This window comes from Loxodonta africana, chromosome 21 (genome assembly GCF_030014295.1).
Source record: "Loxodonta africana isolate mLoxAfr1 chromosome 21, mLoxAfr1.hap2, whole genome shotgun sequence".
Taxonomy (NCBI): domain Eukaryota; kingdom Metazoa; phylum Chordata; class Mammalia; order Proboscidea; family Elephantidae; genus Loxodonta; species Loxodonta africana.
In genome coordinates, this window is record NC_087362.1 from 32,188,426 (window position 1) to 32,260,514 (window position 72,089).

Consider the following 72,089-nt stretch of genomic DNA (forward strand, 5'->3'; position numbering starts at 1 on the left):
GCATCTCAGCACAGGAACCTCAGGTTCAAAGGACACGCTATGCTCCCAGCACTGCCTTCTTGGTGGTATGAGGTCCCCATTCACTGCTTGCTTCCTTTTCCTTTTATGTTTTGAGACATAAAAGGTGGTGCAGATCACATCCCAGAGAAACACTCCCTTTATACTGGATCAGGGGTGTCACATGGTAAGGGAGTTACAATCCTACCCTAATCCTCTTTAACATAAAATTACAATCATAAAATGGACGATGACCACAAAATACTGGGAATCATGGCCTAACCAAGCCAATACACACATTTTTGGGGGGACATAATTCAATCCGTGACATATGATAATCTAGAAGCCCTGAACATCAAGGGACAAAGTTGAGTTGGACTCAGTGGCAGGGAAAGAGAGAGACAGTTCAGAATCAGTGAGGATTTGCCAGACCTGACCTGGCTGGCACCCTGCAGTCTGGATCAGCTGGTGAGCGCAGGCTAAGGTAAGCAGTAGTGCTTGGGATGCGTTTTCCACACCAGAGAAACAGAGTGGCAGAGTGTCTGCTCAAACTCCAGAACCAGGGAGAAGTGGTACAGAATCGACAAAAGTACAAGCATCTAACCTAACTTGCAGATCAAAAACACCTTTCCCTCCCTTGGAAAGTTGCTCTCTCCCATTTACCTGCCCCCTCCCTGCTCTGCTCCAGGTCCTGGTCTGGCTTTGGAAATTGCTGCACCCCCTGGACTGGAAGTAGGACTCAATGTGTACCCCAAGCCATTCTCCCAGCTTCAGAGAGGGAATAAATTAACAAACAGGAAAAAATAATATGCCAGTTGTCCTAAGCCGGGAACTCAGGGCAGGGACTGCCCCTCTGCCAAGGCACAGGAATAAGGGGTCCACGGACTTTGAATGCCTTTCACCCCTGCTTAGACCTGTGTGGGCCCATTTCATAGCATAGACACTCATTAGCACAGTACAACAGGGTATATACCTGAAGCCTATTTTCTACTAGAACAGCTAAGGAAGAGTGGTAGATTCAGGACATTTGACATCACCCTGTCCATTAAGCAGGGTAGTGACCTACCCACATCATAGGCCCAAGGGCTGGTGGCTCCATCCACTCCACCTAGCCACCTGTGACAGGGGTCCAAGAATAAACAGTGCTTCCCAGTCCTTATAGCCAACAGCATTAGGTGCCCAAAGTCCGGCTGCAAAACCCACCCATCTACATGCTCTAGGGAACAGGGAAATGTCTTCTACCCAGGCACTCAGGGGCAGCTGTCAACCCTCTGCCTTGCTCAGCACATGACCCCCTACCATAACCAAAGACTTGTGCCGAAACCAATCAACCCTGCCCATCTAGGACTGTAGGTGAGAGCCCGCACCACACACTTGGTGACTGACAACCTGGGCACCTGAGATGAATCCACAACAGAAAAGTAAATGGACTCCTGGGCTCACGTACCTAGTAACAGCTACAACCACATGGTGACAGGACATGAAAGCTTCAAAGATGTCAATAATCAAAATAGTGCACATGACCAGCCTACTTTGGCATATCAAAACAAGAAGCTAGGACACAGTAAACAAACATAAAATAAATAAATATAATAACTTATTGATGGCTCAGAGACAACAGTCAATATCAAACCACATAAAGAGGCAGACCATGATGGCTTCAGCAAGCCACCAAAACAAAGACCCAAGAAACCTCCTGGAGGAAGATAACTTCTTGGAATTACCAGAAGTAAAATTCAAAAGATTAATATACAGAGCTCTTCAAGAATCAGGAAGAAGATCGGGCAAAATGCAGACAAAGCAAAGAAACACACAAAGCAAAAGAGGAACTTAGGAAGGCTATACAAGAGCATAATGACAAATTTAACAGACTGCAAAAATCCATAGAGAGAGAGTAAATAGAAATCCAAAAGATTAACAATAAAATTTCAGAATCAGACAACTCAATAGAAAGAGGAGCGGAATTGAGGCAATGGAAGTCAGAATTAGTAAGATTAAAGATAAAGCACTTGACGGCAACATATTTGAGGAAAAATCAGATAAAAGAATTTTTAAAAATGAAGAAACCCTAAGAATTATGTGGTACTCTATCAAAAGGAATAACCTATGAGTGACTGCAGTACCAGAACAGCAGGGGATAACAAAAAATACACAGAATTGTTGAAGATTTGTTGTAGAAAACTTTTCTGATATCGTGAAAGATGAGAAGATATCTATCCAAGAAGCTCATGAAACCCCACACAGAGTAGATCCCAAAAGAAAGTCACCAATACATATTATAATCAAATTTACCAAAACCAAAGATAAAGAGAGAATTTTAAGAGCAGCTAGGGATAAAAGAAAAGTCACCTACAAAGGAGAGTCAATAAGACTAAGCTCGGACTTCTCAGCAGAAACCATGAAGGCAAGAAGGCAATGGGATTACACATATAAAGCCATGAAGAAAAAAAATTGCCACCCAAGAATTATACCTCCAGCAAAACTGTCTCTCACATATGATGGCAAAATTAGGGTATTTCCAGACAGACAGAAGTTTAGGGAAATTTGTAAAAACCAAACCAAAATTACAAAATACTAAATGGGTTCCTCTGGCTAGAAAATCAATACATGAGATAACAACTCAAGACTAGAACACAGGACAGAACAACCAGATATCAACCTGGATAGGACAGTCACAAAAATAAATCAAAGCTAAAACCTTGAACATAGGGAAACAGAGATGTCAATATGTAAAAGATGACAACATTAAAACAAGAAAGAGGGCTAATAATGTAATCATAGAACTTTCATATAGAGAGGATGTCAAGGTGAGTTCCAGAAATAAAAGAACTTAGAAAAATAGAGGTAAATATTAGGGCAACCAAAAAGGAAACTAACAATTACTACACATAAAAAACAAGGAAAACATAAAGACTCTGCAAACAAAATTAACAACAATGAGAAAGATGAAAATAAAATAAAGAAAAATGACTCAGCAAAGGAAATTAAGTGGAACAAAGAAACTATCGATAACACAAAAAAATACATCAAAATGACAGCACTAAATGCATACCTATCAATAATTACACTGAATGTAAATTAACTAAATGCACCAATTAAGAGACAGATAGTAGCAGAATGGATAAAAAAACACAATCCATCTATATACTGCCTACAAAAGATACACCTTAGACTGAAAGACACAAACTAAAACCCAAAGGATGGAAAAAATATATCAAGCAAATAATCGAAAAAGAGCAGGAGTGGCAATATTAATCTCTTACAAAACAGGCTTTAAAGCAAAATCCACCAAAAAGGATAAGGAAAGACATTATGTAATAATTAAAGGGTCAATACACCAGGAGGACATAACCATAATAAATGTTTTTGCACCCAACAACAGGGCTCCAAAATACATAAAACAAACTCTAACAGCACTGAAAAGAAAAATAGACAGCTCCATGATAATAGTAGGAGACTTCAACACACCATTTTCGGTGAAGGACAGAACATCCAGAAAGAAGCTCAACAAAGACATGGAAGATCTAAATGCCACAATCAACCAACTTGATCTCATAGACATATACAGAACACTCCACCCAACAGCAGCCAAGTATACTTTCTTTTCTAATGCACATAGAACATTCCCCAGAATAGATCACATATTAGGCCACAAAGCAAGCCTTAAGAGAATCCAAAACATCAAAATATTACAAAGCATCTTTCTGACCATAAAGCCATAAAAGTAGAAAACAATAACAGAAAAAGCAAGGAAAAGAAAAAATCAAATACCTGGAAACTGAACAACACCTTGCTCAAAAACTACTAGGTTATAGAAAGGATTAGGGGTGGAATAAAGAAATTCACAGAATCAAATGAGAATGAAAACACACCCTACCAGAACCTTTGAGACACACCAAAAGCAGTGTTTGGAGGCCAATTTATAGCAATAAATGCACACATCCAAAAGAAGGAAGGGCCAAAATCAAAATATCAACCCTACAACTCAATCAAATAGAAAGAGAGCAGCTAAAGAAGCCCTCGGGTACCAGAAGAAAGGAAATAATAAAAATCAGAGGAGAAATAAATGAAACAGAAAATAGAAAAACAATTGAAAGAGTTAACAAGACCAAAAGTTGGTTCTTTGAAAAGATCAACAAAATCGATAAAGCACAGCCAAAATGACAAAACAAAAACAGGTGAGGAAGCAAATAGCCTGAATAAGAAATGAGATGGACAATATCATAACCAAACCAACTGAAATTAAAAGAATCATAACAGAATACTATGAGAAATTATATTCCAACAAATTTGAAAACCTAGAGGAAACGGACAAATTGCTAGAAACACACTACCTACCTAAACTAACACAAACAGAGGTACAATAACTAAATAAACATATAACAAAAGAAGAGATTGAATAGGTAATTAAAAAAACTTCCAACAAACAAACAAAAAAATCCCTAACCCTGACGGCTTCACTGGAGAATTCTACCAAACTTTCAGAGAAGAGTTAACACTACCATTACTAAAGGTATTTCAGAGCATAGAAAAAGACAGAATACTCCCAAACTCACTCTATGAAGCCAGCATAACCCTGATACCAAAATCAGGTAAAGACACCAAAAAAAAAAAAAAAGAAGGAAAACTACAGACCAATATCCCTCGTGAACACAGATGCAAAACTCCTTGACAAAATTCTAGCTGATAGAATTCAACAACGTATCAAAAAAATAATTCCCCATGACCAAGTGGGATTCATACTAGGTATGCAGGGATGGTTCAACATTAGAAAAACAATGTAATCCATCACATAGATGAAACAAAGATGAAAACCACATTGCCTTATCAATTAATACAGAAAAGATATCTGACAAACTCCAACACCCATTCATGATAAAAAAAACCTCAGCAAAATGGGATTAGAAGGGAAATTCCTCAACATAATAAATACGAAGTCATTAATACAAAGTCAACAGCCAACATCATCCTAAATGGAGAGAGTCTGAAAGCATTCTCCTTGAGAACAGCAACAGACAAGGATGCCCTTTATTACCACTCTTATTCAACATTGTGCTGGAGGTCCCAGCCAGAGCAATTAGGCAAGAAAAAGAAATAAAGGGCATCCAAATTAGTACAGAGGAAGTAAAAGTATCTCTATCTGCAGATGATATGGTCTTATGCACAGAAAACCCCAAAGAATCCACAAGAAAACTAATAATAGAAGATTTCAGTAAACTATCGGGTTACAAGATAAACATGCAAAAATCAGTTGGATTCCTCTGCACCAACAAAGAGAACTTTGAAGTGGAAATCACCAAATCAATACCATTTACAATAGCCCCCAAGAAGATAAAATACTTAGGAATAAATCTAACCAGAGACATAAAAGACCTATACAAAGAAAACTACAAGACACCACTGCAAGAAGCCAAAAGAGACCTACGTAAGTGGAAAAACATACCTTGCTCATGGATAGGAAGACTCAACATTGTAAAAATGTCAATTGTATCCTAGTGATCTACAGGTACAATGCAATCCCGATAAAAATTCCAATGACATTTTTTAATGAGGTGGAGAAACAAATCACCAACTTCACATGGAAAGGGAAGACTCCCTAATGGAGCAGGAGAAAAGTGGGGTGCAGAACTCAAATTCATGTAAAAAGACCAGACTTAATGGTCTGACACTAGAGGAACCCCAGAAGACATGGCTCCCAGACTTTCCGTTAACCCAGAACTAAAACCACTCCCAAAGCCAACTCTTCAGACAAAGATTAGACTGGACTATAAGACATAAAATACTCATGAAGAGTGTGCTTCTTAGTTCAAGTAGATACATAAGACTAAATGGGCAGCTCCCATCCAGAGATGAGAGGAGAAGGCAGAAGCTGGTTGAATGGACATGGAAAAACAAAGGTGGAAATGGGGAGTGTGCTGTCACATTATCAGAAAGCAACTAGGGTCACATAACAGTATGTGTGTAAAAAAATTTTTTTTTAATTTTTATTGTGCTTTAAGTGAAAGTTTGCAAATCAAGTCAGTTTCTCATACAAAAATTTATATACACCTTTCCGTATACTCCCAGTTGCTCTCCCCTAATGAGACAGCCCGCTCCTTCCCTCCACTCTCTGTTTTCGTGTCCATTCAGCCAGATTCTGACCCCCTCTGCCCTCTCATCTCCCATCCAGACAGGAGATGCCATAATAGTCTCATGTGTCTACTTGATCCAAGAAGCTCACTCCTCACCAGTATCATTTTCTATCCCATAGTCCAGTCCAATCCCTGTCTGAAAAGTTGGCTTTGGGAATGGTTCCTGTCTTGGGCTAACAGAAGGTCTGGGGGCCATGGCCTCTGGGGTCCTTCTAGTCTCAGTTAGACCATTAAGTCTGGTCTATTTACAAGAATTTGAGGTCTGCTCTCCTGCTCCCTCAGGGGTTCTTTGTTGTGTTCCCTGTCTGAGCAGTCATCGGTTATAGCTGGGCACCATCTAGTTCTCCTGGTCTCAAGCTGATGTGGTCTCTGATTTATGTGGCCCTTTCTGTCTCTTGGGCTCATAATTACCTTGTGTCTTTGGTGTTCTTCATCCTCTTTTGCTCCAGGTGAGTTGAGACCAATTGATGCTTCTTAGATGGCCACTTGGTAGTGTTTAAGGCCCCAGACACCACTCTCCAAAGTGGGATGCAGAATGTTTTCTTAATAGATTTTATTATGCCAATTGATCTAGATGTCCCCTGAAACCATGGTCCCCAAACTCCTGGCCCTGCTACGCTGGCCTTCAAAGCATTCAGTTTATCCAGGAAACTTCTTGGCTTTTGGTTTAGTCCAGTTATGCTTACCTCTTCTGTAGTGTGTGTTGTCTTTCCCTTCACCTGATGTGTATAAATTTTTGTATGAGAAACTAACTTGAGCTGTAAACTTTCACCTAAAGCACAATAAAAAATTAAAAAAAGAAACCGTCACAGCCAAAAGAAGTCTAAGGAGACACGACAACTAAATGTGGGATCCTAGAACAGAAAACAAAAAATTACATACAAACTAAAGTATGAAATTTATTTAGTATCAATGTATCAATATTGATTCATTAACAGTAACAAATGTATCACACTAATGTAAAATGTTAGTAACACGGAAAATCTCTATACCATCTTGGCAATTTTTCCGTAAAACTAAAACTACTCTAAAATAAGTTTGTTCTTTTTTTTTTAACTACTAGAATGTAAACCCCATGAGAAGTTTTGTTTTGTTTTGTTTTCTGTTAAGTTCCTAGTATTTGGGACACTACCTGGCACACAGGATGGTGCTTAATGAATAGTTATTGAATGAATGCTAAAATGAATGGATGAGTGAATGAAGACCTAAAATGTCACTGGATGGCTGAAATTAAACATATTGTTACAGGAAGCTGAGAATTCCTCAAGACTGTACAGATGCCAGTCTTTTTTTTTTGAACCTTGGTTCATAGTTTGATCAAAATGTCCTTTTCAGTGGAGGGTTACAGCCACTGACCCCAGGATTGTGTGCTGTAGGAACTATCACTCAAGTTACTGATCGCATATTACATGATGGTTACTTACAAGGCACTGCATGATGGCAGTTTTCTCCAGCACCTAATGTGCAACCAGACACTGATGTACGTCAGTAGCCAGGAAGTCAAATATCAGGGAGGAGAGGACTGAACTCTTTAAACTTAAAAACTGGAAAGAAAACCACTGGGCCTTTCTGTTCTTAATGGTTTCTCTTTTGGTTTTTTTGTGGGATGTATGGGGCAGGGTTTGCTTGCAGACAATGAAATCTACTCAGGCTAGTCTAAGCAGCAGGGGATTTAACTCAGACTATTGGGGGCTTGCAACATTGTTGGGTGGGCTGGAGGAGCATACTCTAAGTTCAGCTCCTGGGAACAATTTCCAGATGTCAGAGCCATTCTGCTTCTGCCGTAACTGGGAAGGTGGCCCCTGTATCTGCAGAGAACTGGTTAATCAGGAAGCAGAGAAGCTATAGTTAGGGCTGCTGGCTGGACACTCAGGCACCTCCACAGTGATCTCTGCCAGCAAAGTGTGTGTCTCACATGCCATCTCTCTCCCCATGAGATCTAGCCCCTCTGGTAGATCAGATGATTGTTCAACAAATATGCACTCCCTCCCCAGCCCCAACCTTGACTTTGAGTTTGGCCCCATGGCTTGCTTTGGCTAATGGGATATTAGCCGCAAGCCAGAATCAAATGCTTACAATGTACTTGCATGCTTATGTTTTCTCTCTTCTTATCCTGTTTTTCACTAAGAGAAGAATTTGCCCTGACCATCCCAATCCATAGCCTGGAGCCAAGCACATCACAGCCCAGTCTAGATCAGCCAAACTTCAGCAGATGCATAAACAAGAAATAAAAGCTGATTCTTGTATGCCATTGTACGGCCTTCTTTTCTCTGAAGCTCATTCTGAAATACGTCCACTATAATTATTTACTCTATTGTCCAGATGTGTAACCTAAAGCAAACCACTTAACCACTCCGGTTGTCAGTTTTCCTATTCTGTAAAATGGGATGCTGGGTTAAATCAGTGGGTTCCAATATTTTCACAACCAAAAATCCCCTTTTATTATTTTTCATTCAAATCGTATTTGGGCGAGGTCTCTCTTGCATAAACATACTGATTTGCTGAATTATAATTGATTAAAACAAATAAGGTGATCCAACAGAATGTGGAAATTATCCAACAATATCATTAATATCACACACAAGAAAAATTTGCTGCAGATCATTCAAAAGCAGTTTCAGCAGTACATCGACAGGGAACTGCCAGAAATTCAAGCCAGGTTCAGAAGAGGACTTGGAACAATGGATCTTGGCTGAAAGCAGAGAATACCAGGAAGATGTTTACCTGTGTTTTAATGACTATGCAAAGGCTTTCGACTATATGGATCATAACAAATTACGGATAACACTGCAAAGAACAGGAATTCCAGAATACTTAATTATGCTCATATACACAGACCAAGAGGCAGTCGTTCAAACAGAACAAGGAGATACTGTGTGGTTTAAAGTCAAGAAAGGTGTGTGTCAGGGTTGTATCCTTTTACCATACTTATTCAATCTGTATGCTGAGCCTTCAGTATGGATTATACCTCGACATAAAGAAAAACAAAAAAACATACCTCAACGTAAAGAATACAAAAATCCTCACAACTGGACCAATGAGCAACATCACGATAAACAGAGAAAAGATTGACGTTTTCAAGGATTTCATTTACTTGGATCCACGATCAACACCCATGGAAGCAGCAGTCAAGAAATCAAACGACATATTGCACTAGGCAAATCTGCTGCAAAAAAAAAAAAAAAAAATCGCTGCAAAGGACCTCTTTAAAGTGTTGAAAAGCAAAGGTGTCAGCCTGAAGACTAAGGTGCGCCTGACCCAAGCCATGGTATTTTCAATCACATCATATGCATGTGAAAGCTGGACAATGAATAAGGAAGACCAAAGAAGAACTGACACCTTTGAATTAGGGTTTGGTGAAGAATACTTAATATACCATGGACTGCCAGAAAAACGGAAACCCTGATGGCATAATGGTTAAGTGCTACTGCTGCTAACCAAGAGGTTGGCAGTTCTACTCTGTCCTATAGAGTCCCTATGAGTTGGAATCGACTCGACGGCAGTGGGTTTGGGGTTTATTTTTTGGCCAGAAAAACGAACAAATCTGTCTTGGAAGAAGTACCCCCAGAATGTTCCTGAGAAGGAAGGATGGTGAGACTTTGTCTCATGTACTTTGGACATGTTATCAGGAGGGACCAGTCCCTGCAAAAGGACATCATGCTTGGTAAGGTAGAAAGTCAGCAAAGAAGAGGAAGCCCTCAACAAGACAGACTGACACAGTAGCTGCAACAACGGACTCAAGCATAACAACAATTACGAGGATGGTGCAGGACCGGGCGGCGTTTCGTTTTGTTGTCCATAGGGTAACTATGAGTTGGAACCGACTTTATAGCCCCTAACAACAACAACAACAATACAAATAAGAAAAAAAAAAGGCATATAGACCATTTTATGCAAATAACGCGTGCCTTCTGCATTTGTTTGCCAATCCTGCCCTCCCCCCATGAGGTATTTTCATAAGCATCACTTTGCCAGTTTTTTTTTTCACATTTCTGTAAAAAAAAAAAAAAAATTAGCATAGCACACTTACGAAAATACCTTGAGGGGGAGGGCACGGTTGGCAAACAAAGTAGAAGGCATATATTATTTGCATAAAAATACAGTAAATTGATGGTAAAATGGATCAGAGACATTAAGTCATCCCACTCAGTGATATTTAATAAGCACAAGCAGAAAGATCACAGGAAAGGGCAGAGTTTCCACAGAGCCTGTAAAAACTGAAATAAGTCCTTGGGCCCCTTAGCCCCCTCCCAGGATCTATGTTGGGTAGAGCTTCTATGGGTCCTTGTAAAGACTGACATAAGTCCTAGGACCCATTAAGCCCCTTCCAAGATCTATGCTGGGAATTCTCTCAGGCCTTTGGTCTACACGTTCCACTCAGCAAAACCATGCCTGGGGAGAGGTTCTTACCTTCTCAGGATGCAGAGAAGCTCCTGGCAGAAAGAAAATGATGCATCTCCATCCTGAACGTCATACTGCCTCACTCTGGCTCCATTGTTCATGTGACACCTACTGACCCTTCTCCATACTCTGTCCCTTTAGCTCTCAGACCAACTTGCTAGCCCATGAATTTTTGTCTTCTTTGCTGTCAGTAGTTTGCTTTAAAAAATTTTGGACACCAGCTCTTTTCTGTCTTCTACTCTTTGAGTTCTGGTTTTCATTTCTCTGCCAATATTTGACCCACGTCTCCATGTAACAGTTGTCTTAGTGTGGGGTCCCCTGAAATCAGAGCACCAGACAAAGGTGGGAGTGCACACGGTTTATTGGGAGGTGACTCCAGAAGCGCAAGTAAAGGAGTGGGGGAGTAAGCTGGGGCAGGAAGAAAAGCTAAAAAAAAAAAAAGTTGCCATCAATTCCAACTCACGGCGACCCAACGTATGTCAGAGTAGAACTGTGGTCTGTCAGGTTTTCGATGGCTGACTTTTTGGAAGTAGAACACCAAGCCTTTCTCCCAAGGTGCCTCTGGTGGATTCAAACCTCTGACTTTTCGGTTAGCAGCTGAGTGCATTAACTATTACGCCATCTAGAGCTGTTGCCACTGTAGGTAATGAGTTCAGATTCACAGGGGATCTTCTGGTGAACCATGTAGAATGCATGTCAAAGTTGTCTCATTGAATGATGGAGAATTTGGAGTACTTATCTACTAACTTCCATTCCCTATTGTTTGAAGGTGACCACTGGGGGCATGAAACCTTTGGCCATGTCTGGGCTGCCCTCTGTGAGGACTGACAAAGTCCCAACAGTGCTAGAGAAAGCTGTCAGGTAGAGGTGGGCAGACATGCAGATGCCTGAAATGGGAAGCAGTCGGGGTGCACAAGAACTGCCCAGCTTAGCTGGAGGTGAACTCCAAGGTGAGCCTAGGGGATTCAGTAGGCAACATCAACAGCGTCTTCTGCAGCAGTAATAACAGCTACCAGGTGTAGATACGTGTCAGATACTGTGCTTAACTCTTTATATGAATTATTTCACGTACCTTCACAATCATTCCACAAAATGGGTACGCTCCCCATTTTACAGACGAAGAAAAGGAGGCTTAGAGAGGTTAAGTATTTTGCCCAAAGTCACATGAGTGGTTACCGTCACATCCAGAATTAGGACCCAAGCCTGCCTCCAGCCTCTTAAGCATGAGGGTATTTCTCCTTCCTTTTTGTCTGACTCTAGAGTCTACCCATTTCTGACCTCCGACACACCTCAGCTTTGTTGAAAACTTTACCTGTCTTCCTGCCAATTCCACTGCCTATTTTGGGTCAGCTTTGCTCCCAAGGAGATGGTCTCACCATCTTACCTCAGGGCCATGGAGACCACGGTGTACCCACAAGGACCCCTCTGTGTCAGACAGATCCAGGAGATCAGAGAGGCGCTACAGATGTGTACAATTAGAGGACAGAGCAGGGCCTGACTGGGAAAACAATTTTGCAAAGGATGCCACGAGGGCTTTGTCAAGGAATACCAGCCTCATGTGATCAGTGCCTGGGGAGCAAGGAAGGTAACCATAATGCCTGCTGGGACAACACAAAATCCTCCTCTGACCGCACTGAAAAGGAGGCTTGCTGAAGAACAAAGGGCTAGTGGGCCAGACAACTGGCACAATCCCGGCTTGGCTGGTTAGGGTAATTCCAGGACAGACAATGATTAAACTGCTTATGGTTTGGGCTTGGAACCACAGAGCCTGAGGCACAGGGAGAAGGCTCTCAGAGCCAGGCCCATGTGGGACCTTCATAGGGATCTGAAGGCTGTGGCAAAGCCCACCCATTCCACAGCCTTCTCTTCTCCTTGCGCTGGGTGCCTTTGTTGCCAAGGCACGCCATAGGAGAAGGGAGGGCTAGGTTCAAGTCCCTGTCCTGCTACTGACTACCTGGTGACTTTGTGCAAGGTCTTTTAACTTCTCTTGACAAGGGCCATTCAGGTGTGTGCAGAGGACTGGTGCTGGTCTGCCTACAAACTTCCGCAGCAATTTGACACGGCCACATCACCTAGTGCTCTCAAACTCTCTGTGGTGAAGGACCAGATTTTTTAATTTCCAATTCCTTGTGGTTAGACCCAAACTACTCATGCCTCAGTCCTCAGCTTTCACTGCCAGCTTGACGGCACCTGGACTCGTCTGTTTGCAGCCCCATGAGACGAGTCCACTGAACTGGTTACCAGGGAGCTGTGTCTCACATTCACACTCTCACACACATAGACATGCATGCACACACATACGCACACATTCACACATGTGTGTGCGCGCACACACACACACACACAGTGTCTTCTGCAAGGTTTGGCCCTGACGATCTTTATCCCTGTTTCCTCCCTCTCCCTGGGTAGCCAGGTTTTTGCCTCTGGAAGGAAGCAACAACACACCTTGCCTCCTCAACCTGCAATAATTCTTCAGTGCTATGCATCCCAGCCACTACCTTTCCTGTGGAAGATAATTCAGTCTTGTCTGGGACCGTCAACACCAAGAAGCTTTAGTATCAGCAACAGCTTAGAAAAATCTACAAGCTAGGCTGTGACTAGTAATCTCACAGACTGAATGGTGGTAGATTTCATGGCCCATATTTGATATCAGTAAGTGTTCCATGGAAAAATGAAATTAAACAGCTTCAAGAACAAAGGAGCTGCTTCCTGTGCCATCATACCATTCTTAATTACAAAATAATTCAGGCATGCAAAAAGTGTAGGTAATCATTTAACACCCACTCAGGTGCCTGCCTGGCAAGGACCCCAACCTCATGGAAGGTGGCAAGGAGTAGCAAGCCTCCAAAAGAGATGACTGAGGTGACTTAACAAGCAGGCAGGTGGGCTGGATCCAACTCCAGAGGTAACCGGGGTGGGACGAATTGTGCCTACAAAATATACGTTCGAGTCCTAACTCCTGGTCCCTGTGAGTGGGGCCTTGTTTGGAAATAATGTCTTTGCAAATGTAATTAGTTAAAATCAGGTCATACCAGAGTAGGGAGGGCCCAATCCAATATGACTGGTGTCCTTATAAAAAAAGGAGAAGAGACAGTGAGGCACAAAGGGAGAATGCCATGTGAAGATGGAGACAGAGACTGCAGTGATGGGGGGACCAGTCAAGGAACACCAAGGTTCGTAGAAAACCACAAGAAGCTGGGGGAGAGGGATGGAAGAAATTCTCCCTCAGGGCCTCCAGAAGGAACCAACCCTGCCAACACCTTGATTCTGGACTTCTAGCCTCTATGAGGAAATAAGCCTCTGTTGTTTTAAGTCCACCCAGTTTGTGGTGCTTTGTTACTGCAGCCAGGAAACGAATACAGTGCTGAAATAGATGGGAGTCAGTGGGTCTGGGTCAGACAGTTCATGACTCACAGCACAGAAAACAGCAGCAGTGTCATCATGGGCCTATGGTTTCCCTAACCCCAAGTCCCCCCGAAGCCCCCACAAGGCAGTGGTCACAAGGGTGACCTCTCATGCAGTATGTGGCACTGCAGCTGAGGAACTCAAGGCCAAGGGCTCAGCACTTTTATTTTTTTTAATAATGCTTTAAGTGAAAGTTTACAAATCAAGTCACTCTCTCATACAAAAATCAACACTTAGTAAGCAATAAACACTCTGGTCCCTCTTCCCCTGGGGAGTCATATTACAGTCACATTGTGGTTGCCTTGACCTACCTAACTGTCTACATGATCAGCTACAGAAATGGCTCAGGGTCAGAGGGCGGCTAGGTCTTGCAGTTTGGCCTCACACTCAATAAAGACATGCACAGACATTCAAGGCCCATGGTGGGCTAGCCGTCCCAACAGTGTCCACCACACAGCTTGACAAAGAAACTCTTACAGACACAGCTGAAGGTCCCTGGGTAGTCCTCTCTCCTGAACTGTACTAAATATTCTCATGCCTGCTTCTGTACTTTTACAACACAAATATGTATCCATTAACAACATATATTTGAGTTTGGCATGTTTTAAACTCCATATAAAGAGTACCCTTCTGCAACTTGCTCTTTGCACTCAGCATTCCAGTTGGGAAATTCACCTGTGTTGATGTTCATTTTTCACTGCTGTGCAAAAGCCTATGATATAAATATATGACAATTTATTTTGCCTTCTGTTGATAGTCATTTGGGTTGTGACCATTTGCTGCTACTATAGATATTATTTTTTATTATAGATAATCCTACTACAAGCATCCTCGTGAACTCGTTTCCTTGGGCACATTTGGGAGATTTTCTGTAAAACAGTGGTTTTCAAATTTTGCTTCCTTGTATTCACATCACCTAGGAATGTATTAGAAATGCAAGTATTCTGGTCCTATCCCAGACCTACTGAGTCAGAAATTCCAGGGGTGGGAGGAGAAAATCTGTGCTTTCACAAGCCCTCCGGGTGAGTCTGCGGGTGCTGGAGTTTGAGAACCACTGATCAGTTCAGAGTGGCAACGCTGAGAGGGTTGGTATGTGCATCTTCAACTCAACCACAATTTCCCAAATTGCTCTCCAAACCGGTCATGCCAATTTATAGCCCCACCAGCAGTGTATGAGAACTTGAATCTCTATGTCCTTGTCAAATCTTGATATTGTCAGACTTTTGTAGGGTGATTTTTAGGGACTACAAAAGAAGTTACTTTTTTTTAGCGCTTAGCACAAACCACCAAACCCATTGCCAACAAGTCAAATCCAACTCACAGCGACCCTATAGGGCAGAGCAGAACTGCCCCATAGGGTTTCGAAGGAGTTGCTGGTGGATTCGAGCTGCCGACCTTTTGGTAAGCAGCCTGAGCTGTTAACTACTGTGCACTTGGCACAGTGCCTGTAAAAAGGCAGCGAGGGGTGGTGACTAAGAGCAGGAACTCAGGAATCACCTGCTGAGGCCAAATCCCAGGTCAGCCATCAACTAGTGTGGGTCTGCGGCAAGTTACACGACCGACTTCCCTGTGTTCCCTTTCCCCGGGTGCATCATAAGCGTAATGCTGATATCTACCTCAAGGGCAGTGTCTTAGTTACCTGGTGCTGCTATAAAAGAAATACCACAAGTGGATGGCTTTAACAAACGGAAATTTATTTTCTCACAGTTTAAAAGGCTAGAAGTCCAAACTCAGAGAGCCGGCTCTAGAGGAAGGCTTTCTGCTCTAGAAGAAGGTCCTTGTCTCTTCAGCTTCTGCTTCCTGGTTCCTTGGAGATCTCTGTGTGTCTTGCCATCTATGCTTGTTTAATCTCATTTTGTATCTTAAAAGAGATTGACTCAAGATGCACCACTCCTGCCCTACACTAATCCTGCCTCATTAACATAACAAAGACAACCCATTCCCAAGTGAGATTACAACCACAGGCATAGAAGTTAGGATTTACAACATATACTTTGGGGGTACATAATTCAATCCATAACAGGAGGCTATAAGGATTAAGTGAAAAAATCCAGGTGATAGAATTAAACAGTACTTTTTTTTTTTTTTAATAGCTATGGGGGAGCCCTGGTGGTGCAATGGTTAAGGGCTCAGCTGCTAGCCAAAAGGTCAGCAGCTCAAATCCACCAGCCCCTCCTTGGAAACCCCATGGGGCAGTTCTACTCTGTCCTATAGGGTCGCTATAAAAAAAAATAGGGTCGCTATAAGTCAGAATCAATTTCACTGCAACGGGTTTGGTTTGGTTTTAGCCACTAGAGTGGCTCCACAGGAGACAGGTGTGGCAGTCTGCTTCCGTAGAGATTTACAGCCTCAGAAACCCTACAGGTCACTATGAGCTGGAATTCATGGCAGTGGGTTTGGTTTTGGGTGGCACACAACAGGCATTAGCAGTCTCATCGGTCTAGATAACAGAGCTCAGTAAGGCCTGTGTGTTCACCAGGGTAGGGGAGGCCATGCTGCGGCATGAGAATCCTGGTGGGTCAGTGGGGACTGAGTTCCAGCTGGTGACTCAGAGGTCCAGGCTGTTTCCATCTTATGGCTCCACCCTTGCAACATGAGGCTTCTGTCACCACAGCAGGGGAAGATAGCAAGCGTGGAGAACCTGAGGCCACTTCTGAGGAATCTATCACTTCTACCCATAGACCATTGGCTGGAACCAGTCACATGGGCCAACCTAACTGCAAAGGAGGGTGAGAAATAGAACCTTCCGTGTGCCTAGTTAAATAGAACAGAGTGGAGAACACAGAATTGCTCTGCCAAGTCCCCATAGTTTCATTCATCAGATGATCAAACAATTCCTAAAAACCCTCCTGGTTGTGCATTCCCCCAAGTCCTGCAGGGTGACCAGAGTAAAGCTAGGAGGAGGAGGTGTGATTTGCAGTTGAGCTGAGACCAGCAGTTTGTTCTGAACACAGCGTCCAGGGATCTGGCTAGCTTCATTATCGTGTTATCACTCCACAATATGTCAGCAAATTCTTGAACAAACACTATTAAAGAAGTAGAAAGACCACATTTTATCACTCCTCTTACACAACCTGGGATGATAGCCCAGCTAATCCGAATTGGCCCTCAAGCAAGCCGGGATATAGGGAGGAGGAGAGCCTCCCAGGCAGTTATCAGGCTACTGTCATCTGCCTCCCTCTAGGGCCAGCTCAGGGAGGAAGACTCAGCCTTCTCAAGGCTCTGGGTGGGCCTTCGCCTCAGGGCAGCCAGAAGGCCAGGCTCGTTGTGGTTCCCTCCAGGGTCCTGAAGCTGGTCAGAAATAAGTGCTCCTGGGAGCCAAGTCTGCTCCTGTGCCCTCTGCTGACCCCATGCCAATTCCCAGAGCACTCACATAAAGGCTGTCCTGCATCTAACAGGCCTCCAGCCCCACCACCTACACCCCACCTTCTTCCCTCTAGGCCTGCCTCTCCAGCCTGCGAGACTCAGCTCACATGTCCCTGCCCAAGGAATCCATACCCACTGCGCCTACCAGGAATGGCTTTCCCTCCTCTGAGACCCCTTCCTTTCTCTCTGTGCTGGCCATGGACAAGCTTGTGTACCCTGAGGGCTGATTCTTGGTCCAGCTTTTATCTGTAGCCCCCATCAACTACCTACTCTGGACCAGGCATTGTCCCAAGCCCTGAATTCTAGGAATTCACTGGATTGTGGTGGAAACCCTGACGGTGTAGTGGTTAAGATCTATGGCTGCTAACCAAAAGGTCAGCAGTTCGAATCCTTGGAAACTCTATGGGGCAGTTCTACTCTGCCCTATAGGGTTGCTACAAGTCGGAATCGACTCAATGGCAATGGGTTTGGTTTTGGTTTTTGGTGTGCTAGATTGCAGGAATGGCCTCAAATCTTTGTTCCCCACCCTACATCCACATCCTTTGCCATATGTGTTTATAGCTCTTCCCATGAAGTGGTGGAGTCTACTTCCTTGCTTCTGGGCCCAGGGTTCAGTCATGTGTCTACCAGCAAACACAATGCAAGCAGAGCTTGAAAAAGCACTTATGCCACTGGGCTCATTCTCTTGAGCCCCTGCCACTGAGCAAGAGTCACCCTGGGCCAGCTCTTTGGCATATGGAGTGGAGCCATCCTGGCCAGGCTCCCCAGCCGAGCCCAGCCTAAATCAACCTAGGATCAATGCTTGTTGTTTTAAGCTACTGAGTTTTGGGTGGTTTGTCACAAGGCATTTTTTGTAGCCAAAGCTAACTGATACACTGTGCAACCATTCTGAGAAGAAGGGATTATTATCTCCACTTAAAAGATTTAAAAAAAAAAGAAGCTTGCAGAGGTAAAGTGACTTGTCCGAGTCACAAGTGACATCCTTACAAGAGAGAAGAAGAGACACTGAGGAAAGACAGCCATGTGAAGACAGAGGCGTCTCTAAGCCAAGGAACACCTGGGGCCAGCTGAAGCTGGGAAGGAGGCATGGAGCAGATTCTCTCTCAGAGACCTCAGAAGGAATCAAAAGGGCCAATACCCTGGTTTGGAACTTCTGCCCTGCAGAACTGGGAGGGAGTAAATTTCTGTTGTTTTAAGCCACCCAGTTTTGGTACCTTGTTATGGCAGCCCCAGGAGACTAAGACAAGGGTTAGGGGCCCAGTCACACAGAGCCTTCAAGGTCAGGGTAGGGAATTCTAACTCACGACAATAAAAGACACTCCTGGCAAGTGGCACCATCTGACATGTAGACTGACGTCCTGTCCTTTCAAGGAAAAGGAGTATCACAGGGGCTGACTGTGCTGGTCAAGCTTGCGTCCATCACCTCACTGAATCCAAATCAGTCTGTGAGGTGTTATTATCCCCATCTTACAGATAAGAAAACTGAGGCCCAAGTCCACACAGGTAGATGTAATGAGACGTGCCCAAGTCCAAACAGAGCAGGGATTTCAAAATCGGTCTGCCTAATGCCAGGTGTAACCACCACAGCAGAAGGCAGACCCCACCTTCCACACTCATTTATCTGCTCACTGAAAGCATCACTGCATGTGCTCCTACACGTCTTAGCCTGCGAGGATCTCCTACACAAGTAGGGGAGAAAAACATCAACAGAAAATCTCAAAGATAGATAACCCAATTTAAAAATGGTCAAACAGACATTTCTTCAAAGAAGATATACAAATGGCCAATAGGCAAATAAAAAGATGCTCAACATCATTAGTCATCAGGGAAATGCAAATCAAAACCACAATGAGATACCACTTCATACCCACTCCAAAAAACCTGTTGCTGTTGAATTGATTCTAACACATAGTGACCCTACAGGACAGGGCAGAACAGCCCCCATATAGTTTCCAAGTGCAGTGTGATGGCTTGCTTTTGTGTGGCCTTTCTCTTATAACTCCCACCCAAGTGATTCGGTGGGACTGCAAATAAGGTAACTGTGATCCACCAAGAGGACTGGTCAGCTTTGCCATCCTGCTCGTTTAAAATGAGCCATCCCAAAGGTGGAAGGAGAGGATCCCATCACCACCAAGGAAGAATAATCAGGAGCAGAGTGCACCCTTTGCACCTGGGATCCTCACACTGAGACCCTCCTAGGCCCAAGAGGCAGAAAGGGAAGTGTAATACCAGAGACGGCAAGGAGCAACGGCAGAAAAATGACATCAGCAGAGGCAGCAGAACCAGAAGACTGGCAGTAGGCCAGCAGGAGACAGCAGGGTGGCCTTCCTAGCTCACGGAGCAAGAAAGCTGAGCACCTTCGGGCAAGAGCCTTGCTGGCTGAGTAGGGTGCCTCTAGGCACTTATTGGCAAAGTTAAAAGAGCTTTGTAACACTCTGCAACACTCTGTAGCACAAGCAGGGCAGAGGCTGAAGGCATGGCTGAGAACAGACTGTCCTGATGAGAACAACTGTATTCTGAATGTTTCTGAACCTGAATTGTAACCTGCTACTTTCCTAATAACCCCTCTAAATCCTAAGTATTGTCTGTGAGTTCTGTGTGGCCGTTGCAGTGAATTACTGAACTCAGCAGAGAAGCAGAGAGTGCCATGGCAGGGGCAGCTGGGGTCAGAATCGGTAAAGGTGGCAGAGAAGGGAGGCACGTCTGGCCTCTGCCTCTTAGGAATGAGCCTTGAGCTGCTGATCTTGATTCTCCCTCCCCCCATGAAATTACAGTATGTCAGGTGCCTCTGTCACGCCATTTTTTCAGTTGGCGTCAAAAGTGGGGTTTGTTGCAATGGCTCCAGACTCAAGAGGGCATGGGACCTAGGAAAAGAAAGAAGGGGCTTGGGAAGTGAAACTTTTAATTCCTGGGTGGTTACTTTGCTTGGGGCAGGAAAAGTCAGTGCCCATTGGAATTCTCTTCCAGGACTGAAGGTTAAGGGAGCCAGTGAGTAGACAGCTTTGTATGCTCACTTATGGCGACCACCGGAGTCCACTCAGTGAGTGCAAGTAGGGGAAGTGCAACAATGAAAAGACGGGATTAGTCTGGAGAAGTGCCATTGGCATCTGTTGACCTAGCCTATGGGGGCTAGAGATGTGAGAGAGGGGGAGAGAGCGAGAGAGGAAAGCCTGGCTAGTCAGAAGTGCAGGGAGTTATGTAGACTCCTGAGTTTATGGGTGGAGCCCACTGACCAAGCCCAAGGAGGCTAGGGATGAGAAACAGAAGGGCCTATCTGGTCTGAAGTGTCAGAAGGTGTGTGTGAACTCTCAGACCCAAGGCTGGTACCCATTGTGACCCAGTTTGGATGGCTAGGGATGAGCTGACCAGAACTCAACTGAATGAAGAGAAAGATGTTTGACACTGGTGTAGACTGCTGCATTTTGATGGCTTGCTCTGGACTTGACTTTGCTTATGGATGCAGATGTTCAAAGTTCCAACCGGAACGAAACATTCTTCAAGACCAAGGAACATACTTATCTCCTCAGAGTACTGGTTTGATAGGGACAGGCAATTTAAACAATGGCTACCTAAAATGGGGGGAGATAAAGGCAGGAAGTAGCTGGCTTACACTCAAAATGAGGGTGACAAGGGAGGCTCCCCACTAAATAGACACCTCTTTTCCTGATGGATCTGGGGAAAAGAGGGTGGGGAGAGATGCTGATAGGATTATATGATTCATTTGTGAGTGTTGAGTGTTAATAGGGTTGATTGTGATTGTAAAAACTGTAATAGTACAAGCTTAGCTGTAAGTGTGAAAAAGTGGACTAAGGGGGAGGCACCGCTGGGCTTGATTACAGTGGCCAAACCTGAAGAATCTTAAAGGTTTTGCTATGCTGATACTTCATGAGGCTTAGAGCAAGGGAATAATCTTCTCAATTAAATTTTATCAAAAACCAGAAAGTGTGAAGCTCAGATGACTACTGAAGAAACTGACCAGATTAGATGAACACCTGTAGCAGACTTGAACGGCTGTTACCCGAGTAATCTCACCCTTAGGACTCTTTGCCCTATAGAACGGCTAATTGTTAGTGACTGTTTTGGACTGGTAAAATGATTGGGAGGGGGAACTTGTCCTCCAAGCAGGAAAAAACCACGGCTAAAAAAGCCAGGGGGTAGCCTGTGGTGTGGTGGATTGCTTTTGTGTGGCCTTTCTTGCCATGGTCTTGTAACTCCCATCCAGTCATTGAGTGGGACTGTGCAAATAAGGCAATTGTGGCTCGCCAAGGGGACTGTTAAGTTTTGCCATCCCACTAGGCTTAAAATGAGCCATCCCAGAGGTAGAAAAAGAAGAATCAACAAGTGGCTGTTGATCTTGATTCTCCTTCCCCTTGTGAAGTTAGAGGAGGTCAGATGCCTCTACCACACCATTTTCATACCAAGGCTACACAAAGGATTCCATTACCTTTGACAGAAGCAGACTGCCACAGCTATCTCCCACAGAGTGGCTGGTGGGTTTGAACAGTCAGCCTTTCAGTTAACAGCACGTACTTAACCACTGCGCCACCAGCGCCCTTTCATACACATTAAAAACAAACAAACCCACTGCCATCAAGTTCACTCCATCTCATATCGATCCTACAGGACAGAGTAGAACTGCTCCATGGGGTTTCCAAGACTATAAATCTCTAAGAAGCACACTGTCACATCTTTCTCCCAAGGAGTAACTGGTGGGTTCAAACCGCCAACCTTTCAGTTAGTAGCCAAGCGCTTTAACCACTGCGCCACCAGGGCTCCTTCATATCCACTAATACCGAAAAACTAAATCCATTGCTGTTGAGTCAATTCTCACTCATAGTGACCCTACAGAACTGCCCCATAGGGTTTCCAAGGAGGGGCTGGTAGATTTGAACTGCTGGCCTTTTGGTTAGCACCTGAGCTCTTAACTACTGTGCCACCGGGGCTCCTGATATCCACTAGCCCAGAATACCCACTAGGAGGGCTATAATCAAAAGACAGACAAAAAGAAGTGTTGGTGAGGATGTGAAGAAATTGGAACCCTCCTCATGAAGGTAAACATACAAATCAACACATGGTCCAGCTGTTATGGATTAAATCATGTCCCTCAAAAATGTGCATCACATCAACCAGAGACCACGTCGGCCTCTGAGACCAGAAGAACTAGATGGTGCCCGGCCACAGCCAATGACTGTCCTGACAGGGAACACAACAGGGAATCCCTGATGCAGCAGGAGAACAGTGGGATACAGACAGCAGATTCTCTTAAAAAGACCAGATTTAACGGTCTGACCGAGACTAGTGACTCCGGGGGTCATGGGCCCTTGGCCTTCTGTTAGCCCAAGACTGGAACCATTTCTGAAGCCAACTCTTCAGACAGGGATTGGACTGGATGATAAGACAGAAAATGATACTGACGAGGAGTGAGCTTCTTGGTTCAAGTAGACACATGAGACTATGTGGGCAGCTCCTGTCTGGAGGCAAGATGAGAAGGCAGAGGGGGACAGAAGCTGGTTGAATGGACATGGAGAATACCGGGTGGAGAGGAGAAGCATGCTGTCTCATTAGGGGGAGAGCAGCTAGGAGTACACAGTAAGGTGTATATGTTTTTGCATGAGAGACTGACTTGATTTGTAAACTTTCACTTAAAGCACAATAAAAAAAAAAATGTGTGTCAACTAGGCTACACAGTGATTTCCAGTATTCTGTGACTATCCATCATTTTGTCATCTGATGTGATTTTCCTATGTGTTGTAAATCCTACCTTTATGATGTTAATGAGGCAGGATTAGAGGCAATTATGTTAATGAGACAGGACTCAATCTATAAGATTAGTTTGTATTTTGAGTCAATCTCTTTTGAGACATGAAAGAGAGAAGCAAGCAGAGAGACAGGGGGACCTCATGCCACCAAGAATGAGGTCCTCCTTTGGACCTGGGGTTCCTGGGCAAAGAAGCTCCTAGACCAGGGGAAGATTGGTGACAAGGACCTTCACCCAGAGCAAATAGAGAGAGAAAGCCTTCCCCTGGAGCTGGCTCTCTGAATTCACACTTCTAGCCTCCTAGACTGTGGAAGAATAAATTTCTCTTTGTTAAAGCCATCCACTAGTGTTATTTCTGTCATAGCAGCACTAGAAGACTTAGACACCAGCAATTTCACTCCAAGGTATGTATCCAAGAGAAACAACAGCACATATCTACACAAAAAAACTTGTACACAATTGTTCATAGCAACACTATTCATAGTAGCTAAAGGGTGCAAACAACCCAAACATCCACCAACTGATGAACAGATACACAAAATGCAGTCTATCCATACAGTGGGATACTATTCAGCCATAAAGAGAAATGAAGTCTTGACACATGCTACCATATAGACGAACCCAGAAACACTATGCTAAGTGAAAGAATCCAGGCACAAAAGATCACATATTATGTGATTCTATTTATATGAAATCTCCAGAAAAAGCAAATCTATAGAGGCAGAAAGTAAATTAGAGATTGTCTAGAGTTGCAGAGAAATGGGCAGTAACTATTAATGGGTATGGGATTTCTTTTAGAGGGGATGAAGGTTCTAATACTAATTATGGTGATGGTTGGACAACTCTGTGAGTATATCAAAAACCACGGAAATTGTGTACTTTAAATATATAACAATATATTCATTATATTTATAATTTTATAAGTGAGTGAAACATGTAAACGCATATTTACAATATATAAATATATTTTATTTGTACAATATGCATGAAGGCATGCAGTTCAAAGGTTCTCTCTCCCACCCTACTCTCCAAGTCAGAGCAGGTGGGAAAAACCATCCAAGGTGCAAGGACAACCATTGAAAGAACAGAAAGTGACAGGAACAATTTCCCCTCAACTTCAGAATGGGGGCATCTGATTAGGGCCTGGTGCTACTGGGGGCTGGCCCTGGTTCTCCCACCCTACCCCCACCTCTGCCTGGAAAAAAACTCCTGGACAGGATCCATCTCTAACTCGCTTGCTGTGTCTGAGCCCCAGACGCCGCTGTTTAGACAGCCTGTTTCAGTGGGTGGTCAGGCCCGGAGCCCCGCACAGCAGAGTTTACAGAAGGTCCTGGCACAAATGAACTGTTGACGACCAATTGGAAGGCTCAGTGAAATCACAACACGTAAAATATGAAAAGGGGGCCCTTTGGGGAGGGGTTACGGGAGAAAAAAGGAAAGAAAGGCCTGTTCGGGAGGAATTCCAGCAACGACAATCAGGCGACTTCACAGAAGTCTCTCCATCAAACACACGCACCCACCACAGAAACCAGCCCCCCTTCCCTCCCCACCAGCACACACGGCCTTTTTTTTTTTTTTAATTTCATAGATTTAAATAGTTTTTCTGCATCAGATACAAGAAACAGACTGGCGTTTTCTCATCCTCTGCTATGTGGCAGGCTAATATTTGGCCATTTACGCTCCACTGAAGACCATTTCTGGGAGAGAAGGGCCCCTCCCAGGTTGGTGGCCCCCCGCCCACCCTGACCACCCGCACCCACCTTGGCCAACAGTGCTTGGCCAAAGGCTGAGCGGGAAGGGCCGTGCCTCCCCTGGTTGGGGCACAAAGGCTTGGCGAGTGTGGGGCTTGGTTCTTGGCCTGCCAAATCAATAAACACACCGTGTAGCGCTGGCATGGAAAGAAAGCTGGGGGAACAAATGCCCTTTTTGTGAGTGTGAGTGTCGATGAGCACTTAGGACGGTGCAAGTCAGAAGAACTGAGGGCCACCACACAGTTTATAGTCTAGAACTCGGCCACAGTAGTTTCAGATTCTTTTTGTTTTAGGAGAGAAAATCTTACAGTGGACGTGAAGGCCTGGGTATTGTTCCTCCTCAGAAGACACCACAAACACAATGAACACAGCTCTTGTATTCCTAGGAGTGAGTGTGTGAGTATGTGTGTTTTACTACTACCTCTCATACGCATCCACAAACAACAAGGAGTGTTATTTTGCATTTCTAAAAATTATCAGATTGACATTACCTTTAAAAACATTTCTTTGCTCCAAAGCCTGTTTTTGAAGTTTGTGGATGTGGATACAAAGTACTTACTGCATAGATCAACGTATGTGGATACAAAGTATTCCATAGTACATAGCTGCAGGCATGGGTACAAAGTATCATATTGCATGTATCCACAGATATGTATACAAAGTATTCTATTTTGTGTCCATGGGTATAGATACAAAGTATTCTATTCAACATGAAACTGTTACCGTTTCACATGACCTGGATAGCTATGGTGAACACAGTACGTCTGCTGCTACATAGAGCTGGGGAGCTGGCAGTTTGGACCGTTACACTGTTGCAGTAAACATTCTTCCACACACATCCATGTGTATAAAATGTACATTTCTCAGACTTTCTCCAGGAAATGCAGTCAGTGGGTCGTGGGGAAGCTCAGCTTTAAGTTCAGTAAAACTTCCAAATTGCCCCAAAAGTGCTCCAATGAAATTTAGTGTTATCACATTTCTAAATGTGCCAATGCGATGGGCCTAAAAAGTCATCTCATTGTTGTTTAAATGATCTTTTCCTTAGGGATTGGTGAGAATACCCACCTTTCCAGAGATGTATGATTTTGGTTTTATCTTCTCTGAACTGTCTGTGCATATTCTTGCATACTTTTCCGTTAGGTTGCCTTTTATTATTGATTTGGTTAAAAGTATTTTTACCAACTTGGATAATTACAATAATGACAAGCCCTAGTCCCTACAATGTGTTAAATGACGCGTGAAGCACACTACCGATACCGTCTAATGGAATCCTTGCAACAATCACAGACAGGGACAAGACGGGTGAAATGGGCCACACAAGGCAAAACCATGACTTGAGCCAAGGCTGCCTGCATCTGGAGCCTCTGCTTTGATCGCTCTGATGTAAGGACAGGCCAGGGACAGCTGTGCAAACTGAAAATACCTTCTTCTAGCTTGCGGCTCCCCTCGCCTCCCATTTTGTTAATGGTGTATTTGCTTAACAGAATTTAGTTTTTTTTAATTTTAATATAGTAAAATTTATCAAACTTCTTTATGGCTTGTGATGTCTGTGTCTCATTCAAGAAAGTCTTCCCTACACCAATGTCATGAGCTACTCTCCTATACTTTCCTCTTAAGAGTTTTCATATTTTGACTTCTATATTTAGATGCACATTTAGACAGACATCTACTTTTACTTTGCAGGTTCATTAATTGATTACAGCCTGAGAAGTACAGCTGACTCAAACTCTTCACCTAGGGGCTCCGTGGTGATGGGGAAGAGCTGAAAGTCATTACAGGACGTTTTGGTCACAGCAAGTCTCTGCCTGGCTTACTTTAGAGTCACCTGTGGTGCTGTTAAGACACCCAATGCCTGACGCACCTCAGACACTTGGCGCAGAACCAGGGGTGCTGTCTGGGTGTCAGTACATTGTAGAGCTCCATTACAGACAACAACCTGGTGTCCATTCTTGTCCACATTTCTCCCACTCATTCAATCACACCAACACACACAGAGGCCTTTCTTATCTGTGTCTCATACAGACACGGTTATATAACATACATTTATATCATATGAGGTTATATTACATACGTTTCTCCACATCTTGCTTCTCTTAAGGGTATATGGAAATTCCTTCCAGCCACATGGTACAGACCTCATTTTCAACAGCAATAATGAGAGCTAACGTTTCTTTTTGAGAATGTCCTTTGTACCAGGCACTTTTTGAGAAGCCTTACTTGTATTGTCTTATCAGTCCTTGTAACAGCCCTGTGAGTGGGGAGGACTAGCATTCCCACCTAAGTTCAGAGGGCTTTGGTCACTTGCCTACAGGCACAGAGCCAATGAGTGACAGAGCAGGGAGGGTGGCAGGCAGCCTGTGGAGATCCTGCAACGACCCTAACCACACTCTGTCCCTCCCACTGATGTCCTGCTGGACCACCACCACTGGAACACAGCCAATGCCTGGGCAGAGCAAGTTGGTGATGCAGTTGGAAGAGGTCGTCTTTCTGGGCTGCAGCAGGTGGGAAATGGGTAGAGAGTGGCTCTGGGGGGCAGGTGAGAGACTCCATTTGGGAGGTGGAGGGAGGAGTCATGGGGTAGGAAGGGTTGTCTGAAAACCTTGGTCTGATTGGAACCAGCTTGGGTAGGACCTGAAATCTGGGGTGGTGATAGCAACGGAGGTGAAGCACAGAGCACCCAATGCAGAGAAGATGAAGGACCCAAAGGGCTTGGTGCCAACACCTCCTCATCCCTCACATGGAAAGACATTGCCAGGGGGTGGTCTGGGTTCCTGGGGGATCTATCTCTGTGCACAGAAACCCTCTGTGAGATCAGCTCCTTCTCTGTCTCTCCATCAGGGCCCCTAGGAGTTACCACAACCCTTCCCTGCCCAGATTTGTTTTGTATAAGAGGAGTCAGAGATTTGCTGGAAAGTCTGTGCTTGGAGGTCAGGGTGGGCAGGCCCAGTGGGGATGTGCAGGGGACCTCCATGGACACCTGCTCCAGCTGCCCACTGTGGTGGCTCCAGCAGCCCCCTCCAGAGATGGTGGAAGAGAAGAGAGTGAGGACTGACCTGGGAGGGCACTGCCAAGAGCGCCAAGGAGGTTACTGAGGTCAAAGCAAAGCAAGAGCCTAGACTCGGCTCCTACCAGTCCCTAGCAAGGCATAGCCCCTTGGGCTTCATCCCTTGCCTGCCACAGAAGGCAGCTGATGCAGCACTCTCTAAGGTCACTCCCAGCTCTGAGGGTGCCTGTGTTTGCCTTCCCTCATGCCCATGAGTACCAGTTCTAAGTTCAAGTTCACATCCTGGCTGCACGATGTCCTAGCCTCCAGTCTCAGTTTCTCCATTTGCAAAATGGGATGATAAAGAACCCACCTCCTATGCTAGCAGGGGGCTTCCATGGAATAGTGCATGCACAGCATGGGGAGGCTCAGTGAATGCTGGCTTTTTACCATCGCCAGAGTCATCAAGGAAAAACCTTAGCAGGTATCCAAGTCAAAGTGGAGGAGGAGGAATAGGTGGTAAAGGAAGAGAAGAACCAGGAAGAAGGACAGGAAGAGGAAGAAGATAAGAAGGCGGAGAAGGAGAAAAAAATTTGAACCAGAGGAAGAGAATTGAGGAGGTGGAGAAAGAACTGCAGGAGGAAGAGGTAGAAGAGAAAGAGGAGGAGGAGGAGGAGGAAAGGAGGTGAAAGAAAAAGAAGAGGAGGAGAAGAAGATGGAGGAGGTGGGGAAGGAAGTAGAAGAGGAAGAGAAGGAGGAGGAGGTAGGGAAAGAAGAGGAGTTGGAAGAGGAGGAGAAGGTGGGGAGGAAGAGAAGAAGGAGGAAGTGAATCGGGATGGCACTGGGAGGAGGAGGAGAAAAGGAGAGGAAAAGGGGGGGAAACAAAGAAGTCAGTCTGAGCACTGTGAGAATGTGGCCCTAAGCTCTCCAGTCTTCATTTAAATCCAGGCTGTAATTACGCATATGGGGCAGGCAAAGACAAATATGAACCCCCAAGAGGGTCATGACCTCAGAATATGCTTTTAAATACACAAAGGAAATTCCCAATTTGATGCTGCTAGATGGGCAATATTTTTATTCTCTCCCCTCACTAAAATCTGGTTCACGACCTTCAGCCAAAAAGCAGGCTACCTTGACACTTTGCTTTTAACCTTTGAAAAGGGTCCCAGGGCAGTATTTGCTGTTATGGGTGAGATGCGCGTGGGTGTGAAGGCTGTCCTGCTGGCCATAAATCACAACGGGCCACACCAAGCCAGATGCACCTTCTGTTTAGACAAGAACTGCAAAGAAAGGGAGGAGTGAGAGCGAGGAGAAAAAGCTATGCATATAGGCAGCTTCCAGTATGAAAAACAAGGCTGTTGCTTTTATTTTCTATCAAAAAAAAAATATGCCGAGTTAAGCGGCCTGGTGGTTAGTTTCCTAGGCAACACAACTGCACTTGACCATAATGTAGCCACATTATCTGCCTAATCAGATCACATTATTTGTAACCCCTTTATTCAACAAAATAATTTTTAATTTCTACCATTTTTATGGAGTTTTTCCCCAAAATGAATTGGACATTTCTCCAAGGTTTGAACCATATTTTGGATTTTTTTTTCTGGATGTCTAGGAGTCACTGCTGTGAGCTGTATCAGTGAGCTGGCTGCTGCTCTCAGGCTTATCCATTCATTTCACAATGAGCACCTACTGTGTGCCCACCCTACTCTGGGCACTGGGGACTCATTGGTGAAAACAAACAGAGAACCCTGCCCACAAAGATAGGGGGCAAAGAGTAAGCAGGGAAGAAACACACACCCTAAAGTGCTGATGTCAGAAGGGGAGAAACACTATGGAGACAAGAAAGACAGCAGGTGCTGACAGGCCATGGGGATGTTTGTCTCTGTACTAAATTGCCCAAGCTGGCTAGTCCTTCGATCAACATACTGATGCCTTTTTAAAGTTTTTTTTTTTTTTCTTTCTTTCTTTCTCCTGTTTGTTGTCACCCTTGAAGAGGAATTTCTAAGCAACCAAAAGAGATGGCACAACATCCAGGCTACTAAAGTCCATTAGCTTACCCACAGGTCCTCAGTCATAGCCTATTAACTTTTATCTTGCACATACCACTAACACATTCGGTTATCTGGTCTCCAATCTCAAAGCAAGTCAGAAGCAGAAAAGTAAAAGGACTGCGAGAGGTGGGGGTTTAGTCAGCAGTAAACAATGTGGGTCAGGTTTTAACTCACTGTGATGGCTCCAAAACTTTTTCCATTTACTTTTAGATATTCAGCTAAATTCTGGAAGCGAAGTTCCTGGATATTAGAGTATGGGTACATTGCTTTGCTTTGCTCGGGCTTAGATGCGTTGTGCTGGACTAACCAAAGATCTGTATCAGTGGTGGTGATGGGTGAATGCCTTCATGGTTGTCGAGAATCTGTCCTGCCCCTGCTTGTTCCATGGGCTGCCCAGGCCTGTGACAACACGTCCTGAGGCCCTACTGAGTGCTGGGCACTGTAGCAGGCACCCAGCTACAACTCCAGGGAACTGATTTTCACTCTTATGGGCTCTGGGAGAAGTCCCTCACCCCTTGCCTGGAGCAGTGCAGGTGGGCATGGAGGCTAATCTGGGCTCCAACTCTCCAACACTGTGTGACCATGGGCAAGCTACTTAACCTCCCTGTGTACCTCAGTGTTCTCATCTCTAAAGTGGGGATAAAAATAGCCCTGACTTCATGGGATTGCTCATAGAATTGAATGAGTTAATCTTTGTAAAACACTTAAAACAGAGCCTGGGATATAGTAAGTGCTCAATAACCATTACCTGTTATTATTATTCAGCTTGGGAGATTCATGAATCAGGAGTTGATTGGGAATGCCCACAGCTGATACCTTAGCACATCATTGGCCTATCTTCCTCCACACTCAAGAAGTAACTATACAATGAATGAATCTTCAGTGGGTCTCACTCTGCTGCAGGTGAGCATCATCCAGCAAGCTTTAAAAGATCCTGGTGCCTTCCCTGTAAAATGCCAATTAAACTGGAATCTCTGGGGGTGACACCCACAAAGCAGTGGACTGTGAAGTCCTCCAGACAGTTCCAAGGTGCATCTAGAACAGTGGTTCTCAGAGGGAAGTCCCTGATCAGCGGCACCTGCATCTCCCCGGAGCTTGTCAGAAATGCAGATTCTCTGGCCCACCTCAGACTCACTGAATCAGAAACCAGGGGCAGGGCCCAGCCAAGCTGCCTGTTAGCAAGCCTTTAGGGGATTCTCATGATGCTAGAGTTTGAAAACCACTGATCAAGAAGGTTCTAAGGAGCAGAGGAAAACATACGCTTTTTCAGTCCAGGTTTAATCAAAAATCATTTCCACAACATGAGCAGCGCCAGGGACCTGGCGAAAACCCGAGAATCCTTCCACCTGAAGAATGACCCATGAGGAATAGGGGTTGCCTTCAGACCATGAGCCATGCCTGCACCGAATCCATCCAGCCTGTGACATGGGCTTGATTCTCCTCCTACACTGAACTATCCCCCATTCCTCACCCTCCCTTACCTCCCACAACCACCTCCCCAATCGGCTACCTCCTTCTAGCAGCTCCCCAGGAAGCAGAGCATATCGACGGCCATTTTTCTCCTGTCTCTGCTCTGCTGTGTGGATGATAAAGGCAGTGCTCAGGTCTATTGGAGACTCCAGGGCTAATTAGATCCAGATGTGGCCTAATTAGTCCGTCTGCAGGAAAGCGCCCTGGACTGGCCGGCCCTGGCCCCTCCCGCTGCTGCAGGCCCAGGAGGGGCTCATGCAGTGTGTGTACCGGGAGAAGGGTCCATGAAGAGGAGGGTACGGAGCCACCCTGTCCCCTCGGGCTTGATGATAACTGTTGTGTGTGAAAGCCGTGGGTGGGCTGTGCCTCCTTGCGTGGGCCACGGGAGACAGTAGTTTGTGCTGAGTGAGAAGGTCCCAGTGCCGCACAACCGGAGGAAGACAGCCGCCGCAGGGGCCAGCAGTCAGAGGGAGGGCCTGTGGGGCCTCAGGGAACAACCCCGTCTCCCTCTCCTCCTGCACAAGAGGGCCTTCTCCCATCAGCTCTTCTCTGAGCCCACCAACTCAAGGTGGCTCCTGAAATCTTCCTAAGGGTGTCTTTCCACAAGCTACCAGCCCAGCTCAGTTCTCCGGAAGGCATTCGGAAGACAGGGCATTTGCTGGACCTCATGGCCATACTCAGGCCTCTGAGGGGCACACTTCTTCTCCAGGGCATGCCCAATAAGGCTTGGTGTTCTCAAAACCTTCCTCTCTCATCCCAAGAAATCAGGGACTTGGCATGGCCCTAAGTGGAGGAGCAGCAGCATTCAGGACACATACGGCTCCTGCAATGGTGCAGGGACTTGCCAGGAGGCTGGTAGACAATTGCTCCAACAGCCCATTTTGCAGAGCAGGAAACCGAGACTCAGAAAGCTCAGGTGACTCACACAGGATTTGACACCAGTCACCTGATCCCAAAGTTTATGCTGTTTTGATTAAGTCCTGTGCCTCCTTAGGGACACTATGGCCTCAGCTCTGACCCCACACCACCATAGGTCTTGGAGAGTGCTCTTCTCAGGAGTGGGTAAGTCGCACCCAGGCTGTAACTGACAAGGCTAGGAACATCTCCTGAGACAACCACATGGCCCAGCAGGGTGGATTCCCACTGCTACTGATGACCTCACTTAGATGTACGGATGTGACTTATTCACATGAATGGAGGAAGGGGAGAGAGGACATGAAGGAGACTATTTCCCACGTCACCCTGGACATAGACGTGCCAAAGGTTCCAATCTATCTTTGTTCTACAAACAGAAAGCTGGCTCCGTGACTAAGCATAGTGTAGATACTTGCAGGTGTTTCCATTTCCACACAGCCACAAAAGCTAGAAATGCAGAACCTGGGACCACTATGCCCAGTCATGTCAAAAAACTACCTCAGGCTCGGTGTCAGCTAAGGGTCAGCTACTAAGCTGAGTGGTACACTGGGCCCATGCCTAGAGTCAGGGAAGCCTTGTCCCCAGCAGCAGCTGCTTGCAGCTGTCCAAGCCAGTGGCCTGCTTTGTGCAGCCACAGCCTCAGTGTTTCTGAACTGAGCAAGACCTTGGAGACGGCCCCCTCCAAATGGGAAACTAAGTGCAAGAGAAGAAGTGATCTATATAATAAGCTGGTACAGAGATGCACAAGAGTTGAACATCGTAAGATAAGGGATTGAGGCAAGCACTCCAATGAGAGCATCCTCTGAGAGGAAAAGATCGCTCTAAATAATAATAACAGTAGTAATAGTAATCATAGTAGTAGTAGGAATTCAACAAATATTTATTGAGCATTTACTATGCACCAGGCACTGAGGATACAACAGTAAACAAAAATTATCTGCCTTGATGGAATTTACATTCTAGCTAAGAGAAAACAGACAAAATATGCAGTATTGTTACAGATTGAACTGTGTCCTCCAAAAATGTGTGTCAACTTGGCGAGGTCATGATTCCCAGTATTGTGTGACTGTCCATGGTTCTGTGATCTGATATGATTATCCTGTGTTGTAAATCCTAACCTCTGTGATGTTAATGAGGCAGGATTAGAGGGGATTATGTCAAGGCGGCAGGCAGGACTTAATCTACAGGATAAAGTTATATCTTGAGTGGCTTTTTTTGAGATATAAAACAGAGAAGCTAGCAGAGAGGAGTGGGACCTCCTACCACCAAGAATGAAGAGCCAGGAGCAGAGCACAACCTTTGGACCCAGGGTCCCTGCAGTGACAAACTCCTAGACCCAGGGGAAGACTGATGACAAGGATTGTCCCCACCCCCAGAGCCAACAGAGAGAGAAAGCCTTCCCCTGGAGCCGGCACCCTGAATTTGGACCTCTAGCCTCCTAAACAATGAGACAATAAATTTCTTTTTGTTAAAGCCATCCACTTGCAGTACTTCTGTTACAGCAGCACTAGATAACTAATACAAGTATGTCAGATAATAAAGTGCTGTTGTTGTTGTTAGATGCCGTCGAGCTGGTTCTGACTCATAGCGACCATATGTACCACAGAATGAAAAACTGCCCGGTCCTGAGCCATCCTTAAAATCACTGTTATGCTTGAGCCCATTGTTGCAGCCACTGTGTCAATCCATCTTGTTGAGGGTCCTCCTGATTTCCATTGAACCTGTACTTTACCGAACATGATGACCTTTTTCAGGGACTGACCCCTCCTGACATGGCCAAAGTATGTAAGATGCAGTCTCGCCATCCTTGCTTCTAAGGAGCATTCTGGTTGTACTTCTTCCAGGATAGATTTGTTTGTTCTTTTGGCAGTTCATGGTATATTCAATATTCCTTCCCAACACCACAATTCAAAGGTGTCAATTCTTTGGTCTTCCTTATTCGCTGTCCACAGTTCACATGCATATGATGTGATTGAAAATACCATGGCTGGGTCAGGCACACCTTAGTCTTCCAGGTGACATCTTTCCTTTTCAATGCTTTAAAGAGGTCCTTTGCAGCAGATTTGTCCAATGCAATATGTCGTTTGATTTCTTGACTGCTGCTTCCATGGGTGTTGATCGTGGATCCAAGTAAATGAAATCCTTGAAAACTTCAACCTTTTCTCCGTTTATCATGATGTTGCTCATTGGTCCAGTTGTGAGGATTTTTGTTTTCTTTATGTTGAGGTGCAATCCATACTGAAGGCTGTGGTCTTCGATCTTCATCAGTAAGTACTTCAAGTCCTCTTCATTTTCAGCAAGCAAGGTTGTGTCATCTGCATAACACAGGTTGTGAATGAGTCTTCCTCCAATCCTGATGCCCCATTCTTCTTCATATAGTCCAGCTTCTTGGATTATTTGTCCAGCATACAGATGGAATATGTACAGTGAAAGGATACAACCTTGACGCACACCTTTCCTGACTTTAAGCCACTCAGTATCCCCTTGTTCTGTCTGAACAACTGCCTCTTGATCTATGTATAGGTTCCTCATGAACACAATTATCCAAACCCAAAACCCATTGCTGTTGAGTCGATTCCGACTCACGGCGACCCTATAGAACAGAGTAGAACTGCCCTGTAGAGTTTCCAAGGACTGCCTGGTGGATTCAAATTGTGGAGCCTTTGGTTAGCAGCCATAGCACTTAACCACTATACCACCAGGGTTTCCTGAACACAACTACACCACCAGGGTTTCCTGAACACAACTAAATGTTCTGGAATTCTCATTCTCAGCAATGTTATCCATAATTTGTTATGATCCACACAGTCAAATGCCTTTGCGTAGTCAATAAAACACAGGTAAATATCTTTCTGGTATTCTCTGCTTTCAGCCAGGATACATCTGACATCAGCAATGATATCCCTGGTTCCATGTCCTCTTCCGAATCCAGCCTGAATTTCTGGCAGTTCCCTGTTGATATACTGCTGCAGCCATTTTTGAATGATTTTCAGCAGAGTTTTACTTGCATGTGATATTAATGATATTGTTCAATAATTTCCACATTCGGTTGGATCACCTTTTTTTTTTAGGAACAGGCATAAATAGGGATCTCTTCCAGTTGGTTGGCCAGGTAGCAGTCTTCCAAGTTTCTTGGCATAGACGAGCGAGCACTTGCAGTGCTACATCCGTTTGTTGAAACATCTCAATTGATATTCCATCAATTCCAGGAGCCTTGTTTTTGCCAAAGCCTTCAGTGCAGCTTGGACTTCTTCCTTCAGTACCATTGGGTCCCGATCATTGCTACCTCTTGAAATGGTTGAATGTCGACTAATTCTTTTTGGTACAATGACTCTGTGTATTCCTTCCATCTTCTTTTGATGCTTCCTGCGTTGTTTAATATTTTCCCCATAGAATCCTTCCCTATTGCAACTTGAGTCTTGAATTTTTTCTTCAGTTCTTTCAGCTTGAGAAACACCAAGCATGTTCTTCCCTTTTGGCTTTCTATCTCAAGCTCTTTGCATATGTCATTATAATACTTTACTTTGTCTTCTCGAGCTGCCCTTTGAAATCCTCAGTTCTTTTACTTCATCATTTCTTCCTTTTGCTTTAGCTGCTTGACATTCGAGAGTAAGTTTCAGAGTCTCCTCTAACATCCATCTTGGTCTTTTCTTTCTTTCCTGTCTTTTCAATGACCTCTTGCTGTCTTTATGTACAATGTCCTTGATGTCATTCCACAACTCATCTGGTCTTCGGTCATTAGTGTTCAACGCGTCAGATCTATTCTTGAGATGGTCTCTAAATTCAGGTGGGATATATTCAAGGTCGTATTTTGGCTCTCATGGACTTGCTCTGATTTTCTTCAGTTTCAGCTTGAACTTGCATATGAGCAATTGATGGTGTGTTCCACAGTCGGCTTAGTTCTGACTGATATTGAGCTCTTCCATCGACTCTTTCCACAGATGTAGTCAGATTCCTGTGTATTCCATCTGGCAAGGTCCGCGTGTAAAGTCACCATTTATGTTGGTGTAAAATTCTATCATTGGATCTCCGGCATTGTTTCTATCACCAAGACTGTGTTTTCCAACTTCGGATCCTTCTTCTTTGTTTCCAGCTTTCACATTCCAATACCATAATTATCAATGTATCCTGATTGCACACTGGATCAGTTTCAGACTGCAGAAGCTGATAAAAATCTTCAATTTCCTCATCTTTGGCCTTAGGCACAGGGACTCCGAGTCCAAAGGATGCGCTCTGCTACCGGTGCTGCTTTCTTGGTGTTATCAGTTCCCCCCAGCCCCCCGCTCCATTCTTACTTTTTTATCTTAACAGAGTGCCTCAAGACACAATCCAATCTTGCATGTTGAGTCCTGCCTCACTACCACAACTGCTGCCCATCCTCCTTCATTAATTAACATCACTGAGGCAGGATTTACAACATATAGGAAAATCATACAATACTGGGAATCATGGCACAGCCCAAGTGATATAATCATTTTTGGGGGGACATAATGCAATCCATGACAGGGAATAAAGTGCCAAGGAGTAAGAAAAAAAAAAAAAATCAGGGAAGGGGCTAGAAAGTAACAGGGGAGAGATCTTGGAAATGTTTAGACAGGGTGGCCAAGGAAGGCCTCATGACAGAGATCATTTGAGTCATGCCTAAAGGAAGGAGGGAGGACTGTGTGGCCAAAGAGAGGAGCACTCCAGGCCAAGGGAACAGAATGCACACACACCATCAGGCAGAAGCATGCCTGGCAAATTTGAGGATCAGCAAGGAGGCCATGTGGCTGGAGCAGGGAGGGCAACATGAGGTATCAGGAGGAGTCTGAAGTATCATGGACAGGGCAGATGGGAATGGATGATGCAGGGACTTTTACTCCGGGTAAGTTAGAAAACATGTGCAGGGTTCTGAGTTAAGAATAAAGAGCCCTGGTGGTGCAGTGGTTAAAGTGTCTGGCTGCTAACCAAATGGTCAGCAGTTTGACCCTACCAGCCACTCTGCAGAAGAAAGTTGTGGCAGTCTGCTTCCATAAAGATTCACAGCCTTGAAAACCCCATGGGGCAGTTCTACTCTGTCCTCTAGGGTCACTATGAGTTGTAATCTACTCAATGGCAGTGGGTGGGAGCTAAAAATTGACAGTTTTGACTTTTCTTCTGAGCACTCTGGCTAATACTGGGAAAAGAGCATGGGGGAACAGGCCAAAGTAGGGAGACCACTTAGCAGGTATTTGAGCAAGAGAGTAGGGTGGCTTAAGAGGTAATAGGCCATAACAGGTAGCAGGACAAGTGGTGAGGGAGGTGGTTTCTAGGTGTTCTGAAGGCAGAGCCAGCAGGATCTGCCAAAGACTGAATGTGGCATGTGAAGGAGACAGAGGAAGAAAGAAGGACCCTGTGTCCTTTGGCTCAAGCTACTAGAAGAAGAAGAGTCATTTTTTCTTCCTTTGATACCCAGCTGTGAGCAAACAGGAAAGACCCTGACCTTGCTGGACTTTACAGTCCAATGTGGAAGGAAGTCTTAAAAGAATAATAATAAAAAAAAAAATCAGGAATAAATAAATAAATGTAAATTGCAATAATAGCTATTAAATGAAAAAAGGGGAAGTTCATTTCATTAAAGTGTCAGCTCTTGGTGGGGGGGGCACCTTATTTTTCTCTGCCATGTCCACCGTGCCTAGAAAGCACCTAGCTATACAGTACCTGGTGCTCAATAAATATTGGTTGAAAAACAAATGTGAAAGGACAGAGTAGGTTACAAGTACTTTGCAAAGTGCTTTTGTATGCAACAGCTTAGATGACCTTTGAGGTAAATGCTAGTAATACCCACATTTTTACTGATAAGAAAACGGAATCACAGAGAAGCTAAAAATTTATCCAAAGTTAGCAAGCTAATAAATAGCAGAGATGGGATTTTAACCTAGGAAACTTGGCTTCAAAGAACATGTACTTAACAGTCACATGATTTCTACCTCCAGTTAGCCTTCCATCAGTTCACTCAACCAGCCAGCCAGCTAGCCAGCAAGCCAGCCAGCTATTCACCCACTCACCTACTTAGCTATCCACCATCATTCACCTAACCATCCAGCCATCCATCCACTCAAATATTCTTTCACCCAAACATCAACCCCATCATCCATGAACCCAGCCCTTCATCCACCCAGTCATCCGTCCATTCCACCATCCATCTACAGAGCTATCCATTCTCCCAATCATTCATTGACCTAACCACCCACCATCCATCCAAACAGCACCTATTGAGCACTAGCTGTGTGCCAGGCACCGTAGGTATAACAGTGAACAAGCCACACTCCAGTCTAGGAGAGACTGACAATAAAGATGGGCCTTGGAGGATGAGTGGGGGTGAGCCAAGGAGTATAAATAGAGACACATCTGTTGGTCAGTGGAATTGGCTCCACCTGGAATGAACTGTCCTTGTACACAAAAGACAGAGCTTGGCCTGGAGTGACTGAGAATCTTCCATGACAGGGCTGCCATGGAGCAAAATTGTGAAATTATACAGCTTTTCCACAGAGCCTTCCTCTATGTTTAGAAACTTCCAGCGCCCACACTAGGGGCTCTCACGCGATCCTCTGAAAGCCAGAGCCTCCCACTCAGGCTTGCTCAGCTCTAGAATTTTCTCTCCCTCATAGATTTTTTTCATAGATTACTTGTTTCCTGCCCAGGAACTCAAGTCCTTGTCTGTGCTGACAATGGGTGTTAATGATTTAATCGGATACCCCCATCTCTGTTGAAATGTTAATCATGATTAGCCCTTTAGGGAAGCAGAACATAGTAAAAATGTCCTATTTTTCAGAAGGTCTTGAAGGGGTCTATCAAATGGTGACATTTCTGTCACTGTACTAAATCGCCTATTTGCCCACCCAGCCTCCATCCCTCCTGCTTCTGGAATTATTCCCTTTGTTTCCTTTAGACATTTATCCCTTCCTCACTCTCACTCCACATGATTCAGATGACATCAACCTCCAGTTTCAGGGGTAGACACAGGCCCCAAGCCCAGACAATCACAGTGACAGTGACTGATTTAGAGATGGCACACAACTCAACCCAGACCAATAAAAGTCAACCCCAAGGTGTTGCTGAACAACCAGAATGAAGCATGCTCCTTATGCAGACATGACTAAACTGAAGGGATTTAAGTCCAGAGTTGCCAAAGGCCAGCAGGTAGAGAGAAAGTCCTTAAAAATGAAACCAACTGAGAGCAAAGCAGAACCAAGGGATGGGAGAAGGCAGATTTCTACCCTATTACTTGAGCACCCAGGTCCAACTATGCTTAATCTCCTGGGGAACTCTAGTATGTATGAGTCAATGAAGAGCTGAGATGTGTTGTGCTCATGTTGTGGTGCCAGGTGCAAAGTCAGCAGGAGAGATGGGAGTTCACGATATCAACATTACTGCTGTGAACTCTCCCCTCTCACCACCGCATCCTCTGGAAGAAGCTCTAGGCAGCACCACCTGGAAGTCCCAGTTACCTCACTGTTGTTAAATATCAGACAAAGGTGACAATTTAGATCCAATGCCATTATCATTATGGAAGTCTAAATATATAACATTAAAAATATAATTTTTACACATCGCAAAGTATCTTACCACAAAATTCTTATTTATTACTGTCATAATGTCTGACTTTATTTTTTGATGTTTGACCACTAACAGCTTTCAACCCTCCATTTTCCCTTCCCTTTTTTGCCTCACATGTGGGCAAGCCAGTAAGACCACTCCCATGGTCCCTGCCGTGGCACTGGTTGGGTAGCTCAAATCATGAAAACCCCCTGTCCACATACCACAGGAACCCTACCAGATACCGCCCCCCAACCAAAATAAAACCAGAGCCACTTGCCCCTCCCTTCACTCAAGTAATTCCCAACCAACTTGGGAGTCTTCCCTGCTCTCCGCAGGAAACCTCATTATGTGAGTAATAGACTTTTCATACCCTCTTGATGTGTGTGGCAACATCAGACTCAACATCTGAACCAATTTGGGAGAGAGGAGATGAGCCCACCCACTGAAGAACAACAAGACAGGCACAAAGGGGAAACAGTAACTTTATAGGGCAGGAAACTGGTAGATACCACCCTAACCAAGCTTGGTTCTATGAGAAACTGATTCTCAAAGTTACCATCACCAGTAATGAGACAAAATCACTACCCTGTGCCTCCTGATAAGATGCACTGAGAAGGACAGAGCAACACATCTCTGACATTTCTGCCAAAAATGCACAAGCTGAGGAAACATTAGATGGACCCAAACTGAGGAATATTCTACAAAATGAAATGGCCTGTACTCGTCAATAATAATAAGGTCATTAGAGATAAAGACAGACCGAGGAACTGTTCAAACTAAAGAAGACTAAAAAGAAAGGACAATTAAATGTGTGACAGGAATTGGATCCTGGACCAGAAAAGAACTTTTTTTTTTGTTAAAAAAGACATGATTAAGACAATTAGCAAAATATTAATAAGGTCTGTAGATTATATGATATCATTATATCAACCTCCCGTATCAGGAGGCACCATATCAGCAGGAACCAATGCTACTGAAGGAAGAAGTCCAAGCTGCACCGAAAAAAGGCATTGGCAAAAAACAAAGCTCCAGGAATTGATGGAATACCAACTGAGATGTTTCAACAAACAGATGCAGCACTGGAAATACTCACTCATCTATGCCAAGAAATTTGGAAGACAGTTACTTCGCTAACCAACTGGAAGAGATCTATATTTATGCCTATTCCCAAGAAAGGCGATCCAACCGAATGTGAAAATTATAGAACAATATCATTAATCTCACACGCAAGTAAAATTTTGCTGAAAATCATTCAAAAGCAGCTGCAGCAGTATATCAACAGGGAACTCCCAGAAATTCAAGACAGATCCAGAAGAGGACGTGGAACCAGGGATATCCTTGCTGATGTCAGATGGATCCTGGTTGAAAGCAGAGAATACTAGAAAGATGTTTACCTGTGTTTTATTGACTATGCAAAGGCATTTGACTGTGTGGATCATAACAAATTATGGATAATGCTGCAAAGAATGGGAATTCCAGAACACTTAATTGTGCTCATGAGTAGCCTGTACATACATAAAGAGGCAGTTGTTCGAACAGAACAAGGAGACACTGCTTTGTTTAAAGTCAGGAAAGGTGTATGTCAGGGTTGTATCCTTTCACCAGACTTATTCAATCTGTATGCTGAACAAATAATCTGAGAAACTGGACTATATGAAGAAGAACAGGGCATCAGGATTGGAGAAAGACTCATTAACAACCTGCGTTATGCAGATGACACAACCTTGCTTGCTGAAAGTGAAGAGGACTTGAAGCACTTACTGATGAAGGCCAAAGACCACAGTCTTCATTATAGATTACACCTCAACATAAAACAAAAATCTTCACAACCGGACCAATAAGCAACATCATGATAAACGGAGAAAAGATTTTGTAAAGCATTTCATTTTACTTGGATCCACAATCAACACCCTTAGAAGCAGCAGTCAAGAAATGAAGACGCATTGCATTGGGCAAATCTGCTGCAAAAGACCTCATTAAAGTGTCGAAAAGCGAAAGTGTCACCTTGAAGACTAACGTGTGCCTGACCCAAGCCATCGTGTTTTCAATTGCCTCATATGCATGCGAAAGCTGGACAATGAATGAGAAAAACCAAAGAAGAATTTATGTCTTTGAATTATGGTATTGGCGAAGGATATTGAACATACCATGGACTACCAAAAGAACGCATAAATCTGTCTAAGAAGAATTACAACCAGAATGTTCCTTAGAAGCAAGGATGGCAAGACTATGTCTCACATACTTTGGACATGTTGTCAGGAGGGATCAGTCTCTGGAGAAGGACATCATGTTTGGTAAAGCAGACAGTCAGCGAAAAAGAGGAAAGCCCTTAATGAGATTGATTGACACAGTGGCTACCAACAATGGGCTTAAGCATAGCAATGATAGTGAGGATGGTGCAGGACTGGACAGTGTTTCCTTCTGTTGGATACAGGGTCGCTATGACTCAAAACCAGCTCGATGGTACCTAACAACAACATTATATCAATGTTGATTTTCTGATTTTGATGAATCGACTCGACGGTACTGGGGTTTTTTTTTGGACTGTGGTTATGCAAAAAATGTCTTGTCCTTCAGATATATGCACACCCATGTTCACTGCAGCACTGTTTACAATAGCAAGATGATAGAAGCAACAGAGGTGCCCATCAATGGACAAATGGATAAATAATGGTATATTCACACAATGGGATACTACACATCAATAAAGAACAATGATGAATCCGTGAAACATTTCATAACATGGAGGAATCTGGAAGGCATTATGCTGAGTGAAATTAGTCAGCTGCAAAAGGACAAATATTGTATGAGACCATTATTATAAAAACTCAAGAAATAGTTTAAACAGAGAAGAAAATATTCTTTGATGTTACGAGAGTGGATGGGGGGGAGAGGGGTATTCACTGATTAGAGAGTAGACAAGAACTGTTTAAGGTGAAGGGAAAGACAACACACAATACAGAAGAGGTCAGTACAACTGGACTAAACCAAAAGCAAAGAAGTTTACTGAATAAACTGAATGCTTTGAAGGCCAGAGTAGCGGGGGGTGGGGGGGTTGGGGACCATGGTTTCAGGGGACATCTAGGTCAACTGGCATAACAAAAACTATTAAGAAAATACTCTGCATCCCACTTTGGTGAAAGGCACATGGGGTCTTAAACGCTAGCAAGTAGCCATCTAAGATGCATCAATTGGTCTCAACCCACCTGGAGCAAAGGAGAAGGAAGAACACCAAAAGACACAAGGTAATTATGAGCCCAAAAGACAGAAACAGCCACATAAATCAGAGACCACATCAGCCTGAGACCAGAAGAACTAGATGGTACCCAGCTACAACCGATGACTGCCCTGACAGGGAACACAACAGAGAACCCCTGAAGGAGCAGGACAGCAAAGACCTCGAATTCTCGTGAAAAGACCAGACTTAATGGTCTGACTGAGACTAGAAAGGCCCCAGGGGTCATGATCCCCAGACCTTTTGTTAGCCCAAGACTGGAACCATACCCCAAAGCTAACTCTTCAGACAAGGATTGGACAGGACTATAAGATAGGAAATGATACTGGTGAGGAGTGAGCTTCTTGGCTCAAGTAAACACATGAGACTAAGTGGGCAGCTCCTGTCTGGAGCGGAGATGAGAATGCAGAAGAGGAGAGAAGCTGGCTGAACAGGCACAGGAATACAGGGTGGAGAGAAGGAGTGTGCTGTCTCATTAGGGGGAGAGCAACTAGGAGTATACAGCAGGGTGTATATAAATTTTTGTATGAGAGACTGACTTGACTTATAAACTTTCACTTAAAGCACAACAAAAATATTAAAACGATTTTTTTAAATGTCTTATTTTTAGGAAATAAACACTGAAGTATTTGGTGAAAAGAAACATGTCTACAATGTACTCTCAAATTTTTCAGGGATATATACACACAGAGAAAGAGACAGAGAATGATGAAGTAATGTGGTAAAATGCTAACAATTTGAGATGAAAATATCACAGGTCATCTACTTTTCCCAGAAAGTAGTAAACTAGGGGAAATCACCTCCTTAAGAGACTGAAAGTATTCAGAAATTTCAAGGAAATTCCTGTACCTGTGCCTACAAATTGTCTCCTTATACTTCAAAGAGGCTTTAAACGATTAATGTGTTCAGAAGGGAATAAATTGAACCACGCTTGATCTCCTTAGGCAGACCAGTAAATGAGATGATACATGTGAGAAATGGCAGGGAGAAAAAGACAGAGAGACAAAGACATACAGATGGAAGGACACAACTCGAGTGTTAAAGGTGAATTAGCTCTGAGTAGTGGGATTTCAGATGAGTTTAATGTAATTCCTTACGCCTTTTTGTTTAACATACTAATTTTCTATCATGAAAATATATTTCTTTTCTAATCAGAATAAAATTAACTGTATTTTAAAGGAAAGGAGGAACTGAAAACAGAAGTGACTTGGACTTTACAGCTGGCAGGAGGAAAAGAACTTGGCTGCCTACGTAATAGAAGCAAGAGGGAACGGTTTTCCTGATGAGAAACACCACATTGTTGGCACTCTCTTTGGCCTTTGGCGTCTCAGTCCATTGTACCTGACCTAAAGTGGCAGTGAGGTTTTCTTGCTAACATTGTAAAGAAAGTAGGCTGGGAGACAGAAATAGTCAAGGTCTCCCAACTAAGAGTATCAAGAGTTTGCCAATGATAAAGAACGAATGTGGAAGGTAAAGTTTTACCTAAAGCCTAAATTGCAGACACCAAGCCAGGTGAGCCAAAGCTCTCCATATTTATTCCCATGGCAGACATCACTAACTGATCACTGCACTTCTCCCACTGAGCCCAGGCAAAGCATCACACCGCTTGTCAGGAAGCCATTCCCAAGAAATTGAGTTGGCATATGGGATGAAATCTTTAGCTTCCTCTAAACCTCAGGGAGCAGCATCAGACAGAGGAGTAAGTGCTCAGCTGGGATGAGTCTGGAGACATCAGAGTCAAGAGTAAGTAGGCACTTCCAGGGATCAGAACAGAAGTTCTCAAATTTGTGTATGTGTCAGCATCTGGAGGGCTTGTTAAAAGCTAGATTGCTGTGCCCCAGGCCCAGAGTTGCTAATTCAGTAGGTCTGGGATGAGACCTGAGAATCTACACTTCTAACAAGTTCCCAGCTGGTCTGCAGACCCCACTTTGAGAACCACTGAGTTAGGGCAAGAAGAACTGAGAATTACTTAGTGATTAGCACTTGATTAGAAGTCAGTGATCCTTAACGTTACCTGGGCATCTGAATCACCTGAGGAATCTAAAAATTAATCTGACCTGACCCGAAGCTCCAGGGATTCTGATTTAGTTGCTCTTGAGTGGGAATGATATGGGTATTTTTAAAAGCTCCTCAAGTGATTCTGATACGCAACCAGAGTTGAAAACAATGGCTATAGAACTGTCCAAAGCATTAGATTTCTATTTCCATTAACCTTTGCTGTTTATAATTTATTTTTTTTTTTGCATTATTAGTTATACACACACTGGAGGTGCTCACTCATCTATGCCAAGAAATTTGGAAGACAGCTACCTGGCCAATTGACTGGAAGAGATCCATATATGTGCCCATTCCAAAGAAAGGTGATTCAACAGAATGTGGAAATTATCCAACAATATCATTAATATCACACACAAGTAAAATTTTGCTGCAGATCATTCAAAAGCAGCTGCAGCAGTACATCAACAGGGAACTGCCAGAAATTTGAGCGGGATTCAGAAGAGGACATGGAACAAGGGATACCACTACTGATGTCAGATGGATCTTGGCTGAAAGCAGAGAACACCAGAAAGATGTTTACCTGTGTTTTATTGACTATACAAAGACATTCAACTGTGTGGATCATAACAACTTAGGGATAACATTGTGAAGACTGGGAATTCCAGAACATTTAATTGCGGTCATGAGGAACCTGTGCATAGACCAAGAGGCCACTGTTTGAACAGAACAAGGGGATACTGCTTTGTTTAAAATCAGGAAAGGTGTATGTTGGGGTTGTAGCCTTTCACCATACTTATTCAATCTGTATGCTAAGCAAAAAATTCCAGAAGCTGGACTTTACGAAGAACACAGCATCGGGAATGAAGGAAGACTCATTAAGAACCTGCAGTATGCAAATGACACAGCCTTGTTTGCTGAATATAAAGAGAACTTGAACCACTTACTGATGAAGATCAAAGACCACAGCCTTCAGTATGGACTGCACCTCAACATACAGAAAACAAAAACCCTCACAACTGGACCAAGAAGCAACATCAAGATAAACACAGAAAATTTTGAAATTGTCAAGGATTTCATTTTATTTGGAGCCACAATCAATGCCCATGGAAACAGCAGTCAAGAAATCAAACAACATATTGCATTGGGCAAATCTTCTACAAAGGATCTCTTTAAAGTATTAAAAAGCAAAGATGTCACTTTGAGGACTAAAGTACACCTGACCCAAGCCATGCTATTTTCAATTGCCTCAAGTATGGATGTGAAAGCTGGACTATGAATAAGGAAGACCGAAGAACTGATGTCTTTGAATTACGGTGCTGGTGAAGGATATTGAAAATACCATGGACTACCAGAAGAGCAAACAAATCTGTCTTGGAAGAAGCACAGCCAGAATGCACCTTAGAAGCGAAGATGGCGAGACTTTATCTCATGTACTTTGGACATGTTATCAGGAGGAACCAGTCCCTGGAGAAGTACATCATGCTTGGTGGACAGTCAGTGAAAAAGAGGAAGAACCTCTACGAGATGGACTGACACGGTGGCTGCAATAATGGGCTCAAACATCGCAGCAATCGTGACGATGATGCAGGATCAGGCAGTGTTTCACTCTGTTGTACGTGGGGTTACTATGAGTCAGACACAACTTGACAACACCTAACAACAACAGTTACATATGTTAATATCTATTATATATTCTATTATTATATGATAACACTAGCTAGTTATATATAAGTATAGGAGTTATATAAGCTCTTGTTCATGGCTGTAACTTCAGCTCCTAGGATGGAGCTTGGCAGCATGCATTTAATAATTACATGTCAAATGCCTCGTCCTTCTGATGGATGACACTGGAATCCTAATACGGATTTAATAGGAACTAGTAAAAATTTTTTTTTTTTTAGTAAAATTATAAATATAAAGTCTGAAGAAGGAATTTTCCATCTCATAAACTGAGAAGATATTGTTTGGTCCAAGAACAATGTGGATAATCCAACAAGTTGCAACATTATTATGTTACGAAAAAAAAACAGAAAAGTTTTAGAGAGCCTCAGCTGTATTTTCAAGTTGGTATCATATGGCTCCATGCTGATCCCTCAGTTGAAATGCCCTCACCAGCCTCACGGATGTCCATCTTAAGACGAATTCACCCCCTAGATGCTTTCTCTTTGTCAACATGGCAGCCTCAGTTGCCTTCTCTTCATCAACATGGAGACCTCAGTTGCCTTCCCTTCATCAATATGGCAGCCACTTTTTCTAACTTTGTACTAGAGCTGATAACCATGCTTCATATCTCCCCTTGATTAGTTCTCCCCACTAACCTATGGCATGGGTATCACTGCCACCATCTCACAGATGGGGAAAACGGGGGTTGCCAACGTGGAACTTGGGATTTGGACCCATGCTGGTTTAACTCCAAAGCCCACATTCTTTCAATAAAACCTAGTGAAAGGGAAGCCCTGTCTCCCAGAAAGCCAGAGTTTCTGAGGCCAAAGCCATTGGTCTCAGGGTGGAGCCTATGCCAAAGGACCCCTGCCAAGAAGTTGTCAGGAGGTCATTCTGGCCCCTCGGGAAAATGGGTAGGGGTCCAGGGCTTTGGGCAGCATGGATAGGAGCCTGCTGCTGGTGAGCTGATGCTGCTGGAGATGGTACTTTGGACCACAGAGATGTTGCCCCCGATTGCTCCTTCTCTGTCCCCACGCTGCAGGTACCTATGTGTCCACCACTAATGTGAGAACCAAAGGCAGTAGAGGACAGGGCCAAGATCCTCATGGGAGTGTTCTGCCAGCCTGGGGAGGCAGGAGGAAGAGGCTGGCTAGGTTCACAGCCCAGCCCGAGGCCACACGTGATTGCAGGACTATTTTTACAAAGATACTAATCTTTGCACGAGGCCTTGGCATGGCAGGCCCCTCTCCCGTGGGGCACTTCTGCAGGCCGAGGGAAAAGGAGCCTGCTCCTTCCCAATCACAATTTCTGGGATTGAATCGTCTTTCTCTAAATAAGTAAATTAGCTCTAATACCCTTATTTGCTATCAACCTTATAAACCTAACACAAACCAGATGGGCCTTGCTTCCCGAACCCCCCACACCACATGGCCTGGCCTCCCGGGCCTGCCTATGGCTAACAGGCTTCCTTAGCCCCTGTGCCCCACCTCCTTGTTCCCATGTAAACAGCTCCTCCGAGAGGAAAGGGCATGGGGATTGCTTCCCAGGCAAGGGCTTTCTGGGGTCCTCCCAGGCCTTCCTGGAAGGCAAGCTCAGAAGTGAAATACAGGTTACATATACATTTTCAGGGTCAGACCCAATGACACCTTTCTTCTGTTCCCTTATCCCATAATTTAATATTTCAGAATAAAAAAAAACATTCTTGATTTTTCTTCCTTACTAGAAAAAAACAGTTTTCACTTCAGCAACTTTAGAAAAGACAGACACATAAAAAAAGAAGAAAACTTAAAATCTCCCAGAATCTCTCCACCCAGATAGCATTTTGGGAGCTAGACTTCCAGATTCTGATCTAGAGCAAGGGTCAGCAAACTTCTGAAAAGGGCTAGATAGTAAATATTTTATGTTTGGTGGGCCAAAAGGAAGGATCCGGGTGGTGTAGTGGTTAAGTGTTCGGCTACTAATCGAAAGGTCAGCAGTTCAAACCCACCAGCCGCTCCGTAAGAGAACGATGTGGCAGTCTGCTTCTGTAAAGATTACAGCCTTGGAAACCTTATGCATTAGTTCTACTCTGTCCTACAAGGTCTCTATGAGTCAGAATCAATTTGACAGCAAGAGCTTGGTTTAGGTTCAGGCCCAAAGGTCTCTATCGTAACTACTCCAATTCTGCCGTCAGAGAGCAAAAGCAGTCATAGACAATAAATAAACAAATGGCTGCGGCTGTGTACCAATAAAACATAATCAGCTGCAATCAGACCATTGTGATCCATATGGTTTTCACTGGCTGATTTTTGGAGGTTGATTGCCAGGTCCTTCTTCCTAGTGCACCTTAGTCTAGAAGCTCTGTTGAAACCTGTTCATTATCACAGCAACACACAGCCTCCACTGACAGACAGTAGTGGCTGTGCATGAGGAGTACCCATCTCCCACATGGAAGGTAGGAATTCTACCCCTGAACCACCAATACCTCCTATTCCCAAAAGCTTACTGTCATGGAGTCGATTTTGACTCATAGCAGCCCCATAGGGTTTCCAAGGCTGTAAATCTCTACAGAGGCGGTCGCCACATCCTTCTTCCTCGGAGCCAGTGGTGGTTTCAAATCACCAACCTTTCGGTTAGCGGTCAGTCACTTTAATCACTTGCCATGAGGGTTCCTTATACCTCCCATTCCAACCAACAAACCAACCCGCTGCCGTCAAGTCAATTCCAATTCATAGCAACCCTATACCTCCTATTAGAAGGGCTAAAATGCAAAAAAACTGGCAAAAACTCTCATTCCTTGCTGGTGGGAACACAAAATGGTACAGTCACCGTTGAAGATAGTTTTGCAGTTTCTTAAAACTAAACATACACTCACCATACAACCTAGCAATCCTACTCCTAGATGTTTATTTAAATAATTTGAAAACTTGTTCACACAAGGTTTATGCTAATTTTTAAAAGCTTTATTTACAATCACCAAAAATTGGAAGCAAGCAAGATGCCCTTCAACAGGTGAATGGATATAAACTGTGGTACATTCATACAACAGAACAAGACTCAAAATAAAGAGAATGTGATACACAACAACATGAATGAATCTTAAATGCACTTCGCTAAGCTGTTGTTGTTATTAGATGCCATCTATCAGTTCCGACTCGTAGCAACCCACAAATAACAGAACAAAACACTGCCTGGTCCTGCGCCATCCTCACAATCATTACTGTGTCTGAGCCCATTTGTTGCAGCCACTGTGTCAATCCATCTCATTGAGGGCCTTCCTCTTTTTCACTGACCCTCTACCAAGCATGATGTCCTTCTCCAGGGACTTGTTCCTCCTGATAACATGATATGATCAAAGTATGTGAGACAAAGTCTCTCCATCCTCACTCCTAAGGGGCATCCTGGCTGTACTTCTTCCAAGACAGATTCTTTCATTTTTCTGGCAATCCATGGTATAATCTATATTCTTCACCAACAGCATAATTCCCATGCATCAGTTCTTCTTTGATCTTCCTTATTCATCATGCAACTTTTGCATGCATATGAGGTGATTGAAAATATCCTGGCCTGAGTCAGGTGTACCTTAGTCATCAAAGTGACATCTTTGCTTAGAGAAGCCAAACCCAAAAGATTACATATTCCATACTCCATCTTATGACAGCCTTGAGAAGGCAAAACTAGAGGACAGAAACAGATCAAGGTTGCTTTTTTTTTTGCAACTGTTCTGTATTGTACTGGGGTGACAGAACAGATAAAAGACGTTAATAGGAAAACTGGTGAAATTTAAATAAAGCCTGTAGTTTAGCTAATAGTAATGTAAACCAAAGCTGCTAACCAAAGGGTCGGCAGTTCGAATCCACCAGGCACTCCTTGGAAACTCTATGTGGCAGTTCTACTCTGTCCTGTAGGGTCGCTATGAATAGAAATGTACCAATGTTAATTTCTTCGTTTTGACACACTCACCATGGTTAAGGAAGATGTTAACCGTAAGGGAAACCAGGTGAAGGCCATACAGGAACTCTCCACATTATTTTTACAAGTTTTCTGTAAATCTAAAATGTCTCTAAAATGAAAGCGCTTTTTTTTTTTTTTGAGTCAATGAGGTCTGTTAGTCACCCCCCTTATTGTTAAGCTTCCACATCTGTCTGGTCATCTTAGCTTTCAGTGAGTTACCACAGGCCTTATCGCCCTGGTTCTCATGCTTACATGGCCACAAAGCATGGTGGGTTGAGATCAAGGCACAGAAGAGTGAAGTAAGGGCAGAGACCATTCTCCCCATTCACAAGGGATGAACTGAAAGGTTAGGGACCTCCAAAGAAGTTCAGGGACTTGCTGCCGTCCGAATTCCCTCGCCAGCCCTCTCTCTATCCCCCACAGGATGTACACTAACCACACTGGCGTCACTAGGTTAGTGTCACCCCATGTGGTAACTCATGGTATTACCCTCCACCCCCATGGACCTCCTCCCGTACCAGACCGTACAGAATCCTTAGTACTGTTTTTTGTACAAATGTCACTCGTAAATCGTAATTCCCGTCTATCACTCTTTCTTTTCCTTTAACTACTACTTCATTCTCAAAAAGTTGATATATGCTCACAAATACTAATTACCACAATATTGTAGCTAAAACACCAGGAAATCTGACAAAATCAGCGCCTATAAAACCACTGGCAGCAACGAAAACAACAGCATGTGCTTGTGGCGTGTGCAGATGAGACCGTGTGATTCGAAGTGCCACTGTAACTGGGTAATAATGACAGCTCTGACCAGAGGGCATCAGAAGGTCCAAAAACTAAATGAGCATAGAATTTTAGCCTTATAGGTATATTGATACATGTAAGCTGGGCTTTCAAAAAATGTTTTTGTTATTATAACTAACTACAGGGATATTTTTATAGACAGTCATTTTGGTGTCATCCCCTCTGACAGTGTCACTCAGTGCGGTCTGCACCACCACCACCCCCCACACAACCCCCTAGCGATGCCACTGGCTAACCACCTAATTTTAAATGCTGGCTTGACCTTATAATCATTTCCCAAAGTGTATGAGGTGGTCATTGAAGCTGCTTGCCCTGTATTTCCAGACCTACTCCTTCCGGGCAAACGCAGGGTGCGCTTCAGTCACCTGTGGCTGGATGGGACATGTGACTGGTTTCGGCCAATGAGTTTTGGGCAGAAGTGACAGGTATCATTCCAGAACATGTGACTAGAGGTGTGAGACCCTTCAGAACTCCCCCTACCCTGTGGCATGGGGACATTCACAACAGTGGCTGCCCTGGCAGCCTGGGACACTGAGTGACCACAGTAAGAAGAGTCCTGTCCTGTCCTGCATTTGGCACAGGGCGGGGGGGGGGGGGGCGGTGAGACTTGAGCCTTTGTTGTAGAAAGCCACCGAGGTTTAGGGGCTATTTCTTGCTGCCACATAATCTACCTTCTCCTGGGCACCACAGTGAGAGTGGGATGCTATCAGGTGTCCCATTAGAGAAAATGAGGAGAATTCCTCGTTAAATAGGCTTGGAAAAATGGGATTAAACAGTTTCAACTCCGTATTCTTCTCCCAGTGCCCCTATCAGTACCAGTTACTGTTCCGTCGACTCTGACTCACGGCGACCCCATGTGTGTGATAGTAGAACTGTGCTCCATAGGGTTTTCAGTGGCTGATTTTTCAGAAGTAGACTGCCAGGCCTCTCGAGGTACCTCTGGGTGGACTCAAACCTCCAACCTTTCAATCAGCAGCCGAGTGTATTAACCACTGGCACTATCCAGGGACTCCATGACAGGTACAGTGCCAGGCAGTCTCTTGAGCACCACACCTCACTCAGTTCCTGATCCTGCTCTGTGAGGTCATAATGAAGACCCCCATTTTCAAATGAGGAAACAGAGGCTTGGGAAGATGAGTGACTCCTCAGGGTCCCACTGCCAGGCATCCCCATCTGGTGCCCCCCAGGCCCTCTACTGCTCCCACCACTGTCTCCTGATTATTGCACAATTTGGCCGTGCAAAGGAGGGGTTGAGGAGAAGTTGGGGCCTGCCACCTCCAGCATCTGTCCACCTCCTGTGCTCAAGCTGAGGACATCTGGGGAGACACCAACATGTGTATGAATTAAATTAGTGTCTGGTGAATTGCATCAGCTTCCTGGGATTCTCACTCTCGTCCATGCTTGCCAACTGTGTGACCTCAGGCACCCTGAAAAGAGAATGGTGGTGGTTGTGAGGATTAAAATTCTGGACACACAGTGCTTAGCTCACATAGTGGGCTGTATGGTGGCCCCCAAAAGATATGACCACATCCTAATCCCCAGGACCAGTGATTGTGACCTTACTTGAAAAAAGGGCCACTGTAGATGTGAATAAGTTAAGGAACTTGAGATGAGATCATCCCATATTATCTAGGTGGGCCCTAAATCCAATGACATGTGTCCTTATAAGAGAAAAGACACAGACACAGAGGAAAGATGGCAGAAATTGGAGTGGTGCTATCACAAGCCAAGGAACACTTGGAGCCACCACAATCAGGAAGAGGCAAGGAAGGATCCTCCCCTACAGCCGTCAGAGGGAGTGTGGCCCTGCTGACACCTTGATTTTGGACTCTGGCCTCCAGAATTGTGAGAGGATACAGCCCTGTTGTTTGAAGCCACCTGGTTTGGGGTCTCTTGTTACAGCAGCTCCAGGACGCTCAGTCAGCTGGCTCCATACGTTCTGGCACATTCTGCACATTCAAACTAACGTTCTGGCACGTTCTGGGAGACAGGGTTTGTATGGGTTGTGGCACTTAGAGGCGAAGAGAGAAAACAACAGGGGAGAGAAAATGGAAGAGAAAGAGGAGAAAAAATTTCCTACCACCACCTGGGACTCTGTAAATGACCCAAAATTTGGTACTATACACAGTGACACACACAAAGTGATAGACGGTGTTCTCAGCCGTGCAGATTTGCTGGAACTTGAGGGATGCCGGCCGTGTGCGCTTTGTTAGGCAGGTGTGGTGCGGAACCATCAAACATGGCTGCTAGAGTCTAAAAACTTCTGGAAGTTTCTAGGTGCCATCAGCAGGGCAGAGGACAAAAATAAAGTAAAATGGAAAAGCTCCAAACCCAAGTTTTCTTGGCCAGAGCAACCCTCCTCACACCCACCCTTCTCCACCCTGAGAGCAGGGTGCTCCTGAGAACCCATGAGGGGCCAGGCGGTAGGTGTCACACTGCTCCTGTGTCTCGGGCATGGCCTGCTACAGCCCAGGGACTCTGGGCACCAACCTGGGCTGAGGGACTGAGGCTTCCAAGCTGGGCCTTGTTCACTGCCCTGGCCTGCTCAGAGCTCAGCCACAGCACACAAACCCCTCCACTCTACTCAGGAATGCTTCCCAGAAGGACCCGTCCCCATTCCAGATGAAGAGCCCACTAGCTTTCCTCCTGGAGAAAAATGGAGTGGTTCTTTCTGAACCTGGGCCCTGTGATCACACCGAGGTGACTGTTCTCCTGTGCTGCCACCACCCAAGCACAGCGTGATTTAATCCATCCCACATGGGGTCCTGGGAGGTGCTGACCTTTGCCCATTAACCCCGAGACCCGAGCCGGTGGAGAACTACCGTCTGTGTCCTGATAACCCCCTGACATAATTCAACTGGACCCACACAGCCTGCAGAGATGGGCGATAATAGGGCCCTTTCAGGGTCAAGTCAGGGGACATGGCGCCAGGGACGGCCCCCACTGTGAAAAAAGACAAACCTCACATCGCCAGAACAGACACCACTGCACTCCAAGATGCCTTTGGAAATTGAGACTCCCAAGGGCCACTCGTTGGCTCTGCTTGTTGTCTCTCTTCTCAGCACTGAGCAGACAATACATAACCAATGCAGGGGTTGAAAAGGAGGCTCCGCTCAAAAGAAAAGAAACCAGCCACGTTAGCCACATCAAATCCTCCCAAAAAGAAGTTTTTCCTGTGGACTAGACACAGCCCTAGGTTTTGGGAATTGAACTGTTACTGCCTCCAGTCAGCCAACTTTCAAAGCTGCAGCTGGATACCTTGGCAATCCCAACTTCTCTGAACCTCAGTTTCCTCACTTGCAAAACGGGTACCAAATAGGGCCTCCACCTCGGTGGTTGTGAGGACAGAATGAGCCAGCACTCAGAGAGTACTCAGCACAGCCCCTGCCAAGGGGCAGCTGGCCCTACAACTGGGCATCTCTAAGCCTTGGCTCCGGTATCTGTAAAATGGGCTCTGGAATACACCTACCCTATATGGCTTGAGGGAAAAAGAATAACAGGTGTAATGGGCCGGCCACATCACAAGTGTCTTGCTGCTGCTGCTCTTTATTATTGTTATTATTATCTTCCTGGCTGAGGAGGGTCGCCTCCTTGAGGTAGGTAGAGGTCACCCACAGGGCAGCTGGGGAGGTCTGGCTCCCTGGCCACCTCCAGGCCTACCTAGGAGATAAAGTCCAAAAATGACCATCTGGTTTGGGACATATCAATCCCACCAACTCTATGAGTACCACTGTGTCAGCAGCCAGAAGCCAGCCCCTCCCCCCGACCCCCACCCCGTCATCTGCAATAACCCAGAGCCCCCCTCGGCTAGAGCACACCACAGAAGAGCTGGAACCCCATGGGGAGCCCCTGTTCAGGAAGCAGTCAGCCTGCCCCCCACCCCCACTTCCCCTCACCCCCCCTCCTTCAGCCGTACCAATAGATGCACAAAGACACTCATTTGAAGGAGAGAGCTGGAGGGACATGGTTCTCCTGGGCCCCTCGGCACATTATAAATCACCTGTTCCCTGATAACCCCCAGAAGCCTCATGTCAGAATCCATCTTCTCTGTCCAGGACGCAGGTCGCGGGGAATTTCACCTGTCCTTCAAGAGCAACAGAATCTGTGACCCGGCAGCCCTGCTTCCAGCGGTTTGTTCTGTGAAGGTCGTCATCCGCAAGGCAGCACGCTGTATGTCTGCAGGTGCCCCTCTTAGCACTGGTTATGATTTTAAAACTTGGATACAACAAAAGTTTTAAAATAACAATGATGATGATAAGCTTCCCAGTGCTGACTTGGGAATCCATCCATTGTAGGTACCAACAACCATTACCTTCAAAAATATACACGGTTTTGTTTTGTGTCATTACACAAGTCATCCAAGTTCATAGAAGAATCAGAAAACGTAAACCAAGCCAGCCTGAATCACCTGTCCCGCCACATCACAGGTAACCGCTGTCACCACTTTAAACAACGCAGTCTTGCCAAGTCGATTAAAATGAACCTGGGGAGTCAGGTAGATACAGGATAGAGGTGAGGGTCCTTGAGGCTGGAGCCAAACACAGCTGAAGCTGGTGTGACTGTTGGGACCGCACCCCACAGCAGGGCTCAGAGGCACAGCCTGATAAATGCAGGCTTTCCTGGCCATTTTTCCTCTGCAATCTCTGTCAGGGCTATGCCGACATACTGTCAGCCCCAAAGTGATGGATGGTCTTGGGGGAGCCAGCCTGCCTTCACCCCATGTGCTGACCCTCCAGAGGGGCTTCCCAGAGCCTGCCATAGCATCTTCAAAACAGGTTCTCTTTGGGGTGGAAAGTGAGCACCCCAGATTTCTTTTCTGGAATTTCACACACTGACCTATATGCCCATGAGCATGCACACACACGAAGGCACACATACACAGGCATGCACATGCACACACATACACACATACATGTACACATGAATGTACATGTGCACACGTATGCACATATGCACACTCTCGCATGCACATATATGCACGTACATACACACCAAAGTTTACTGCCTTGAGTCCGTCAGCTTTAAAAGTTTGAAACTTAGCGAGTCCAGCCCCAGTAACTTGCCCACCAGTACACAGACGGCCAGACATCAAGATGATTACAAACACTCTGTAAATCTTTAGGGAATTCATGCTCAACTCCAAGGGGGCCAAGAAGCCACCAGCAGAGCTGTTTCGTACAAGGAGACAAACTGACTGCTGCCTCCCAAAAAAGGCCTGCCCCATCCCGTCTCTATCTAGTCTACACACAGATGACGCAGACCCTTCTATTTCCTGGGAAAGATGTCCAATGATTCCTCTCCCCAAAGATCTTCAAAGGCCATCAGAAGCAGTGGAGTGTTCTGAAGCTTTTTGCCAAACGCTCCACTTTCAAGCCATAAACTTCCTGTTCAGCAAAATAGAACAAGCTTCATATCCTCAAGTTATGAAATGAATGTGGACGCGTCGCATGGGCAAGCGGATAAACAGCAGACTCTCAGATCCCCGCCCCCCGAGATACCCATTTGTTCTGGCCTCTCCTCAGACATATGAATGCCTGTCTCAAACCCCACCCTCACCCCCAGCCATCTCCGGGGAAATGACAAACACCGGATGGAACCCAGGGACCCCGGGGTCCGGATGCCCACCATGCAGCACTGTTTATGTTTGAGGACGTCCTAGAAGAAAAATGTGGGAACGCACTTGTAGAACATGGTGGCCAAGCATGATCTGGTGCCAGGGAGGCCAAACACAATAGGCGAGGAGGGCAAAAGCAGAGCGGAAGGATAGGGCTGGGGCTGCCTGGAGGATGGAGCAGGGCAGGCTCAGCCCTTCCCTCTGCTCTCGGGCCAGAGGCTACACAGAAGGGCCTAGGCTCTATTTCTCCCACCTGGTGCTTTCTGTTTGACCATCCATACCTCCCCTTGCCCACCAAGTCGTGTGCACTAAATCTAGGATTCACTCTGACTGGCTGTAAAAATACCAGGTTTGGGACCATGGCCATTCAACACGGACATGCCAAGGGTCTCCTTGGGAAAATTATCGATAAAAGTCCTTTCTGGAAGCAAGCCTTTTGTTTTATTACAGCTCAAATGCTGTTCCTCACCCTAAAGAGGGGGGCATGTCAGGCAGACCACAAATCACATAGTCATGTTCCATTGGCCAGTGCTTGGTCATATGGCCATACTCAGCTGCAAGGGAGGCTGGGAAATGAAATTTTTATTTTGACCAGCTATTTCCCCTTGCTTAAAATTGGTGGTGTTATTACAGAGAGGGAAATCCCTGGGTGGTACAGTTAACATGCTCAGCTGCTAACCAACAGGCTGGCAGTTTGGGTCCACAGAGAGGTACCTCAAAAGAAGGCCTGGTCATCTGGGGTCTTAAATGCTAGCAAGTGGCCATCTAAGATGCATCAATTGGTCTCAACCCACCTGGAGCAAAGGAGAATGAAGAACACCAAAGACACAAGGTAATTATGAGCCCAAGAGACAGAAAGGGCCACATAAACCAGAGACTACATTAGCCTGAGACCAGGACAACTAGATGGTGCCCAACTACAACCAATGACTGCCCTGACAGGGAACACAACAGAGGACCCCTGAGGGAGCAGGAGAGCAGACCTCAAATTCTTGTAAAAAGACCAGACTTAATGGTCTGACTGAGACTAGAAGGACCCCAGAGGTCATGGTCCCCAGACCTTCTGTTAGCCCAAGACAGGAACCATTCCCAAAGCCAACTCTTCATACAGGGATGGGACTGGACAATGGGATAGGAAAATGATACTGGTGAGGAGTGAGCTTCTTGGATCAAGTAGACACATGAGACTATGTGGGCAGCTCCTGTCTGGAGGCGAGATGAGAGGGCAGAGGGGGACAGAAGCTGCCCGAATGGACTCAAAAATAGAGAGTGGAGGGAAGGAGTGTGCTGTCTCATTAGAGCGAGAGCAACTAGGAGTATACAGCAAGGTACGTGTATATAAGTTTTTGTACAAGAGACTGACTTGGTTTGTAAACTTTCACTTAAAACACAATAAAAAAAATTAAAAAAAAAAAAAAAGGCCTGGTGATCTACTTCCAAAAAAATCAGTCACTGAAAACCCTGTGGATCACAGTTCTACTCTGACACACGTGGGGTCATCGTGAGTCAGAGTCAACCCAATGGCTACTGGTTAATATCTAAAGGAAGGGAAGATGGATGTTGGGAGGTAATGGCCATCTCTGCCATACCCCATGAGGTAAGTCTTGTTATCTCTATTGTATAGGTGTGGAAAGACACTTTCAGTATCTATTCATATGGATAAATTTACGTCTACAAAATATTATCTTTATTCTTCGGATACTGAGGCTCAGAAAGTGAAGTAAATTGCCCCAAAGCACGCAGCTTCCTTAGAGCCAGCCTCACCCACTAAGTAGTGGGCTGGGGGCCTGTTTTCTCCCGCTGACACATGCACTTTTACAGAAGCAGCAGCCATCCTCTGGGGCAGGGGTGGAAGCAGAGCCTCCCAGGGAGAGACCACAATCCCAGGAGCAGAGCAAGGAGCTCTCAGAAACACGGCAGCTCCGGGGGGTTGGGGGTGGGGGGCATCAAGGAGGCCCTTTCTACACCACTCACTCTTCTCATCACCTCAAGGGATTAAAACAGCAGAGAAGGGCCTCTCTCCAGAGAGTGGCTGTCTTCAGCTCCACCGGACAGCTCTCCTCCTCATCCCACCCAACTCAGGGTGCCTCATGGGCTGGGGCACAGAGGGGCTGGGGCTCAGCTCCCAGTGGGGGAGAAAGGCAGTTAAGTAGGCTGGCAGAGTGGTCAGGGCAGAGGCAGGGCAGCCACCTGGGAGTAGACTCACTGCACCCCCTAATCCCTATCACTAGGCCTGGCGCCAACACTTTCATCCACGTCATTAATTCACAACAGTGGCAAGAGCCCAGAGAAGTGGACACTGTTTCCATGAGGAGGTTTAGACACAGGGGCATCAGTCTGCATGCCAGGGTGACAAGCAGTCCATGGAGAGGCTCTACACCCAGGTCACAGGGCTGTTGCCCAGCCTGCCCCCACAGTCAGCCATCACTGTTAGAAGAGCTCAGTGTGGATGAGCGCAAGAACCCACCTGCCAACAGAAGCTGCCACTGTCTCCTATTTAGGGATTCTAGAGCTGCCCCAGGACAGGTCTTCATCCAAGAGATCTGGAATCTAAGGCAGGAAGAGTATGCCCTTCTCAGCTGAGCTTCCTCCGTGAACTTACTTCATCTCTCTGGGCCTCCAAGTCCTCACCTGTAAGAAGGGGAGGACAGGGGCCACACTGCAGGGTTGTTGGAGGAAACACTTCTCAAGTAACAGTACTGGCTGCATGCTGTTCTTAAGGACTAGCCCAGCAGCCAACCAAGGCCTTCCAATCATTGGATCCTGCAGCCGCTCTACCCTGCCCTCCTGGGAGGCTGCAGTTTGGGTCCTGGGAATGTGCATAGTGGGCCTGTGTGCCAGTCTTACAGCAGCTCCCTCCTGTCTTGCCTAGAACTACCCAGGTGGGTCCTAATGGCAACAACAAGCTGCTCTTTGGATGTGCTGGGCTCCAGGCCCTACGAAGCCCAGGGTGAGAGAGCCAAGGCAGAAGGGAATTCTGCGAGGCCATGTGAGAGGCGGTGGAGCTCCGGTGGGTACAGCTGGAGTGGCCTCCACTCCCTGTCCATTCTGGTCTACCCAGAATTAGAGGCCCTAGAGAGCGGAGCTCCCCAGGTGCTGTGGAGAGCTATTCGCTGGTGCAGGTGCCTCAAGCGTTCAGAGGATGTCACAGGGCTGCGAAAGTGTGATCCCATGTGTGTCCCCACCTGGATTCTGAGAGATCCACACCAAGGGCATGGTCTGTTCTGGGTGGATTGCATTTTTTTACTCTTGTCCCTAATCTACATTTTTATAAACATAAAAAAGTTCTTTATAGCAAGAAAAGAGCAATAAAAGTAACTATGAATTTTAAAAAGACACAAGAATATATCCAGGGGAAGAAGAGGTATATGGAAGCTCTCTACTTTCTTCATGATTTTTCTGTCAACCTAAAACTGCTCTAAAAAGTAAAGTCTATTTTAAAAATGCAGAAGCAAAAGAAAAAAAAAAGACACCAGAAATGTTTCCCCAAAATAATCAGCTCAGGAATTAGAACAGGGCCAATCCCCATGACTCCTCGGCATCTGGCCACAGCATCTTTCCCACCAGGTCTCCTACCTCTGGCCATCCCCCGCCCCCCACCTCCTGGGACACCTGTGGTCCATCAGGTGACGCGTCGCTACATATCTGAATAACTACTGGTGTCCATCAGCAGCCTGAGCCCATCGCTGCCCAGCTGTGATAACCGGGTGCCAACAGCCCCTTAGACAGAACCCCCTCATTTCTCTGTGGTCAGATTGGACTGACCCCAACCTGGGAATCTGCCCCCACCCCCCAACCTCACGATAATCCAGGGCAACACATCTTGACCCCTCCTGATGCCCAGCCAGCCCCACGCCAACTGTCCATTCACACCGCTGCCTCCAATCACAGGTCATGTAGTCACAGGATGTAATGGACTGAATCATATCCCCCAGAATTCCTGTACAACAGGAGCCTCAGACTGTGGTCTTGTTTGGCAATGGAGTCTCTGCAGATGTAACGAGTTAAGATGAGGTCATACTGGAGTAGGGTGGGCCCTACATTCAATCACTGGTGTCCTCACAAGAAGATGAGACTCACGGACAGACACAGAGAAGACAGAGGCGGAGACTGGAGTGATGTAGCCACAAGCCAAGGAACACCTGGAACTGACTGAAGCCGGACAAGACAAGGAAGGATCCTCCCCTCAAGCCTTCAGAGGGAGGATGGTCTTGCCAACACCCTGATTTTGGACGTCTGGCCTCCAGAACTGTGAGAGGATAAATTCCTATTGTTTGAAGCTACCCAGTTGGCAGTAATTTGTTACAGCAGCCCCAGGAAATGAATACCAAAAAATGGTATTTAAAAGTCTGTTTCCCCACTTTCTTTTACATTTTTTTTTTCCTGCTGCCCTTCAGACGTCTGAGCCTCTCACTGTCTCCACCTTCCTCCCATCAATACCTGCTCTTGACAAAGAATGCATTACCAGGTATCAGGTTGGTGACAGGGAATTGCTCAGGGGCAATAAGGCAGTACACTGCAGAGCAGAGGGTAACACTGGGTTCTTGAAAATACTGTCAAGACCTGTGGGTGCTTCTATCAGAGCTGACCATGTGCCTGCCCAGGGCCCCAGCAAGTGCAGTCCTGAGTATACACCTGCAAACACACACACATATATTCCCAAAAATGCATGTGCAAGAATGCTCACAGCAGCACTATTTGTAATCACAAAAATCTAGAAACACTCATCAACAGGACTATAGAATGGATAACCATATGGCCTGTGCTCATAACACGATATATTCCACAGTAGTGAGAATGAGGCATCAGGCCAGCCCAGAGAATCTCGAACCAGCTCCATGACGGGTCTGGGTACCAGTTGTGCATTTGCTCTAAGCACAGAACCAGGGTCAAACGGTAAGCAGAATAAATTCAGAGCAACTTCTCAGAACTCTATGCCACAGGGAACAGGCCTTGACCAGAGGGAAGCTCTTCAGGGACCAGACATGCTGCGTGACCTTGGGCAAGTTACTTAATCTGTGTCTTCATTCCCTCCTCTGTAAAACGAAAATTACAATGGTACCTGCCATTGATATAAATAATATACAACCTTATAAACAAATACAATAAAGTGAGGATGATAATTGGCAGCTGTGGCAGTTGTGGTATGGATTTGATGGCTTACTGTATGTTAGAGTATTTACAGCAAGAGATCTAAAAGTGATTATAACCGTAATTATTATTAGGCACAGGGTGGAGTCCCTCAGTGGTGCAAACAGTTAACGTGCGCCACTGCTAACCAATAGGTTGCAGGGTCGAGTCTACCAGAGAGGCCTTGGAAGAAAGGCCTGGTGATCTACTTCTGAAAAATCAGCCACTGAAAACCTCATGGAGCACAGTTCTACTCTGACATGTATAAGGACACCAGGAGTCGGAATCAACTAGTCAACAACTGAGTTTTTGCTTGTTTGTTTGCTTGCTTGCTTGTTTGTTTTTGGAACAGCAGAAAGATGACAGGCTTTGGAGACTAAGAAATCTGCGGGCTCAGCCACTTCCTGTGTGGCCCTAGGAGAGTCACTTAACCTCTCTGAACCTCAGTTCTCCATCCACAGAACAGGCTGTTGTTGGGCTATATAACATAGCACAGTATTTACCAAAATGTACAGTGTGTATCCTTGGGTATTAACATGAAATGATTTGTCAATGGACAAACACTTCTTTAGGTTCATGATTCATATATTTATATTAATGTTTATTAGGCAGACAAATACAGAACTAATATATCAGACCCACTGTATTTCAGAGATTATCCCTGGGTCTGAATTTCCTTTTAAATTTCAGTATTTTCTAAAGTGAATCCATTTAAAGAGAGGTATTAGTAAAACAGTACAGGTAGAACAACAGTACACATGGCAAGAACTGGGCAGGTGATACTTGGATGGAGTTAGGCTGTACCCAGCCACCTGCATACCTATAACTATGTCTGCCTCTCTTGGCTCTTCAGCCTGTGCCAACAGACCTGCTCAGACCCTATAGAAGGAAGCCAGGGAGTGCAAGAGAACCTTCCAACAACATGCAAAGGGCATCCTGGGGATAAACGCACCCACTTCCTTGTTTCTCACAATTCTGAGGCACATTCCACAAAGTTCCTCAGAGGGTCCCTAGCAGGACTGAGTCCCAGATGCCCATGGCAGTAGCCCAAGCATTTATACACCCTTCCTAGCCTTTTTCCCTTCTAGATCTTATGTCCCTACTCCCTCTCTTGGGTTTGCATTAGTGTCTTCTTGCTGTTGTAACAAGTTACCACTAACACAATAAACAATGCACATTTATTTTCTTACAGTTCTGGAGGTCAGAAGTCCAAAAGGGGTTTCACTGGGCTAAAATCAAGATTCAGCAGGGCTGAACTTCTTCTGGAGGCTCTAGGGGAGAGTCTATTCCCTTTCCTTTTCCAGTATCTAAAGTCACCCACATTCCTGGGCTTGTAGCCCTTCATCTTCAAACCCAGCAGTGTAGCATCTTCCAACCTCTCTCTGACTCTCACCTCACCTCTCACATCTCCTCTGACTCTGAGCTCTTCTGCCTCCCTCTTCTACTTTTAAGAACCCTTGTGATTACACACTGGCCCATCTGGATAATCCAGGATACTCTCCCCATCTCAAAACCAGCTGATGAGCAACCTTAATTCCATCTGCAACCAAACTCCCCATTACCATGCAACCTAACGTGCCATTACCATGCAACCTAACTCCCCGTTACCATACAACCTAAAATATGCTCTTGAGTTTCACCAAAATTGACCCTGATGACTTCACCTAAAAGAAAGACCCAGAATAAGGCAATATTGGACGCTGTCTACCAAATTGTTCAGAGTTTCTCTGAGTCCAGTGGCTGGAATCCTCAAGTCATACAGGATCAAGTACATATTCGGGACAGAGCAGGTGCCAGGATTGGGCTGAGGGGGTGAGGCCACAGAAAAGGGGGTCCCTACTGCAAGAGGGGAGGGTTTTCCCTAAGCTCACAGATTTTGGAGTCAAGTCAGACTGCTCTGATTTCACAACCCAGCCCTGCTACCTCCTAGCTAAGTGACCCTGGGCAAGTCACTTAATTTCACCAAGCTTCCATTTTCCCATCTGTGAAAGGACATAATGCTATTTACCTACCTCCAGGGGGTGACAATAAAAATGTTTAACCACCCACGTAGAACAGGCATCAACTAAACACAGCAGGGGCTAGAGAGATAAAACCAATAAGGTGAGCCCAGGTCTCAACAACCAAAAACCAGCCCTGCCTACTGCCGGGGGTCGGGGGTGGGGCGGGGGGGTCCAATGAGAGAACACACATAAAGCACTTAAATCACTGTGCACCACAATAGCCAAAAAATGGTGGAAACAACACAAACGTCCATCAGCTGATTTGTGGTTACAAAAATGCGGTCTATACCAGAAGAACTAGATGGTGCCCAGCTACCACCAATCACTGCCCTGACAGGGAACACAACAGAGAATCCCTGATAGAGCAGGAGAACCGTGGGATGCAGACCTCACATTCTCATTAAAAGACCAGGCTTAATGGTCTGACTGAGACAGGAGGGATTCTGACGGTCATGGTCCCCATACCCTCTGTTAGCACAAGATTGGAACCATTCCCAAAGCCAACTCTCCAGACAGGGATTGGACTGGACTATGAGATAGACCATGACACTAGTGAGGAGTGAGCTTCTTGGTTCCAGTGGATACATGAGACTATGTGGGCAACTCCTGTGTGGAGGTGAGACGAGAAGGAAGAGGGGACAGGAGCTGGCTGAATGGACACGAGGAATACAGGGCGGAGAGGAAGAATGTGCTGGCTCGTTAGGAGAAGAGCAGCTAGGAGTACACAGAAGGCGTGTGTAACTTTTTGAATGAGCTGACTTGATTTGTAAACTTTCACCTAAAGCACAATAAATAAATAAAATGTGGTCTATACACACAATGGAATACTACTCAGCCATAAAGACAAAGGAAGACCTGATACACACTACGACAAGAATGAACTTTGAAAACATTACGCTGAGTGAAATAAACCAGTCACAAAACAACAAATATTGTATGATCCCACTTATGTAAAATATAAGGGTTTAGAGAACAAAGTTTACTTGTGGTTAAGGGGCAGATTGGAGAGGTAGGGGGAGCTCACTTAGGGGACACGGAGCTTCTGTTGAAGGTGATGGCAAAATGTGGAAACGGACAGTGGTGATTGCATAACATGATGAACATTGATTCATGTCACTGAACTGTACGTGTAAAAATAATTGAAAGGGCAAAAGTTTTGTAATATATATTTTTTCCACAATTTAAAAACAAAAAAACAGTGGGCATACAAGAAAGGGTGGCCGGAATGAACTGTTATTATTCTACCAAAGGAGAGTGGGTTATGCCCTCACGCTAAAGACGGAGTACTTAGCTGGATTCAAACTGGGCCTTTTCAAAAGCAAGTTCAAATAGGTGCATGGAAAGCAACTACCATTGATTAAATGACTGGACAGTGCAGTAGAGGCCAAGGCTGCGCTTGGGAAAAAGGCAGAATCAGGTTTGGCCCCAGCGTGGCTAAGTCTGGACTTTGTCTTGAAAATCAGAGCACATCTCCCTGCAGGCTTGTACCTAATTGCTCAATGAGAACATCTGACCTTTGCATCTGGCCACAGGCACGGTGGCCACGTGGAGGTGCATCTCGGAAGCCAGAGTCCTTGAGTGGTCAGGAGGGTGGCTGGCACAGGGGCAACTGCCACTCTGCCCTAGCGAGGGAAAGCAGAAGGGCAGAGGGGCGAGGCTGCTGGCCAGATTCCCAGCCTTGGGAAGAGACAGGGACAGGGTGACCTGGAGTGCTGAGAGGCCAACATCTGCAGCATCTATCCGAGCTGACGCCAGAGCCCAGCTGTCCTTTTATCTGTTAGGGGACACGAACTCTGCAAAATCCCAGCCTGGCTTTGGAAACCAAATGTGGTGATTCCGACGCTCTGAGTCACTCTTGGGAAAGAGAATTTGTGGACTGTGTTGCACGTGGTGGAGTCTTGTTTCCCAGTCTGTTCCCCAAGTATGTGTCATGTCTCAGGCCTGTGAGAAGATGGGGACGGGCCTGGGAAGAGGACGTCCCTCACCTTGGGGACCCAGCCAGAGATGTGGAGCAGAGGAAACAATGGGTGGAACAAAGACAGCACCGTGCCTGTGGTGTCACAGAGCCAGTCCCACCAGGGGTCTTCCCCCGGGGCAGCCCCACAAGAGGGAGCAGAAAGTCAAGGCTAACCTATGGCTTCTGTCTGTAAGCAACTCAGAGACTCAACCACCAAATCCACATCTGATCCAAGACAAGAGCTCTCATATATGGAGCCCTGAGGGCCGAATTCTATACATATACTATCTCATTTAGTCCTCACAGTAACCCTACAAAGTAGGTGCTATGCATCATTCCCATTTTACAGGTTTTTTTTTTTTTTTTTTAAGGCCCAGTGAGGTTAAGTACATTGCGTGAGGTCACACAGAAGTGAATAGTGGAGCCAGGACTCGCCCTCAGGTCTATGAGGTGCAAAAACCCCTTCACCACCCCAGTGGGTGAAGCTGTAGATGCACAGTGTGTCTTATAGACATACGCCCTGGTCAATGGCATTAACAAAGAATGTGGCCACCCAAAGGAGAAGGTATTCTCTCCAAAGTAGACTATAAGTATTGTTCCAGAAGGAGATTCTGAAATCAGGGCCAAGCCCTCTGGTCACTGGTAGCTGCCTCTTTGGGACAGGATGGGTTTAACCTGGAGAAAATCACCATCATCCAACACACATACCCCCATAAGCCCCCCCTGGCAGAGGCCCACCACCTAGGTTCACTTCAGTGCCAGACAACTTCCAACTGCCTGGGCCAGCATTTCTATGCCTGCAAACGTCCTTCTGAAGGGCAGAAAGTTGCTCTGCCCCAGCATGAGAAAGGTAGAAGAGCCAGGGCATCGATACCCCTTGGGAGTAGCCCGCAGCCACCCACAGAAAGAGCTGGTGAGGATTCTCCAACCCTCACTCCTCGGGTAGGACAATCTCTTCTCCCAGAGCTCCCCAGTAGGAGCACCCTCCTGTTACCCACGGGGTAGCTGCCTTGAGAACTCTCTATATTGGCTGCCTAGTCTCACCTGCCCACTCCCCTGTTGAAGTCTCCTGCATCTCCCAAATAGCAACTTGCACTTGGTGTCCTGGCCTCAAGTTTCCTTGTGGGGAGTCAAAGCTAAGTCACTGTCTGTCCCCATTCAGACGTGAGCCTTCCAAGGACAGGGGTTGAGAATCTTCAGGCAACCTCATTTAACAAATGCTTACTGCGTACCTGCTAAGGGCCATGCGTGGGGACACAGCAGAGAGCATAGGCCCAGGTTCAGGGGTAGTTTTCAGACCAAAGTGCCTCCCACTGACTGGCTGACTGGGGAGGAAGGGGGGCTCACCACTGGACATAGCCTTGTCCACCCCTGCCTAAGATGTGGGCCTCAGCTTTGCAGATCCATGATTTCTGAATGGACCGACACAATACATAGATACACAATAATTCAATTCACAAGAAACTGAAGCATATGCCAGAACACATATTTAATGGGGGCTCTGTCTTTCCAGAGCCTAGATTTGCCCAGGCCCCCTGAGGTAAGCATCAGGAGGCTACTGCGTGAACTTGGATACATCCCAATAATCACAAAGTCTTGATGATTCTACTGCCTAAGTCTGTCCTGAATGTGCCCCTTCTCTCCATCCCCACCACAGGCAGGGACTGTCTGTCTTATTTACAGCTGTTATTTCACATTCTATCGGTGAAAGCTAGTGGCCCCCTGGATACAAGGAGGGTTAGGAAGTGTAGTCTCTGGCTCTGGCCAGGCCCGTAAAAAAATGTATTGCCATCGAGTCAATTCCGACTCATAGCGACGCTATAGGACAGAGTAGAAGTGCCCCACAGGGTTTCCGAGAAGCAGATGGTGGATTTGAACTGCTGACCTTTTGGTTAGCAGTCCAATGCTTAACCACTGTGCCACCAGGGTTCTTCTGGCTGGGCAGCCACTCCTTAAAGACAGTTGTACATTACGGAAGTAGAGCACACGTGCAGGGTGGACAGCTCATCTTGTTGTCGTCGTTAGTTGCCGTTGTCATGGTGATCCCGTGTACAACAGAATAAAATATTGCCCTGTCCTGCACCATCTTCAAGATTGTTGGTATGCTCAAGTCCACTTTTGTGGCCACTGCGTATTTTGAGTGGCTTCCAACTTAGAGGTTCATCCTCTGGCACTATACCAGACAATACTCTGTTGTGATCCATAAGGTTTTCATTGGCTAATTTTTGGAAGACAATCACCAGGTCTTTCTTCCTAGCCTGTCTTAGTCTGGAAGCTCTGCTGAAACCTGACCACCACAGGTGACCCTGCTGGTATTTGAAATAGCGGTAACATAGCTTCCAGCAACACACAAGCTACCACAGTGTGACAAACTGATAGGCAAGTGGTACATACAAAATATTTGCTTGATTCATTAATCAATGCATTAACTAATGAATAAACAAACTGCCCACTTGGAAAAGAAACTTCATGAATGGTTGTTGGCGTGCTGAACTGCATTGGGACACTCAGGGTTGACTGGATCAGGACGAGGGTCTTGGTAGAGCTCTCTGCGACAGCACCCATCCCAGCAGCCCTGGCCTGCTTTCCTCCCTGCATATCACACCCACATGAGTCCCTATGGATGGAGCCCTGGAGGAGATCAGCTGGCCCTGCCTCCTCCACCCTTCCTAGATGGGGAGCAGGCGCAGGGTGGTGTGGGGACATGCCCAAGGTCACGAGGCAAGTTTGTTAGTGAGGAGCCAGGCCCCCACTGCCTGACCCCTAGGCCAGTGTCTGGGCCTCTCAGTAGCTGCTGGGCACTCATTGTTCAGCTAATTACTGCAATCCCAGGCCTGTGGAGTGTCTGTGTGGGGAATGCTGGGTAAACATTTCCTCTTTGGCAGAGCAGGAAATGAAGGGATGATGAGGTCAAGTGACTTCACTTGGGCTCTCGCTGCCCTGCCCGTCATCCAGGGCCCTGTCCACGCCTGCCCCCAGCCCTCCCTAAGTCTCCAAAGTCGGGTCAGACTGATGGCCAAGTGGCAATGTTAGGGCCCCATCAGCTCCTGGATGCAGAGGGCCCTACGTTTGAGCCCTGCCCCGCCCTGTCCTGGCTGGGTGCTCTTAGAAAAGTTGCTCAACCTCTCTGAGCTTCAGTTTCGTCCTGTGCCAAGTTCCTTCCTCGATGAGTTGTTGTGAGGACAGAGTGACAAGACGTGGCAGAGCATCTGGCTCAGACCCTGACAGATAGTAGGCTCACAATTGTGTTCCTGTTGTTTTTTTAAGGTCTTTTTAAAATATGACGTATTGGACTTTTTTCTCCATCATCCCTCACCATCACACACACACTCAGAAAGCACAAGAACACCCATGGAACCCCAGCAGAGACCTAAAGTCACAGGGTGATGTGCTAAGGCAATCCCCCTAAACTCTTTCCCTGGGAGCCTGCTGTCCTTCCATCCTTCCAGAGGGGCCCAGCCCACTGCCGTCGAGTCAATTCCGACTCATAGCGACCCTATAGGACAGAGTAGAACTGCCTCATAGAGTTTCCAAGGAGCACCTGGCGGATTCGAACTATTGACCCTTTGGTTAGCAGCCATAGCACTGAGGGGCAGTTGGGATTAAACGCATTCCCTGGACTTAAACGGTGAACGTGATCTGTGCGGAGGAGGGCTGGGACAGGTGCACTTGGATAAGTGAGGAAGGAGAGAAATGATGACTAGGGACAGCGTCTGGCCTCATGGCTGTCCAGATGGGAGGGGACAGGCCGGTGCAGCGGAATGAGTAAACGACGGGAGGGAACTGGCCTTCACATGTGTCATCACCTTGAAAACACACAGCAGCCCTGCCAAGGTGAATGACGGTCCCCAGTCTGCAGGTGAGTAAACGGACGCTCAGAGAAATGAACAGCCCATTCCTGGTAGGCCAAGATTCAGCTTCTGTCCCGCTCTGAAGTCAGAGATAAACCCTGTGCCCAGATTGCCTCGTCCGCCCCTGTACTCAACACAACTCATCCACATCCACCCAGTATCCCTTGGTCTGCTCCACGTTAGGCACTGGGTAAGGCAGCCCCCTGCTTGACTTTCACACTGACAGGGACTTTGAGATCAGTTAATCCGGCACTCCATTTAACAGAAGAGTAAACAGACTAGAGGGGTTAAGTGACTTGCTCAAGGTCATACAGCTAATTAGTGCCAGACCAGACTCACAGCCCAGGCTTCCTGCCTCCTGCCGGGCGACCTCTGAGCCTCTCTGCCAGCGTCTCCAGGGCGCTCTGCTCCCACAAGGGAGATGAAGGAGCTCAGGCAGGCCGGGTGGTGATGGCTTGAGCAGATTCATTGGAGTTTTAAGAAATTTTGGATACCAACGTCCATTCCTGAGCTAGTTCTGAAAAGCAGAAAGCTTGCTTTGAAACTTAGGAGGAAACAATTGCCCAACTGCCTACACATCACATCAAGTGGTATCTTTTCCTCATGTGAACTGGATTGTGAGATTTTTTAAAAACGTCTCCCATTAAGCTTCAGAAAAAGTTCCAAAGAGAAAAAAAGAAATGAGCACTTCTCACACAAGACAGCAAGAACAAGCTGTTGGTAGTCAGTGCCCTCTGCTGGACGGAGGGCAGCATGGCCGATTTTGCAGGGTTTGGTTCATGATGAGCTTAAAGAAATATCAAAGCTCCCTTTTTTAATCTCCAAAATTGTCCTGAACCCAGCATGATAGTACCTGTCCTTTTCATGGTTCTCATTTTCTCAATAACTAAAAGGCACTGAGAACTCAGTAAAGCTTTTATAGTATAATCTGTTTTATTCATTTGTTCATTCGCTCATTCATTCATCCAGCCAACACATATTTATAGAGCAAGTGCCTACTATGCTAGGCCCTGGGGATACAGCTGCGATTAAGAAGAGAAAACTCTAACCCTTGGAGTGCACATGCTACAGGCCACAGACAATAAGCAAATTAGCCAATCGAGGCCATGAGGTAGTAAGTGCTGTGAAAATGGGCAATGGAGTCAGGTGAGGGGCAACCAGAGCCATGGTCAGTGCTGTGAGAGGGGGTGGTCAGGGCAGGCCTCTGGGTGCCTTTGGGCAGAGACCTGAACAGGATAAGGGATCGAGCCACCTGGACATCTGGGGGGAAAGTGTTTCCAACAGAGGAACAGCCAATCCAAAGGCTTGGAGGAGGGTGTGTGTGTGGCCCGTTGGAAGAGGAGAAGGAGACTGGTGTGGTTGGTCAGAGGGACAGAGGGGAGGCAGTGGGAAGTCCTGTCAGAGAAGCCATCCTTACAGCCCCTGTGGACGGCTGAATCAAAGTCAGGCCCAAGCGGACATTCAGGACAACACTCAGGCTTTTGGGGGCTGAGGGACTCCTTGAGGATCGGAGCTGAACCCCTGCAGACTTAACACCTCAAGGCTGAGGACCATCAAAGATGGGAGAGCCCTGGGAAACTATCCACTGAAATCCAACCTTCATTTTAATGTTACCAGTATCAGCAGGAGCTCACATTTGGAGCACCGCCTACTGCGAAGCCCTTGATGTGCACGACCCCATTCCGCCCACACAGCAGCCATGTACAAGGGGTGCACTTTATCCCATTTTACAGGTGAGCAAGCAAAGGCTTAGAAAGGTTAAGAAACTGGTCAAGGTCACACAGTGGTGAGCGGCAGCACCTGGCCTGATTCCCAGGCTGGCTGACTCCACATCAAATGGGCCAACTGCTCCCAGGTCTGGGGGCTGCACCGAGATGTTAGCTCCATGAGGAAGGATGAGGAATTCTCAGCACCTTCAGCCCTCTCAGGGAGTAGGAGGCCTGTTTTCCGAGGTGGAGATATCCTATCTCCTCCTGGGCTCAACACGGGGCTCAGGTGGTAAACCTCAGGGCAAAGCCATTCCCCCACCTACCCAGCTTTCTACCACCCCAGCTACCGCCAGTGCACTTGGGAGAAGGTTCCACCAGCCAGCCATAAGAGGAGACTGAACA